At 35.0% G+C, this 71,598-nt stretch overlaps 6 protein-coding genes across 7 annotated transcripts in view; 2 read left to right on the forward strand and 4 right to left on the reverse strand.

The window, feature by feature from the left end:
• Positions 1–4,016: 4,016 nt before the first annotated feature.
• Positions 4,017–12,445, reverse strand: LOC129939660 (probable cytochrome P450 304a1). The gene is made up of 6 exons (XM_056047761.1): positions 12,302–12,445; positions 11,985–12,236; positions 4,934–5,500; positions 4,569–4,867; positions 4,369–4,513; positions 4,017–4,298 (listed from the first exon to the last, which is right to left on the reverse strand). The coding sequence occupies exons 1-6, from the start codon at positions 12,399–12,401 to the stop codon at positions 4,117–4,119; spliced, it is 1,545 nt and encodes a 514-aa protein (XP_055903736.1). The 5' UTR covers positions 12,402–12,445; the 3' UTR covers positions 4,017–4,116.
• An 8,257-nt stretch (positions 12,446–20,702) lies between these two features.
• LOC129939544 (chorion peroxidase) lies at positions 20,703–23,336 on the reverse strand. Its single transcript, XM_056047586.1, has 2 exons — positions 21,869–23,336; positions 20,703–21,808 (listed from the first exon to the last, which is right to left on the reverse strand). Exons 1-2 carry the CDS (start codon positions 23,205–23,207, stop codon positions 20,763–20,765), a joined length of 2,385 nt encoding a protein of 794 aa, XP_055903561.1. The 5' UTR covers positions 23,208–23,336; the 3' UTR covers positions 20,703–20,762.
• An 11,721-nt stretch (positions 23,337–35,057) lies between these two features.
• Positions 35,058–36,410, reverse strand: LOC129938708 (signal peptidase complex catalytic subunit SEC11A). Its single transcript, XM_056046404.1, has 4 exons — positions 36,172–36,410; positions 35,723–35,982; positions 35,486–35,663; positions 35,058–35,413 (listed from the first exon to the last, which is right to left on the reverse strand). The coding sequence occupies exons 1-4, from the start codon at positions 36,238–36,240 to the stop codon at positions 35,363–35,365; spliced, it is 558 nt and encodes a 185-aa protein (XP_055902379.1). The 5' UTR covers positions 36,241–36,410; the 3' UTR covers positions 35,058–35,362.
• A 3,612-nt stretch (positions 36,411–40,022) lies between these two features.
• Positions 40,023–41,796, forward strand: LOC129939685 (uncharacterized). The gene is made up of 7 exons (XM_056047794.1): positions 40,023–40,249; positions 40,316–40,549; positions 40,609–40,749; positions 40,807–40,962; positions 41,034–41,351; positions 41,421–41,564; positions 41,630–41,796. Exons 1-7 carry the CDS (start codon positions 40,040–40,042, stop codon positions 41,750–41,752), a joined length of 1,326 nt encoding a protein of 441 aa, XP_055903769.1. The 5' UTR covers positions 40,023–40,039; the 3' UTR covers positions 41,753–41,796.
• Positions 41,797–49,510: 7,714 nt separating this feature from the next.
• Positions 49,511–50,913, reverse strand: LOC129939034 (uncharacterized). Of its 2 annotated transcripts, XM_056046896.1 has the most exons (5): positions 50,658–50,913; positions 50,384–50,589; positions 50,148–50,309; positions 50,037–50,085; positions 49,511–49,973 (listed from the first exon to the last, which is right to left on the reverse strand). In XM_056046896.1, exons 1-5 carry the CDS (start codon positions 50,692–50,694, stop codon positions 49,642–49,644), a joined length of 786 nt encoding a protein of 261 aa, XP_055902871.1. In that variant the 5' UTR covers positions 50,695–50,913; the 3' UTR covers positions 49,511–49,641. The 2 variants fall into 2 exon arrangements, with proteins under 2 accessions (XP_055902871.1, XP_055902870.1); XM_056046895.1 differs by having other exon boundaries at positions 49,511–50,085; positions 50,658–50,912.
• Positions 50,914–70,902: 19,989 nt separating this feature from the next.
• LOC129940168 (parkin coregulated gene protein homolog) overlaps positions 70,903–71,598 on the forward strand; it is a 24,666-nt gene continuing 23,970 nt past the window's right edge. The window contains exons 1-2 of the mRNA XM_056048424.1: positions 70,903–71,129; positions 71,253–71,323. Of these exons, the coding sequence (XP_055904399.1) occupies positions 71,073–71,129; positions 71,253–71,323 (128 nt within the window). The 5' untranslated portion in view covers positions 70,903–71,072. The remainder of the gene's footprint in view (positions 71,130–71,252; positions 71,324–71,598) is intronic.

Here is a 71,598-nt window from a genome sequence, read left to right on the forward strand (position 1 = left end):
CGACAAAATTGCTCTAACATAATCGCTATGAAGCTTCTCTATAAATCTATCCCTTTCAATCAAAGGTCAAACGAGTTTTTGGTATCAAAACGGCGCAACTACAGCGCTTATTGGATCTCAGGCTAGGTTGCCTTGAGATCGCCATTTCTACCTACCTCAAAATCTTACTTTTTTGAATTATATATTTGTGATTTACCAAATTTGACATTTCAGTTTGAATGCACCCTTTTTTTATTTAATGTCAAACCTTTGACTATGTTTTTAATGCCAATAAGAAATAAAACAATATCATTAAAAACACTTTTCAGAAATTACAATACAAAAAATAAAAACTCTTGAGTTTGACGTTTAAGTTTATAGGTCTATAAAAGTTTCTTTTTAAATCATAAATTATTTTGACAGTGACAGCTGTTTCAGTTCGAAATCTTGACAGGTCCCTTAGTATTTTCTTTTCGACATTTTCTCGACGTTTCAATGTCCCTAAAGTCGAAATATAAGATTTTTAGAGAGATGTCTGTGCATGCTTGTGTATGTACTTTTGTACGCCTGTACGTTTGCGACGTTTTTTCTTCGTCCGTAGCTCAAGAACCAGATTAGATATCGACTTTTGTTATATTAATCCAATTAAATGATTTTTTTAATAAGTAAAAAAGCCTTAAAAAATAAAATAAAAATTAGTATAAATGACTTTCCACTCAAATATCTTTTCAAAAGTTTGAGATATTGACTTTAAATTCATTTTATTTTATAAAAAATATTGTTGAATTGACAATTTTTACAAAAAATAATAACCTAAAAAAACATCACCAAAAGTTTGTAAAAATTGACTTTTAACTCAAATATCTTTTCAAAAACCTAAGATATTTTGTTCAAACTAATTTTATCTTGGATAATATATTGTTGTCAATATTCAGTAAAATTTTGAGAAACATCGAATTGACAGTTTTTTTTTACAAAAAAAAAACAATACTAAGGGTTGGGAAAAATTGATTTTCGACTTAGATATCTTTTCAAAAATCAAAAAAAATTGGCTTTAAACTAATTTTATCTCACAGAAAATATTGTTTTCGACATTCGGTAATAAAATAAAATCTACAAGAAATAGTACGCAAAAATAGTACGATTCTCTGTATGTCGTGAATAATGGAAGATATTGACTTCAAATTAATTTCATTCATCAGATTTGTATTTGTTTATTATTCTACTAAAATTGGCATAAATTGGTTTTCGAATTTAAATCTCATTAACAAAAATATATTTTGAAATCTAACTAATTATTCATATAAAAAATATTGTTGGTAATTTTTAATGTTAATGATGTCTTTTTAACAAAACTCAATAACCTACAAACCTTTAAAGGAAGACATACCGACAGGCGGGATGGGAAGTTATCAGTGTGGTCGCATCCCAGCCTATTTTTTTCATTTTTTTTCATCACTTTTATTAAGTAATCTCAGTGCGTCTTCAGGTTTTGTAAATAAATGGTAGGTAAATCAGATCCTACATGTATGGCATAGGTTGGAGTAGATTTCCGTAAATGGAATAGTCGCTTAAAGAAATATCTTTGAGCAGCTTTAAATTTTTCAATGAAACTGAGCCAAACGTCTGGTATTTGAATTCGGTCACATCCCATCATTATTGGATTGCAAGGTTTCTTCCCGTAGTCTTCATGTCTGTTATTAACCGAGATAGATTAAATAAAGTCCAATGTTCAGCTTGCCTATGTATAAGCGGATCGCTTCGCACTGGACACCTTACTCTATTTTACACCTCTTGACATATTAAGCAAACAAATAGCTGCAAGCTCTGCTATTCGCCTTAAAGCTTCATCGCAGTGGACTAACAACAACATTGGCCACTCCATAATTCTTGGGTATTTAGAATCAATTCCAAAGCTCGCAGATTACACCACCCCCCAAATGCAATTCGACAGAAATTTCTAGATTTCTATACCTCTCAGATCTTTCTGGAAGATGTCGATTTTTATACAGATGGCTCTAAAACAAAAGAAGGGGTTGATGGAGGTGTGTGCTCTGAACGACTGAAATTAACTCTTTCATTCCGCCTTTCCAATCATTGTAGCGTGTTCCAGGCGAAACTTTTTGCGATAAACGAAGTCTTGTCTTGGCTTAAAGAAAACGTGATATCAACATCTGATAGTCAGGCTACTATCAAATCTGTGGACTCTTGTCTATACAAAACTCTATAACAGTCCATAACTGTCGATCATTTATAATGGAGATGGCACAGCAGTTTAATATTCACCTTTGATGGGTGCCGGGCCATAGAAACATTCCAGGAAACTGTAAGGCAGATGAACTAGCCAGGAACGGTACAGTGCCGTTTATCCTACCACATTTGACTCATACTGGCATACCAATCACTACTTGTAAACTGTTGCTGATGCAAGGCACTGGGATGAGGGCAGGCACCAGGTGGAACAACATCACCACGTGCCAGGTCACAAAAAACATCTGGGCAACACTGGATTTAAACCGTTCAAGTTGCTTGCTATCTCTAAGCAGATCACATATCAGCTCGATATTAGGTGTCATAACCGGACGCTGTCTAATAGGAAAGCACGCAAAACGACTAGGCGTATTCTTAAATGACTTTTGCAGAAGCTGTCCGTTTCCATCATGGGCAGCCACTTTAACCTAACCTAACCTTCATTTCTGTGGATTCCCGAAAATCAAGATTTTCGTTATCAATATATTAATATGAAGATCCCATGCCTTGCAATACGTTTCTAATTGATTTTGTTTGAAGTTAAAATGAAAAGGGATAATCTGATATCAGCACCAAGTCATCTGTTTAGATAAGAACCTTTATGAGATCTCTCGCAAAGCTTACTCCCCCCATAGAATAACAGCTACACCATCAATGTACAAGGTGAAGATAATAGGACTCAAAATGCATCCCTGTGGTACACCTGGGGACGTATAAAAATATTTATACTTAGAACCATAACCGTGTTGAATGCCGCTTTAAAGTCCACAAAACACGCATACAGCCTTTTATTCAACTCGATATTATTTTTTAGCAATACTAGTTGTAGCAAAAATAAGATGTTTGGTTGAAAATACAGGGCGGAAACCAGCTTTAACTTTGCTTAGCTTTTTGTTGTTTTTAATCCAAGTTGAGAGTCCTTCATATAAAATTGTGGAACAAATCTTTCCAAGTGAATTAAGAATAGAATTCCCCCATAATTTTCAACCTGGCAAGTAAACCGACTTTCGTAAAACTGAGAATTATTGAATACTTATCTCTAAAGTGAGTTTGTGTGTAGGCCAACAGTGCCTTTTTTTCGTTTACTTTAATCATTATTATTTCCCTGAAATAGATAGTTTCTCTGACAAGGCGCATTTTCTTCTCGATGATGGGTGCGTTCACAAAAGAAAAATTTATCAAAGCTGCCAAGAACATTATTGTCTATAAAATACTCTTAGGCAAGCTGCAAGTCCATTACGATTTATGTTTTTTATTGTAAAGAAATATTACTAATTTATTTTCCAATATGACAAGCAACAATTTTACACAAAACTCGTAAAGTAATTAAAGTCGTAGAGTAATTTCGTTCAGCTTTCCATTGAAAGAAAAATGATGATAAGACTTATTTTGACATAAGTAGACTTAACTTCATAGTTAAGGTGATATTTCTTGACTAACTTTCCAATAAAATTGTCTTAATTAAAAGGCAATTTTTTGGCATCTTGCCATTCAGATACTAGAAAGCTGCCTAAATTTCAAGTCCCTTATGTCGTCTGAATGTGCTAAATGATGTTTTTGTCACATAAAATTGTAGATTCACACGATTGTTCGACAAGGAGTTCAAAAAATATTGGATCATAGATAGCAGCTCACATGATCAAATTGACAATAATGTTATATTCTTTTCGTAAAGCATTTTTAAGCAGTTTTTATTAGACATCTCATGTTTCGATTATTGAATACGGCAACCCTTAAATTCTTACTGAGCTTGAAAACAATACTATAACAATATTAAAAGCATCAAATTAAAAAAATGTTTGTACCCAAAAAAGGAATCTGTATATAAATTTATTCTTAAATTATAAAGTCAAACGATAAATCACACATAAATAAGTTTTATAACTATTATCTCGGTTCCATGGTTACCCAGAAGTCGGGTGGAGATATTATAAGCCCGCTCAAATTTTTCGACATATCTGGTGGAGCTTCTCCAGAGGATAGGACAATATTAAAGTTTTGACACAAAGTTGAAAATAAAAGAAATAGCATATTCCTTGCAAATGTTTCACCTGCACACAGTCGCTTGCCTTAGAATAAAAAATTAAAAATATTGTAAAAATAAGGTAAAAAATATAAGAATAACAATATTGTATATACCTGCCCCAAATGGAAGGGATACATCGGATTTCAAACACAATTTTCCGTCTTCTGTTAAAAACCTTTCTGGTCTAAAGTTCTCGGGATCGTTCCAAATTCTTTTATCACAGTGAAAAGCATACAGACTAGGAATTATGATGGTACCCTTAAGAAAAAGACGTATAAACACAAATTTAACAACAAAGAAATAATTCTATTACTTTTTTAATTTCGTATCCAAAGAATTCAGCATCTTCCATAGCTACATGCGGTATATCCGATGGAACTAAAGTTTCCATTCTTAATCCCTCTCGAATAGTCGCTTCGGTAAAATGAAGGTTCTTTCGATCATCGAGACATGGCAATCTTCCCGTTCCAACAAACTCATCAATTTCAGCTTGAACTTTCCTCAAAACATCAGGCTTTATTAGCAGCCATTGGAATATAAACGACATTTGAACACCGATTGCGGTAAAAGCGGGAATCGAAAAATCAACCATACTTAGAACGAATTGATCATCTACAAAAATGTCGATCCGTTTTTAGCAAAACGAGAAACAAAAACAAATTCAAAATTCAAACTTACACGAATAAGTTGTCTGATGATTTTCCTCTAATTTTTCCTTATTCATTTGTTGGACATACAAATCAACGAAATTTCTTTCCGAGCCTTCAGTATAACTCTGCATATATTTTCTTATGAAACTTTCAAAAAATTTGTACATAAAATTATTAGCCTCCGTAAGTTGTTGATATCCACTCATTAGAGGGAATAAATGACGAATCCACGGGATAATACTGAGCAATTTTCCATAATCATCGGCATTTCTTTGGAATTTCATTCCATTTTTACCAAGTTCTAATAGGCGGCTTTGTTCGGCACGTGGAATACGTTCGTTAAACATAACGTGCAGCAAGCAATTTGCTGTACAAGCAGCAAAAATCTGTGGACATAACATTTTTCCATTTTTGGAAATCTCCTTTTCATGCTCAAATTTTGGTCCGTTCTTTATCAAATCAACAAGATCATGAAGTTCTTCATTTATGATCAATTCTAATTCTTGAAAACGCCGACCAAATCCATAGTCACGCAGATGGCGGAGTATAAAACGGCGTTGTTCTTTCCAAATGGGGCCATCTTGGAAGAAAATACCTAAAAAATGTTTCATAAAATATTATTTTTTGGTTAGTAATTTTCAAAATATTAAATTAATATGTTTCATCGAGCAAGAGACAAACTCGCTGTTCACAAAATGTAAGTGACCGATTTTATATTCTTAAACCTTGTGGTAAAAGATATAAGATATAAAAGGCGGTCGGTCCTCATAACATTATCCATGATTTTACGCACTAGTATGACCGCACAATCGTCTTTCACTTTTTTTGCCAGTCTTAAGTGAAGACTAACGTATATATGTTTAGTGTTAGCATTTGAAGGAATTGATCAGCTTCACAAAACATGAGGGACTTGCAGGTAATGCAAGTTTATAATTTCTGATACAATATCAGGTGTTCTCATTTTTGTATTTGATTCAAATCTAAGTTTCTTTACTCTGGGATCTATCCCATTTCTTGCATAACTTTATTTAAGTCAAAGTTCCAAATTCGAAATGCATGCCTCCTGGGGCCCTACTCTGTAATGCGTTTCGAAAACGAATATTTTGTACTCTCTATTTCTAATGCGGATAAGAAATCTAGTACTTACGGAATGAAAAATCCGCATTTGGATTTTTCGTACCTGGCAATGCGTTTTCGAACGTCATTAGCGTTCGTAAACAAAAATATTATTTCTACGCCAAAAAAGGTGTATAGTGTATACCAAACCAAGGCAATTTGAAATTATAGTGGAATTCGTATGACTTGAAGAAAAGTGTACCTTGGCAAAAGACAAATTTCAACACAAAAATTGAAAAGACTATAATCAGCTTAAACTTTCTTAGCTCGAATTAAAAAAAAAATATGTACTATGTAGCAATTAATTTTTAATTTTTTCCTCGTCTTTGTGATTTGTTTAAAATTTTATTTGTATTTTTGCTATGACAGATCTCAAAAAATACTTCGAGACTCGTTAAATAGAAAAAGTACTAGATGATTGTTATAGATAAATAATACTTTTTTTTCAATGAGACTTAAAATTTCTTTTCTCTGCGACCCACACTGATAACCGTCTGTGCCCGTACGTCGATTTTGTTTAAAGTTTAATAAAATATCAATAACAACATTACGTGTAAGATACAAACATTTAAAGTCAATAGATTAAAATTTAAACAACATATTGTTACAAGCTTGAAAATTCATTTGTTACAAATTTGCCTAATATTTCCTTTTTTCGTAATGGTATCTAGTAAATTTGTAATTGCTTTTTTTGTAGGTTTTTAAACTAAAAAAAAAATTTCAAATATTTTTCTAAAACAAAATAACTTAAAATTAGCAAAATGCTTGCTTTAAAAGAGGTTCGATTTCAATATTTGTTTTATTCCCGAGATTTTTAATTAAAAACCAATTTTTACTAATTTCAATGTCACTATTTACTTCTGAGAACATTATCTTACCTAAACAAAACAAATTTGCAGAAAATGAAATAATTTTGATGTCAAGATATTCGATTCGTAAATTAGTTTTTAACATATGTAAGGATTTTTCTTAATATTTAAATTAATATAACCTGGGCCTTAAAAACCTATTTTGAGTTAGGAGGCCATATCAAATCTTTCTATAAATAAATAAATTAATATAAAAAAGTATTAGATATAAATTGTTGATAGGCAATGTCTTTAATTGCTGCTATTATATTCGAGTCAAAAACAATTGTTACCATTTTTTCGTAACCAATATTTTCTTATTTTTTATTTTTTAGTTAAATAAAGTCTTACTTCGAATTTTTTTTTACCAAATTTTATGCATAAAAATAGTTTGGATGTAATATCATTTTTTGTTCGCAAAATATTCAAAAATTGGACTGATTACAATAACTTGATATGAGAAGTTAAAGAATAGCTGACTCGAAAAGATGAGTGAAAACTTACAAAATCAGTTATTTAAGTGTTTTTTGTCATCTTTTTAGCATAGAGTTTATATCTTTAGCCGAACTACACAAATGTGGAATGCTGTAACAGGTTAAAATTCCACTGATTACAATATGAGAACATTCAAAACCAATGTGTATGCATCGGTATATCCTTTCCGTTAAGAACTGGGGCCTAGTGACTTACAACTCTCAACCATTCCTGTGTCCAAGTAATGATGTCAAGGATTACATTTTTAATCCGAATCCGAACGGCTAATTTGAGAAAACACTTTTCATTACAAGAATTACTCTTATAGCCCAGTCAAATTGTCATAAATAGTTACATATTGTTTGGGTAAGCTGTTGAAAAATCCAAGTTTTCAAATTCTCCCCACTACCGCGGGCTTCGCTAACTTGAAAAAACTGTTCAATTTTTGGACCTTTTCCTGTGTTTTCAAAATATCTTCTAAAGTATTCGTTTGAGAAAAACAAAGTCAGCTGCTTTTTTGAACAAGATTTAATACCTAAAATTCGAGATCAAAACGAAATTTCTAAATCTAATAGTGTCCGAGATAGAGCTCTTTGAATTTTGAGAATTTTTCTCAAAAATGTGAAAAGTACAGATTTTTAGTCGGTTTTTGCTTGATAGCAAGTAAATGGTAAGAGCTATAGCTAATTTTTCTAGAATATTAAACGGAATTTATTTATGTCCCGAATTGTTGTCAAAGTTTTCGATTTCCGTTCCTTATGGATCCTGAAGAATCAATGATTTTTTTACTGATTATTGTAAGAACTTATCTTGTCAGCAAGGTAGTCACGCTTGCTTCTATTAACAATACCGCCAAAATTGGGAACATCAGCATTGTTGTAAATTCTCTTATGCTTTTTCATAGGTTATGCATAGCAAAGCAGTCAGATTATGATTTAAAACCATTTTTAAAGTTCGAATTGTCACCCTTTCCTATGTCTTTATTCACAGAAAAGGGTATGCGTAAGAGGACAAGATTTTCGTTATACACACCATTCACACCTATTACAGATGATGAAATACCCCTGGGATCCCTTTATTTCGTCGTTGATGGTAGCCATTTACTACACAAAAGTTGTGTGACGACGAACTGCCTCTTTTGGAGCTATACCAAATCAAACAGCATATGAAAAAATCGAAACTACCTTAATTTATGTAACCATTTGGGTTTTATGGTGGCAATTTGACTGGACTATAGAGGATTTGTCAATTACTCGCAAGAGCGATTTTCTGCTTAGAAAATAGGATATCAGACATTTGATTTGAATTTCAATACCATTAGATTTTAAAAAAAAATCTAAAACTCAAAATCTCTTTTAATACAGTTTCTTATTTATGTATAAATGTATATCTTTTAAAATATCTGATTTCTTAAATATTTATAAAACTTACAAAAATATTACTCATACGGCCAAGAAGAGTTTAATGTCTTTCTATTGAATACTGCATGACAAAAGCCTTTTTAATTCCCATACCAACCGAACAACAGACAAAAAACTTTATTATTTGTATTGCCTTTAAAAAAATAAGAATCAGAAGCAGTGTTAATATTTAAACCATTGCATTATCTTTTCCTAAATCATTCAATTCAATTGTAAACCACAAAAGAGATTTACGAGTTCATTGGTAGACATGATGTGTAATGTAGACAAGACGATATTTTTCTTAGTCTAAGTTCACAATAAATATCAAGTGTACTTTAATCATTACCAGTATCAAAGTTATAATAAGAAAATTTAAAGACAAAACTTTTGAAAACAATGATAATAATAAATAATTCTCATTGTCTGCACATGAAAGCGATTAAAATCATCAAAAAATCTGGGTCATCGATATTATGCGTATTTTTTTTTCAGAATCTATAAAAAAAAACAATAAACTTTAGAAATTGCGTTTAAATTAAAAAAGCTCATAACTTTGGCAATTATTGAATGATTTCTACAGTGGAAAAAACGCAAAAATTAATGAAGATATATATTCTTACTTTGTGTGAGTTTTTTACAAAAATTACTTCGACAAATTTTTTAGGACTGTTTTAATACAAATTTCGGATATTTTGTGTAAACTTTCTTAACCAATTACTTACTGAACACTACTTTATACAAGGATTTAACTTTTCTGAGCTCGAATCTATCCTTATATTTTTTTTAGCACATCAGATTCCAGAAAAAAAAGAGGCTGGGATGCGACCCACACTGATAACTTCCCATCCTGTCTGTAGATTTGTCTTGCTTAAAAGCTTGTAGGTTTTCGTGTTGGGTTAAAAAAGTGGTCAGTTGCATTATTCTTAAAACGTTTAAAAATTACCAACAATATTTTTCATATCAAGAAATAGTTTAGTTTGAAAATCTAGTTTATTTAAATCGTTTTTAGTCGGAAAAAAAATGTTTACCAATTTTAGTAGCTTTTCTTAAATTTTTATAAATTACATACATACAATTAATTTGAGAGATATCAAGAACCGGACATCAATTTTTACCAAATGTTAGTACTATTTCTTGTAGATTTTTTTTTTTAAACTGACTGTTGGATTAAAAAAATAAAAACTACTGAATATCGAAACAATATTTTCTGTGGAATAAAAAAAGTTTGAAGACAATATTTTTAATTTTTGAAAAGCTATTTGAGTCGAAAGTAAATTTATACCAAGTTTTAGTATTGTTTTTTTTTAGCTTTTTATTTTTTCGAAGAAAACTGTCGATTAGATTTATCTCAATATTTGAATAAATGTTGACAACAATATTTTTTAAATGATAAATGCAGTTTAAAGCCAATATCTCAAAGTTTCGAAAAGATATTGGAGACAAAAATCAAATTTTACCAAGTTTTATTAATTTGTTTGTTCAGGTTTTTATTTTTTGTAAAAAAAACTGTCAATTTGAATATTCACAAAATTTTACTGAATGTTGACAACAATATTTTTTAAAAGATAAAAGTATGCTCAAGCCAATATCTTATAGTTTGAAAAGATATTTTGTTTTCAACATTAGGACAAATTTTGAGACAAATCGAATTGATAGTTTTTTTTACAAAAAAAAAATAAAAAACAAAATAATATATAAAAGTTGGTAAATATTGATTTTCGACTCAAATATCTCTTCCAAATTTTTAAATATTGGCTTCAAACTAATTTTTTCTTATAAGAAATATTGTTTTTAACATTTAATAAAATTTTTAAAAAATTCGAATTGACAGTTTTTTCATAAAAAATAAAACTCTAAAAAAAAAACAATAATAAAACTTGGTAAAAATTTACTTTCGGCTCAAATAGCTTTTCAAATATTAAAAATATTGGCTTCAAACTTATTTTATTTCCCAGAAAATATTGTTTTCGATATTAAGTAATTTTGATTTAAAATTCCAACAGTCCGTTTTTTCATAACAAATAAAATCTACAAAAAATAGTACGCAAATTTGGTAAAAATTGATACGAGTACATATAGACAAACTTTTAAGCAAGACAAATCGACAGACGGGATGGGAAGTTATCAGTGTGGGTCGCATCCCAGCCTCTTTTTATTTATAAAAAGAACTGTCAATTCGTTTTTTCTCAAAATGTTACCAGATGTTAACAACGTTATTTTTCGTTAAACAAAATTGTTTTAGAGATAAAATCATTTTGTTTTCGTTAAATTTTCGAGGTGACAAGTATTTTTTTTAAGTTTTTTTGATTTATAAAAAAAACCTTAGTTGGATTTTTTTTTTCAAAAAATATGGGAAGTTAAAAAACAATGTGACTGCTTAGCTCTAAAAGAATTTTGCAGAGTTGCTTAAAATACCAAATACCCGGGGTATTGTTTAAAAAAAAATACACCCAAAAGGCGTAGATGTTTGGTACAGATTTAACTAAAAGGATTATCTGATCATAATTCTTCGAAAATGTAGCTTGAAACACGTGTAATATTGTGCTTTTAAAGTTTTGATAAATACAACTACGAACTACAATTTAAAATTGAGAGAATACTTTTTAAAATTCGAAAAAAAACTTTTACGTACAACTTAGGCTTTTTTAGGCTACCTTAATTCATGAAGTAGCTTTTTTCAATAAAATTCGTGATCTTTATCCCTTTTCTTTAATATTCAGTTGAAATTTATATAGTAATTTATAATATTTAAATTGGGTAAAAATTATTACAAACTTGAGTTTTCCATATTTCAAATATTGTACGTTATTGGCAAGTTGTTTTCAGAAACAGTTCTTAGTTGTTTGAAAGCACAAATCATTTAATGTTGATTTGGAAAAATGTATTATAATTGGAAAAGCCATAGTTGTTGAAATTTGTTCTTGAACAGCTGACTGTTGTCGATATTCAAAGCAAAATTTATGTATAAAATTAAAAAACACTACTTCAAAGGGAAAGAAACTACTACTATCCAAAAATATGCTTCCGTTCACAACAACAATATTTAACAACAACATCCCTTAATAGGTATCAACAAAGTTGAATTCTTCGAGTGCATTTAATTTCAAATTCTTTTGTTTCTCTAGATACTAATTATTTATACTTCATTATCGGTCTTCGAGGCAAACTCGTATATTTTAATTCACTTGGGTATTTTATTTCTTAAAAAACTAAAAAAAAAATGTTTCCAAAAATTCACCTTTTCTATTAAGTCCTGGATCTCTCATACGAGCAATAAACAAGTCCGGCCTTCCATCGTAGACACTATTGTTGAGTATTTCTCGTACACCTTCAGCATCATGGACAACATAAATTAAATATTCACCAACGTATAAACTTATTATATCCGATTTATAAAATTTGCTTAACCAAAGTGCCCCCTTATGAAGCCACTTGCCACCAGCCATCATTAAAAATAAATATGACCCGAAAATAGGTATCCGGGGAGGACCTTAAAAAATAAAACAAGATTTTAATAGAGTTTTTGAAAATCAAGCTCACACTTAAAATTATTACCGGGAGGACATTTTTCAGGTCTTTTAAATGAATATCGATACGAAATATACAAAATTATGGACACTACAGCAGTTACAAGAAATGATGTTATCCCGATCATTGCAACGCAAGGGATCTTATTTGACTGATTCTTTCAAAAATGAGAATCGAGAATATTGACTTAAGCAAATAAAAATCATTTTATCAGTACAAAGAAAAGATTGATAATAAATATATAATAAATTTATTAGTATTAATTTTATTATCAATTATTATTTAATTACAGTCAAAGAAGAATTGTGAATAAAATATTTTAATCTTCTATGGCGGTTTTCAACAAAGTGCAGATAGCCTAAATTATGTTAATCATTTAGCAATCTATATATCATCTATAAATTTTGTTCCTACCTTAAAAACAGTGGAATATTTAGTAATTCGAACATTAGGATGAAGATTAATGTATTTTTTGGACAATACACTTCGTGTCACATGATTTGAATCAAGCTTTTTTCGTTTTTTCTTTGACGATATTTTTCAAACTTTAATTTATTTTGGAAAAACCTAAATATTGAATGAATGAGGTATGTATTAAATTTATATTGCAAATACAATTTTTGGATTAAGTTAATAAATACAAGTTTTATGACAGTTTTTCCGAAGGAGGCCTATAGAGCACAGATCTTTGTTGTGTCACAAGAACAGGGACAAGATCTAAATTTATCTATTATCGTGTTTTAAATCATTTAAAAGGATACTATGAGTTTGGTACGAGTTTTAATTTTAAAGAACTAAGTATGGGTAGAGTTAAGTGTCTAATCAAGGAGGAAATAGGGAAAATTCAGGTTTACCGTGATCTCGGCAAAACCATACGTTTTATAGGCAGCAAAATTAGAAGAAGTTCAAACGTTGTACACAATTGAATGAAATTATTTTGAGAGATATTAAGAACCGAACATCAATTTTTACCAAATTTGGGTACTATTTTTTGTATTTTTATGAAAAAATGGACTGTTGGATTCTTATAAACGAATAACTGAATGTCGAAAACAATATTTTCTGTGAGATAAAATAAGTATAAAGCCAATTTTTTTAATTTTTGACAAGATATTTGAGGCATAAATCAATTTTTACCAACTTTTATTAAACCTTTTTTTTAAACTGTCAATTCGATTTTTATCAAAAATTTACTTAATGTTGACAACAATAATTTTTTAAAAGATAAAATTATTTTAAAGCCAATATTTCAAAGTTTTGAAAAGATATTAATTTTTTTTAAAGTTTTTAATTTTGTTGTAAAAAAAACTGTCTATTCAATTTTTCTCAGAATTTTACTGAATGTTGAAAACAGGGTTTCTTATAAGTTAATATTAGTTGAAAGCAATAATTTCAAATTTTTGAAAAGTCGTTTGCGTCGAAAATCAATTTTTAACAACTTTTTTTATAGATTTTTAATAAAAAAAAAAAACTGATTTATAAAAAAATATTGATTGGATTTTTTCCAAAAATATATTTGTTTGGAGTAGCGTTTTAATATATAATATAAAATTTAATTCAAGTCTCTAGCATTATCGGTTCGTGAGATATTTAGGGTTAACTCAAATGTTCGCCTTTTTTTTAAGCTGCTATGGTAAAAATACCACCTACTCAATTTGTTTGAGAGTCCTTTAGGGACCTCGAAACGTCGAGAAATGTCAAAATGTTCAATTCGACAAATTGGACAAATTACAATAACTTCCTACGGGAAGTTAAAAAAAATCGTTTCTGGAACGAGCTCTGACGCAGTTTTCTGAATTATTTGGTGGATAACGATACATTTTTCACCAATACATACCGCACGGACAACAAAAGCATGAATTCAGGACAAAATGTGAACCTATTACCATGACCCCCATATTCTCCTTACCTGAACATCATGGAAAAAGTGTAGGGATGGCTTTTAAGAAAAGTTTACAAGGGAGAACGATAATACCAAAAAACCGAAGAGATTTGTAAAGCCATAGAACTGTCATGGGCCCAAATTTTGCTCAATTAACTGACAGCACTCTACTTGAAGGAATTCAGAAATCAGGAGGCAGCACACATTACTAAACAATTATATTAATCCATTCAATAAAACCAGTATTTACCTAAACAGTAACCTTCTTCTGAAAAACATTCATTCCACAACGAAAAAAGCTTGTCCCTATTCATGTGACAGGGAGTGTATGTACTACCAAGAACTTAATTAATTTTGTATCGCATTTTATTTCGACTTATCCTTAACTCTCAACAAATCCTGCCAAAACAATCCTCAGCGCCAAATATTCGTGTTTGATATTCAATTAATTTTGACGAAACTCTTTTATAAAAAAACTATCATTCCAAATTAGAAAGTGCTCAGGGCTTATAAGAGCAAAGTTAATTGATTCTGTCGGAATTTTAATTTGGAAGTAAATATCTAATTCTCCTGGACTATAATTCCCGCAAAATGGAATCATCAATCTGTCAATGTTATTGAACTGGGTTTTTGCGTTCCAACTTATGTGGAGTGGTGGACCTTGTTCTATATGAATTTAAAAAAAATATTGCAGACAAATTTTTTTTGTGGATTTTTTCAGAGCAATGATTTCAAAATTTCATCCCGAAAGGCTTAAGTTAACATCTCCTACAATTGTTTCTACAATATGTTGATAATTATAAGCTTCCTCTTCCACAAAATGTTCTATAGGAAATTGTATTCCGTTGAACTCAAAGCAATGAACTTTTTTAATATTTTATTTTTTTTTACATACATATGTATGTATTTCCGTATTTCCTAATTTGTTGGTGTCATGTTCAAAACATTACCGAAAAGATAAGGTATTATCTGCAATTGAACTTGGTACACGCGATGATGACAAAACAAGAAAGTGACCAGTGTTTACCAGAATAAGTCGACAAGATTAGGAATGTTTAAAAAGAGGCTGGTTGTGACCTATTTATTAATATTGATATTGTCTTGGCAAGTAGTTTTTATTTACTTTAAGAAAAGCCTAAACAAATATCTTATCAGCAAAAGACTACGTCAAAATTGTAAACATATAAAACATTACAAAAAAACATCAATATTTGTCATAAGTTGTTGATGGCTTTTAGATTTACTACTAGGCCAGCTTGAAAAAGAAGAACTACAGAAGAGGCAATCAATTACGACAAACAGTACTTAAACAGAATTAGAAATTCTGACCTTTGAATTATGTAGTTCATTAGTCAAGACATTTTAGTGACACCCACTCGATAGTTCTATGCATCAGAAACGCATTTCTGTTGCATTTTTTGGATCAGAATTAAACTCAAGGGGTTCAGGTTAAAATTGTTATCGAATGAACATAATTTTGTACATGTAATAAAAAAAATTAAAGAACATTTTTTTCAAAATTTAACTTTTGATGTAGTTCTACCTTTTAAGGTTTCTGTGCAAAAGCCCGTGAGGAAATTTTGATAGATTTTGAACGCTATAGGTAAACGACAGAAATTTTGTATACTGTTTTTCTATTGTGCGGGCACTCAAGGGGTTATGAACACCATTATAATGATTAGTTGTAAATGTCTGTTTATTGTAATGAATGGGAAATATTGAGACTGATAAAGCATTCCACATTCATGTAGTACGGTTAAAGTAAGAATACCTTTACTTAGGAGAAGGTACCTACGTCGAAAATTGCGATCAAGAATAAACTGATGAGCATTCCTAAAAAAACAAAAATTATCGGTGAATTATTTGAGGGGAGTGATGCAACTAACTATTTTGCTAGAGCATTGTTAATGAAAATAGCTATAAAACAAGTTAGGTATAAGGCCTTGCAGTGGAGTAGAAAATGTCTCAGTAAGAGAACGATCGCTTATCATTTTCAGAGTCCCAAGTACGTTATTAGGACACCAGTCCAATTATGAGAACTATACTCGAGGACGAATAAAAACTTTCGCTTTTGCGACAGTAGACATCATTGAGTTTTTGAAGCATTACGTTCTATACCGATTTTAATTCCTTATTAGAAAATTATGTCAAGATCAAAATTGAAAGAGCCTATCACACCCTGCCGTTTGTAGTCAACATTTGATGCAAAAGGATGAGAATCTAAAAACGAATTTGAAAAGCTAAGGGTACTGTCATTAGCGAAATAGTTTAGGTGTCAGAACTTTCAGAAAAAAAGCAATTTATGTAATAAGAGTGTCGGAGACAAAACGGAAATATTGGACAAATGGCAGCTACGACCTCAAGAGAACAACTCCATCCGATGGTCCAAATTTTCGAACACGAATTTAATTGAAGTTCTATGCCTTTAATGTGCCGAATTATCTCAACCCTTAGCTCTTTAATCATAGCTGGCTTATCGCCGTTTACCTTTTCTTTCAAATAACTGCAAAGAAAGAAGCTCAACGGTGTGAAATCACACGATCTAAGCGGCCAATTAACATCGTCAATTTATAGCGCAAAAGAGCCATTGTTTAGTTACCTTCGTGGCAAGTGACATCGTTCTGTTAAAACTACATACTGTCCACATGCATATCTTTCAATTCAAATCATAAAAAGTTCGTTATCATCTCACGATACCGAATATCGTTTACAGTAATTACCTAATTGGTCTAATTTAGGAAAAACCGAACCGATGGCGCCACCAGCCAATAAACCCCACCAAATAGAATCTCTTTATGGGTGCATTGGTTTTTCGACAATCATTCTTGGATTATCATTCGACCAATTGTGGTCATTCTGCTTATTGAAGTGAGGATGTGCCCCATCACTGGAGATGATTTTCTTTGAAAGTTGATCATCGACTGTATCCATTTCATGCTTTTAGATCCAAAAACTTACATCTTTTATTTTGTTTGGGTTCAATAGATTTGGATATTCTAACTCTACAAAGAATTAAGAATGTCTAAGCTGGAATCCACGTCACTATAGAGGAAAGTGACCAATTAAAGTTCCTAAAGTAGTCGTTGAGACACTCCCAGTTGGCTCTCTAATATTGCTAAATGGTTCTTGTAACTTTTTTCTCTAACTTATATGACACAATGGGAGTATTATCGCCTCTAGGCACATCAGATCGCATATTTATTATGATTAGAAATAATATAAGTCTAGAATATTGGCAGACTGACCAGCAACTACAGGAATCCGTGTTGGTTCATCAACTCGTTTCAACAACGCCATAGCGAGAGAACTTCCTTAGAGTGACATAGCCCCACCAAACAACAGAAACCTGACAAATAAAGAAATTGACCGACATTTACAACAAATGGACGAAACAATAAAACGGACTATGTAACGGATTATACCAAAAAACGAGACCCAATGGAGACCTACAGAAAAGCGACTGAGCACTACGTAGACACAAGAGTGGCTTAGACAGGACTCAAAAACTTAGACAGACGACTTACAGACCCACACGACTTGGAGGTTAGAACACTGAAGTCGTCAATAAAAAATATAAATCTGTTGATTAAGGAGAACTACAGGTTACCAATAAGCAAGTACTGGGACCGCAAGATCCGGTCAGTTAATTCCAGTGACCCTAGTATGTTCCTAAAATCAACAAGATATTTAGGAAAAAGAACGATAATGGCCTTACTTGTCTGAAACTCCAGAGAACTGAAGAGAACAGAGACATACTCATGACAGCGCAAATAGATCCAGAAGAAGGCATCTTTGACGATGACTTTTATATAATTGAAGATCCGAAGGAAAAAGTGGAGGCGATGGGAGCTGCTTTCCAGCAAGGGCACAATATGAATGTTAGCATTTGCCCCAACCACGACCTGGAAAGCAGAGCCCTACTTAATCCCTTTTACCTTCGAAATGATATGAAACAATGGCTATCTGAGAACCGCGGTTTCATGCGGTTCGTTAACAATTCCTTGGCAAATACCATAATCGCCAAGCAAACGGGACCAACTCCCTTGTTAGTGACGAAGGTCGAGCTTCAGCTCGTCTTCAACTGAATAAAAAACAAAAGGTCAGCAGGTGTCGATATGATATGCTTAACGGTAGAAAGTTTGTTGTCAAAAGTGGAAATGTAACTTCTACCAAAACATTCCAAATTAACAATGGCCTTCAACAGGGAGCGGTGAATTCGCCGATTCTCTTCAGCATTTACACCAGCGATCTGATAGGTAGTGTTACAAAGGCAATTGCGTACGCCGACGATCTAATTGCGTCCAGAGCCGCCCGAAAGGTTGAGGTTATTAGAATTCTCTTGCAGCGTGATTTCGACAAGATTCAGCGATATTGCGACGACTGGAAACTGAAAATAAATGCCTAGAAGTCGGAGACAATTCTGTTCCTCAAGATGGTCATCGTTGATCTTCATGGGCAGCCATTAGCGAGAAAAAGTGTATTGAAGTACCTCGGTATCTGGTTAGATCAGTATTCGACAGACATATAAATGCTGCTCTTACCAGGGCCAAAGGAGCCTTCGCTCTGACGAAACGGCTGTTTACAGCAGTCGGCTTGACCCCAGAGTGAAGGTAATTTGCTACATGGCCCTCATACGGCCAATGATCGTTTATGGTTGTCCTGTGTGGCTCAACGTTGCCCCTTCCCAGATGGATAAGTTTCGGTTGTTCGAGCGGCAGTGTTTACGACGCTGTACCGGCTTATATCGAACAGCCGAATCGTCTTACGTGCATTACTATTCCCAACGAATTACTATACAACGGGGCTCGAATCAATAGAATTGACAATTTCGTGATAATTTAAGTTTCGGGTCATTCTATCCGAACGACGCTTGAGCGGCTTCATTCCACCAGAGGCATTCCTCTTTTTAGATAGATGCTGTCTGATACAGAATAGATTGGCAGTTCCGCTAATCTACCACGTCCGACGACGAACCGTGGATAGGCGACTACTGTACGATCGGGACGTCATTCATGGCACAAGGCAAAGCAGAGCTTCTTTGGTTTAGTAGGGCTGTGTCTGAACGGACCGAATTGATAGGTTTAAGCAGAAGAACCAGTTTTGGTAGCTTCAATTTGCACTTGATAGTGGGTAGCTGGGATAGGTCTTTAAGCCTTGGCGAACTTATAGACTTGTTTTATAGTTTTAGGGTTCAGTTTTATGACTGATAGTCATGGCAACAAAAAATTAAAAAAATATAAATATAAAAAAAACATGAAATAAGGAGAAAAAGGAAAACAAAAAATGTTAAATAGTTAGATTTGCTGCTGTGGTTGTTCTAGTTTTAAGTAGTTTATAGGTAGAATAGGAAGTTTAAGTTAGTTTTAAGTTATTTATAAAGGACCTTATTTTAAGTAATTAAAAAAAAATGATATTAAAATCTTTTTTTTTATTTTATAAATATATATAATGGAATTGTAGTAAAATAGATTTTAGGGCCGAAAGGTATTATTGTTTAACTAAAAATGTCCGTATGCTACCAGTAAGTTAGTTTTCAAGTTAAGGTTAATTAGGCTAGTTTTATGAATGTTTGTCTAGCTTTAAGATAGTTTTAAGAATGAATTAATACAAACATTAATTTTAAAAAATCACTGGACTGTAATACAAGGTTTCTTGGGTTCAGCCCCTGCCTGTGCCATTTAATTGACAAATCCCCCAAGGGTAATTCGTGTCATGAAAAGGGCTTTCTCAAATTAGTCGTTCGGATTCTGCTTAAAACTGTAGGTCCCCTCCATTCCTGACAACAGTACTCGCACATAGGAATGGTTGCGAGTTGTATGTCACAAGGCCCTAGTTCTCAACGGACTGTTTCGCCACCTAAATTGTTTATTTATTTGTCCATATTTGCAAGTAGTTCAAAATTAACAACTCGTGACAACAGTAAAATTTTGGATTGGTGGTAATTTCGAAATCAGTCATTTGGTTCATATTCTAAAAAGATACTATAAAAATCGATACCAAATTGCAATTTATTTGTGAAAGTTTTACTTATATTCCAGAAGCAGAAATATACTCATAATAAACTTATATCGCTTTGATTAACTTTTAAATAATTTCCTGTAATAATCCACCAAAACCCAATTTTAAAAAGTTAAGATAAGTGTTTATAAACTTCGTACCACCTCACGGTTAAAAAAATGAAATGATAATTTTTATCTAAACATAAATTATTATTTTATTTAACGTAATAAAATTAATACAACCAATTAATTTATTTGTTTCAATACATTTAAATTCGGGTATTATTTTGTGCCATTCCATTTTGTCCATAAATTATAACACATTTATTTCAAAATACATCAACAACACTCGATTTTCAAAAACAGAATCTATTCTGAGGGATCTCACTTCAAAAGTACCACCTTTCAATTAACTTACCATCATTTTAAGTCCTATTATAAGCTCAATACAAAAAATAACAAAACTTAAATTTTTGAATACAAAACATTTTAATAAATTAGACAAAACTACAAATTAAAATATATAAACAATTTCTTTTGTAAATCAAATAACACAGACATACCAACAAAAAAAAAACACATTACTATGAATTCTTTTTTAAAAAAGTTAAATCCTCCAAAACCTCAAATCCATACTTGGAATCGCAGCTTTATCACAACGAATTTTTTGATTTCCAGTATAATCTGGCCTTACAAAAGCGGCTGGAGAAACCTCGAAAATTCCAATACGATCGGAATTATCACATATTATTCGGGCAAATGATGATTTTCGAATTTCATTTAGTTGAGACGCTGTGAAGGCTCCAGGATTTATATTCGGACCATATTCATAGAAATAACGATCACCATGTCTCAATCGGGAAAACTGATCTGCAATTATGTCGCTGAATGTTTGACCAACTAAGGCTTCATGGACGTGTGGTTCCAATAGACCACCGACCCATAGATCAATATCGTCAGGATGACGGTAGACCTGAGAAAGCTTCCTAGCCACATCGGGTGAGAACTGGCTGAAACTATGAATGATCCTCTGACCGCTTGCATGAAGATAATGATTGTAACTTCTCAGGGCATGATCTCGTCCTCGCTGAATGTTCAAGGCGGCCAAGTCCAAGCCAAACGGATTGGCTCCACGGAATAGGAACCTACTCAGACCATGAGTAATGGACCCGTCGACTTTTTGCATAGGCTGGTCCAGCATTGTATTGAGGATCGCATCGTAGAAGGATCTCTTACGCATGCGTGAGGGATTGAACATAACATCGGGAATATCAATGACCTCATCGACACCATTGCTCGAGTGCACATGGAACTTCCCGTCGACGGTGGAGTGGCCAAAGCGGAAGGCTGCTCCTGTGAATTCATTGGTAACCGCAGGATTCACCTCAGTACTGTAGTCGTTCGCATAACCTTGATGCTGGGTGGCTATGCGGAAGCGTTGCATCTGCTTGGGTCCAACCACAATGGGCAAGTACTCGTTGTAGACGATGTGCTGAATTTCGGCGATCACAATACGACGTGCTTCCTGGTAAAGCGTTTCATCGTTAAGGTGTGGATTTATCCGGGCCAAGGCTTCTGCAAGGCGGTTGTGTTCTCTGGCAAAGAGAATGTGTATTGCTATCAGAGAAATGATTTGGTTTGTTCTTCCATCACCTGAAAATAACATAGTTTTTTAAATATGCAACTTAAATCCTAAGAGTTAAAGCTTCTTACCTGATTTAAAGCAAACGTTTCCATTCTCATTACTGGCACACGACTCCTTTTCGTTTGTTAACGGAAGCAAGTCCCTGCCAAAGTCATCGAACATGCGAAGTTTTCCTCCACGGAATGTCCGCAGAATCGAAGCCGATGGGGAAGTCGAACCATACACCGGAGAAGCGTCCAAGAAATGGGTCACTTTGCTCCTCTGCTTTGCGTAGCCCATTCTGCACTCTGTGTTCGGAGCCAAAGATAGACGCACGAAATTGATGCAACGCTGGTTGAAATGCCCATAGAATTCATCATTCGGTTCCACTGGGATAGGCATGCAAGCGAAATGACTCTGATGCGGTGGCAGAGGACCCGAACCATCTTGAGCACAGCACTCAATGGCTTCACCATTTTCCAAACGAATCGAAGATGACTGAGTTACATCATGCGCCAGAAACTGGCCGAACTGCATAACCAAGAGATTGTGCTTGGGATGAGGTCTATTCGAATCCAACAAAAGGGTCCGTGAGATTTCTCGTGCTCCCATCAAAGGTGATCCATCGACACTGTGCACTCGAGGCAACCACACACCATCTTCGTATGCCGGAGGCAGGAGCCTTTCCATTGGCTGTCCAGCAGCACCCCACATAGATCGGTGTGGAATTGGATTATTACAAGTTCCACTTAAAGACCTATACTTGGCTTGGATATCACTGCAAGCAAATGGCGATGTGCAATGTTGGGCCATTGGTGAAGTCTTAAAATCCACTTTGATGCTATTAGTTTCAAAGTCCTCAACCGGAATGTGTTCGATTTCACGGAAGATCTGCGACGTTATGACTTCTTGCATGGCCGATGCTGAAATATGGAAGCCTTCGATATCCTCCTGGGGATTCGAATGAAAAACGATATTATGCAGAAAGTCTGGATGACCTTTTTTCACGGCTGCTCCGACAGTGCTCTGCATTATTTTGGCAAACTTCGCACGAGCTTTCTCCAGAATATCATCGGTCAGTCCGGAAAATCTGGCAAAACGTGGCGTCTGGTCCTTGGAAATACTATGATTTTGTCCCGTTAGACAACAGAAACCAAATTTCCCACCCGACAAATCACATACTTGGGGTTTTTCATGGTTTTCCATGAGCACATGAGCCGGACACTGGATTTGTGGCACACACTCGATTCCTATGGGACAAGGATCACACTCCGTGGACAACATCGGGGAGGATTTGTAGTTTTCATTATCATTTTCTGGAGTTTCATCAACTGTTCGATAGCCAGAAATTGAATAGGGTGATATGAAATATGTAAACTGCGACACAATTATAGCAAAATAAAATAACGATAAAACACTGTTTTCCATAATGGAGGCTATTTTTAAAAACGGATTAAAAGTTCACTTAGCACTTTGGGATGAGTGATTCAAGACATGAGTGTCGTTTTCAAGTTGGTAAACTAAACTGAAGTGGCAAGTTGAAGACAAGACACAAGTTAACCCTTTGCAAATAAATTTGGCGGTCAAAAAGTAACTGATATTTCTTCTACTTTTCTTTGCCTGATGGTGCAGTTAGTTGTTGGGAGAGATGATAGCTGAAGAGTTGGCGCCGCCGTCGATGCCGGCGTTCCCACTCTTTGTAGAATCATCCATTCATGTTAATACTTCTTGGGCACGGGTTTCAAAGTGGGGTTCTATTTTTAATTTGTCTTAAGGGCGCGAGTATTGGTTTTACAAAAAATCACTTAAACTCAAAACTTCCAGTTTTTGTTTTATGGTATAATAACGAGAAAAATATTTGTATCCCTTCTTAATGCGTTCTTGTTTAATAAATCAGCCTAGAATTATATTTTGAGTTTGTTGTTTTCTATTTTGTTTCTTTTTTCAAATATTACTTTAATGTCTCGACTTGGGCAAAATGTTGATCCTGAATTCGCTTTTTAAAAATCTTAAAAGATCCGTAATAAGGTGTTTTTGAGGCTTGGCTAGAAAAAAAAGCTTTAAAAACCTTAAATATATAATGCTTTCATGGCTTAAAAACAATACTTTTCAGTTAAAGGTTGTAGGATAGGCAAGAACTGGCAACTTATGAGATTTTTCAAAAAATGTTTGATTTAGTCTGCATATTGAAGAGGGCTTTATAGATTCGGAAAACTATCACACATTTTGTTTCAGAAAACTTAAAACTAGTTTATGCATTGTCTTCAAAAACATACAATAATTTCTTTCGAACGCTGATACCTCGAAAACCTGATCTTATATAAAAACAGGATTGGATTTTAACTCCCAAAAATATATTAAAAATATAGATACATTGTAAGTTCCGAAACTTGTTGGCCAGTTTATTATTTATTGGTGCCTATCCACAATTTTTCTTTGAACCATAAGAGCCAATTCATATTATACCTACACAATATTTTGTTGTTAAAGAGTATGTTAATGTTTTACATATATCAACGATTTTATAGTAAAAAATTGTTTAAGTTCAGTCATTTAATATGCATCAATTATCCAAAAATGTTAAGAAAGAAAAAACTAAAATATTCTCAATAACAATAACTTTCTTTTTTTCCGTTGATATTTTTATTGATTATTGATTTATTCAAATAATATGTATTGCGATCACTTTTTCTGAAAGTTATTTTTATATGCATATAAATCTATTCTTAAATAAAAAGAATTCGATTTTAAATTTTCAAAGATTATTTTCGATACTAGTTTTTACTATAAGCTGCAGACTTTAGGTTTAGAAGAATTTTAATTTAATTCTTCATGATTTTTTTATAATCTTTGAGTTGGTTTTAAAAGACGTTACTTATGAAATTTCACTGCTTTGATTTAAAGTTTTAAATTAAGAATAAACAATTAAAAAACACAATAACAATATGCTGAACTTAGAATAATAAATTATAGCAATTTATTAATTGATTTAGGAAAACCAAATAAGACAAACTTAAAAATTATCTATTTCAATATTTTTATAAATTTATTTTTATTAATTCATTCTTATTTTATCGTTATGAGACATGACGCGAAGTACGAGACGGAATTTTGTTATTTATTCATATTTAATGTAAATTACGTGTTCTTGGAACTTTGTTTTGATACATCATTGTTTTGACACATCATTTTATTAATATATTTTTTTAAATAAATACACGAACTTGAAAAACAGACAAGAATAAAAAAAAGAGCAATCATTGCCTTTATAAGTTACAAATATCGTGCCACTGTGTTTCTGTTTGTGCATTTTCAAAACGTCTCCATCAATACTAAGGAATCTTTAAAGGTGTATTAGATGGGTATGGCAATAGGTCTTCAGTTATAATAGGGTGTTATGTATACCTACATGAACAGGTTTGATGACTGTTGTTTATAGTTTGACAGTTGAGAATGTCAAACTGACGTTGACGTTTGTGTTTGGTAATTTATCAAGAATCTTGAACGACAAGTATCAAAATTGTGGAAATTTACTTTGAAAAGATGTAAGTTCTTAGATATTTATATTTCACGTTAAGCTTTTTCGTCAAAAAACAACATTTTAATTTAGGAAACGAAGACAATTCTCAAGCTATTAATAAACCATCTAACTAACTTACTTACTCAATGTGGCGCTACAGTCATGTGTGAACTAGGGCATCACCCAACAAACTTCTCCATTTAGCTAGGTCCCTATCTTGATGTCTCCAGGTCACTTTCTACTTGTGCCCGACTGTGTCCTGTGGGTGTGGATTCGAAGATTTCCGGGTCCGGAGAATTAGTCGTTGGACTTTTGAATTTCTGGTTAAGTCTACGTCGCTGTACAGCCCGTACAGCTCGTCGTTCCATCTTCTCCTAAACTCTCCTTTTATATATACGGGACCTTAGATCACACGAAAACCTTTTCTCTCGAACGACCCAGGGTGCTTTCAGCCACTTTTCTCATAGTCCGTGCTTCTGCACCGTATAGCAGGACGAGGTTGATGAGGGTCTTAAATAGCCACACTTTGGTTCCTAGGATGCGAAGTCCTTAACTACCTCAAAGTTACGTCTGTCGATGGTGACGTTTTGAACGAGAAGTCGGTGTTGTAACTGATTTTTTGAGGACAGCATGTACTTTGTTTTGCCCTTATTAGCCGGTAACCCAATTTTTCCGCCTCTGCCTCAATAATCACAACAGCCCCATTGACATCAAGCTGAGTTCTTCCGATGTTCTTGGGTTTTTTTTCAGGATATTTCGTAATGTAAATATTTGATTGATTGTGGACTTTCCTGGTCTAAAACCACACTGATAAGGACCTATCAAGTTGACGATAGGCTCCTTTCTTCAGAATCGAGCAAACAATACTAAGGTTCAATACATCGGGCATGTTATTAACAAACCACCATATATCTATTAAAATTAACTGTTCCGGTTTACATGCTGATAGTATCATAGTGGTCCTTTTATCTTTCGATATATGAAGAAGGCTGGCCCCCTCGATCTTTAAAATTAAAATGATTAGTTGTATATGGCTATGTTAAGTAACTGTAGGTTTAGATCATTGATGACATACTTTCTGAATTATTCGAAAGATTAGAGAAAAATTGGACTGTTCGAATGGAGTGATCAAATTGTTGCCGCAGCTGATATAGAAGGCATGAAATATGTTACCAATTTGTTAATAAATTTTAAGCATATTTTTTTAGGTTTTTATCTTTTGTTATAAAACTGTTAATCCGATTTTTCAAAATATTACACCACATGTGAAACACGTAAATCTCGTTGGATAAAATTATTTTTAAATTTCATAATATTTTTCATTTATCAATATTTTCAATATTATCAACAAATAGTAACTTTCCATAAGAAGTTATTGTAATCGGTACGATTTTTTGAATTGAAAATTTCGAAATTTTTCGAAATTTAAAGAACCATTAATTTTTAGAGAGATGCCTGTGCGTTCGTACGTTCGTGAAGTTTTTTCCGTTATGCATAGCTGAAAAACCAGTAGAGATATCGACTTCAAATAAATTTTGTTACACAGATATTAATGCAGAAAGGACTCCCAAAAAATTGAGATGGAGTTTTTTTTACCAAAATAATTTAAAAAAAGGTGAAAAAATTAAAAATTGATTTTTCACTCAAATATCTTTTCAAAACTTTAAGATATTGGCTTTAAACTAATTAAGTCTCCCATAAAATATTGTTCATTCAAATTTTGAGAAAAATCGAATCGACAGTTTTTTTAACAAAAAATAAAAAGCGTAAACAAAATTAATAGAAGTTGGTTAAAAATAATATCTTTCGACTCAAAAATCTTTTCAAAAATTCAAATAAATTCAATACATTTTTTATAAAAATCCAACAGTAAATTTTTTCATAAAAAGTAAAATCTACAAACAATAATTATGAAAGTTTCATCTGGAGTTCCTCAAGGAAGTCACTTTGAACCACTCCTTTTTACAATTTCCGTTAATGAAATCACATTTCTTTTAAAAAATTATTAAAATATAATTAATATAAATAAATGGCCCGCAGAGTCTTTGGTCAAAGAATTTACCCAAAGTCAAAAACTGGGTGTTTCTTTGGAAACCAAGTCAAAAAACTTCACAGTCTTGCGCTCTTCTACCAAAACATAAGGGGACTTCGTAGTAAGACTGCTGACATTTTTCTTAACTCCGAATCATCTACACACGACGTATTCGTTTTGACAGAAACGTGGCTTAATTCAAGTTTTTCCGACGCAGAATATTTTAGTCAAGAGTTCGAAGATTACAGAAACGATCGTCATCTTAGTAATGCAAAGGATTAAAGTGGAGGTGTTCTCATAGCGGTTAAAAATACATATTTCTCTTCTTCTGTATCTTTTCCATTTGAATTATCAATTGAACTGGTATTTGTAAAGATAATGATACAGACTTAGACTATTTTCATTTTAAACGTCTACATTCCCCCAAAAAGTTTGGAGTCTGTTTATAACGATCTCCCCTTGTCATTAGCCTATCTTATAAATTTGTCCAGCTCTGACACCAATATTTTACTTCTAGGTGATTTTAATTTACCACACATTGACTGGATTCCATCCGAAGACGAATCCTGCCTTGAAGCCTCTCCTTCTTCTTCACAAATGGAACTATTCTCGATAAAGTCCTTCTTACTGACTTACAGCAAACAAGCTGTATTAAAAACTCAAAAAACCGAATTCTCGATTTAGTCTTTTCTCCTGACTCTTGTTCTAGAATCTAGATCAGGAATTATTAATATTGACAAATATCACCCCCCCTTTGGACATTTTTTTTTGACTTAAGTAATCATCTTACTAATCGCAGTAATTCCGTTGATTGCTTATATAATTTTGATTTCAGAAGAGCCAATTTCCAGCAGTTGCCTGAAGTTTTAACCATTTCTGGAATTGCTGATACACTAGCATATTCTAACATTGACGAAGCAGTTTCAACTTTTTATAGGATCCTTAATTATTGTTTTGAAAAAATGTACCGATAAAGAAATCAAGAAATACAAACTTTAACCTTGGTACACGAAAGAATTGCGTTTAATGCGTAACAAAAGAACTCTAGTCAACTTCTCTTTTTATGTTGAACTCTTTAACCGATTTAATTCTCTTTCTAATTTTTTATATGCTTGTTATGTAACTGATATGGGCACCTCTTTGAAAGAGAATCCTAAAAAAATTTGGAATTTTGTAAACTCAAAGAAAAAATCAGATGGCTTCTCAGTTAACTTCACAAGAACCTTTCGTTAGATAAAACTTTTGATATCTGTAACGCTTTCGTAACGAATTTCCGTGAGTCATCTGTTAATAACCCTCAAGAAGTTGATGAAGTATATTTTCATAATCTTCACTCCTTTTCGCAAACTAGGTGTAGTCACATATACCTGTGCTACAGATTACGGTCCTTGATCTTTTACCTGCGTTTAATGATGACTGCTCAGCCGGTCTCGATGGTGTTCCCCCGATAGTACTAAAAAAGTGTAGTAATGCTTAAGTCGAACCCCTTACGTTCTTATTCAAACTTTCTTTAAAAACAGGCTAATTTTCCAGCATATGGAAGAAGTCATTTCTAACACCAGTTTTCAAGAAAGGTAACAAGGCGGATATAACAAACAACAGGCCCATTGCAAAGAATTCTGGCATTTCTAAATTGTTTGAACAAGTTGTTTATGAAAGTGTAGCATTTTTAGTAAAAATATGTATCATTTTCGAACAGCAACATGGTTTTGTGAAAAAAAAGATCAACCGTTACTAATCTCCTCACATTCTCAAACACAATGTGTTCAAACGTCCTAGAACAAGGTTATGAAGTTGACTATGTATACACTGACTTTTCTAAAGCTTTTGACCAACTTAGCCACGGAATTGTTTTATTTATACTTAAGGCTGTTGGTTTTTGTTGTTCAATCTAGTGTTCCCCAGGAAAGCCATCTTGGCCCTTTTCTGTTCATCCTGTCTATTAACGATGTAACGATAAGAAGATTTTCAAAATAATAAAGTCCACTTATGATCGTATTCTTTTACAAGCCGACATTGATAGTTTCACATTTTGGTGTGGGGAAAATAGCCTTTCGCTCAAATGCCAGACGATAACTTTTACTAAAAAACTAATCAGTAACGTATTTGACTACTGTATATCACAGCAAAAACTCTGTCGCGTCTCCACATTTAAAGATTTAGGTGTTAATTTCTGTTCCAGCTTAGAGTTTACTCATCACATTAATTTTATTGTAAATAAGGCAAGTTTTATGCTTGGTTTTATAAAACGCTGGGCAAAGGAGTTTAATGATCCCTATGTTACTCTTTCTTTGTATAATTGCCATGTTCGTCCTCCCTATTACGAAATTCATAGACATAACATAACATAATTTTATTCGCTTTGCCCTAAAAGGTCTTCCTTGGGAAGATCCCTATGATCTGCCTCCCTATGAACATCGTATTCTACTTCTTCAAATGCAATCTCTCCACCAAAGGTGTGTTAATAATGACTTAGTTTTTTTCATCAACTCATTAATGGTGGAATTGATGCACCTTATTTGGCTTATTTCATATAACTTAAAGTGATCAACGATAGATTTAAACTTAAATAAGGTGGGATTAGAATCATTATTTAGAACCAGTGCTCCACTATCGTAAACGTTCTCATTTTATTTTTTGTTCTGTAATAGTTAAATGTTAATTATGTTTTGTATTTTGTATGTACGTGTGTTAGGCTAAATTTGTATTAATTTTTACTAACAACTAACACATGCACTTATGATGCGCCTCTGATCGTAGTTTAAAGCTTGCTATAAGCTTACTACTTTCTGAAATTCTGAAGTGTAAAAATACGCTTTAAAATCAATTTAAATGTCTTTAGTTTGTGTAATTCTTGAGTAGGTATTGTTCAATTTTATGGTCTCCTTCTACTGCTATTAGGATAACACGTATTGAAAGAGTGGAAAGGCTTTTACAAGATTTGTAGTTAAGCAGTAAAAATGGAGAATTGACGCTCCATCATATACAGTATCGGACAAAACATTTGCAACTAGAAATGAAAGTAAGCATTTTCTTAAAAAAAATTAAAATTTTATTCAGAATCAAAACAATCATCATATATTATTAATACTGTGTATTCAAAGTTATTAAAAATATATAACACTCTTTTAGTAACTTAACGTTTAATTGTATTAAGTAACTTCAAATTCACCTGCGACAAAACAATCGCAACTAAAGTGTCATTACTGTTTAACTGAATTATTAACAGTTACATTGTTCTATTTTGTCCAATTATATAATTGCATTGCATTTAGCAATTGTCTGAAGGTCGTGACCTGAAAGCAAAGTTGCTGTTATTTATTTACATAAAGCTCATCTCCAGTGATATCGGTTTTAATTTCAATATAAAATTATAAAATAATGGCACCTAATAAATTTGGAGATCCGTTAAGACAGCGAATTGTAGACGATTTAAATTCGGGCAATTCACAAAAAAAAAACATTTCAAAAAAATTTAATGTAAATAAATCGTCAGTCTCACGAATAATAAGCCGTTATCTCAAAACAAAAGAAGTGTCTGTTGTGCATCGCGGTGGTCGATCACGTAAAAAAAGTCTTCGAACGGATGCTATGCTCATAGGAAAAGTCAAAAAAGATCCCTTCATATCTGCGTCAAAATTGGTACAGGAGTTCCAATTAAATGTAAGCACTAGAACGGTTTCTCGTCGGTTGGCGGTTGCTGATTTGAGCTGTTATCGGCCTTCTAAGAAACCTTTAATTTCGTTCCGAAACCAGAAAAAAAGAATGCAGTTTGCTGAGGAACATCTTTCTTGGGACAAGCAGAAATGGAGTCGAGTTCTTTTTAGTGACGAATCCAAATTTAATATTATGGGAAGTGACGGAATATCTTACGTAAGAAGACCACGTGGCAAGAGATTAGAGTCACGTTATTGCATAAAAACTCTCAAGCACGGGGGTGGGAATGTAATGGTGTGGGGTTGCTTTTCTGCTGCTGGTTTAGGCCCATTGCATCGCATAAATGGAATAATGGACCAATATGTATACAAACAAATTTTAGTGGACGTTATGTTGCCATATGCAGAATGGGAAATGCCATTGCGTTGGGTCTTCCAGCAGGACAACGACCCAAAGCACACGTCGAGACGGGTTAAAACCTGGCTTAATGATCATGACATCGCTGTTAGAATTGGCCATCACAGTCACCAGACTTAAACTCGATTGAAAACCTTTGGGAAATCGTGAAACGGAAAATCAATCGGGAAAATGTTAGAAATGCAGACGATTTTTTCAAAAGAGTACAAACGGCTCGAATGAAGTTCCACCAAACATCATTCAAAATTTAATTGAATCCATGCCAAGAAGATGCAAGGCAGTTGTCAAAAACAAAGGATTCGCTACAAAATATTGATTACTTTATAATGTATATATCTTTCCATTTGAAGTTGCAATTGTTTTGTCGCGTGCTTATTTGAAGTTACTTGATAAAATTGAACGTTAAGTTACTAAAAGTTTTTTTTTTGTGTTATATATGTGGCGGAGATCAGGGGAGGCAATTCACCTCGTCGATCTTCACGGAACTTTGTAAGTGCATAGGAACTAATCACTCAATGACGACTTCGTATCCCCCGCAGGCTAATGGAATCGTTGAGCGATTTCATCGGACGTTAAAAGCAGCAATAAATTGTAACGACTCCAATCGATGGGTACAACGACTCCCACTGATACTACTTGGCCTTCGTGCGACCCTTAAAGAAGATTTGAAAGCCACCCCAGCAGAGCTGGTGTATGGAACGTCACTCAGGCTACCAGCAGGTTTACTGGCTCCAACGATCGTGAATCAGTCGCAATGCGAGTTCGTTAAAGACCTTAGACGTATGATGCGCCAAACCAAACCTCAGCAGACGGCCTGGCACACCGAGCAGCAGCCATTCGTTCACCAAGATCTAAAGTCATCAACTCATGTGTTTGTTCGCAGCAGTGTTAGAGGCCACCATAAGTCGGTCAATCACGGAGCAACACGACAACAGGCGCGAGTCTCGATAGAGGCTGCCTGCAGCAAGCTACACGACGATGACCATTCATTATCATGAGGCAGTCTTAATATCGAGTTTTAGAGAAGCACATCGCGCTTTAAATACCTTCTTCCTAAATAAAATTAAATTAGTATTAAACGTTTCTTTTATTTCGTTTTTTGGACTTTTAGGTTTCCTGCGACCAAATATATTATAACTTTGAATCTTTGAATACACAGTATTAATAATACATCACGATTGTGTTAATTCTGAATAAAATTTTAATTTTTTTTAGTTGTTAGTGTTATAGTTTAACTAAGAATGTCCGTATGTGACCATTAAGCTAGTTATATGAATTTTTATCTAGCTTTAATATAGGTTTAAGAATGAACTAATAAAAATGAATTGAAAAAAAACAATGCGTTGGACTGTCATGCAAGGGGTCAATCCCTGCCTGTGCGGGTACTGCCTCTTGCGAGGAATTGACAAATCCTTCAAGAGTAAATCTTGTCATGAAAAAGCGCTTTCTCAAATTAGCCGTTCGGATTCGGCCTTAAATTGTAGGTCCCTTCCATTCCTGACAACAGTACTCGCACACAGGAATGGTTGAGAGTTGTAAGTCACTAGGCCCTGGTTCACAACGGACTGTTGCGCCACCCAATTTATTTTATTTTTGTTTTTTTTTTGTATTGCCGTCCTCCTTCCTAGATACGTTTACCATGATGTTCAGGTCAGGAGAATATGGGGAGCATGGTAGTAGGTTCACATTTTGCCCCTATATCCAGGCTTTTGTTGGCGTCCGGTATGTATTGTTGCATTATCTTGTTGGAAGGTCCATCGTTGTCCACCAAATAATTCAAACAACTGCGGAAAAGCTCGTTCCAGGATCGATTTTTAAGTTATTGCCATAATTTTAGAGCTTTGAAAATCCAGCTTTAATGTCCCGGAATAGGTGATTGCTCCCATACGGCCTCCTTTGCTGTGCCATTTTTCAACATAGATTGCTTCCTTTCTTAAATTATGAAAATAGCAGCTTTATGCATCAGGTCTGTCCAAATTATTTTTTTGTCATCGGAAAAGACGACGGTATGCCAAGTTTGATTCAACCTACTCTGATTTGTTGGTGGTTTTTGCGTGCGTATTCTAAGGATTTTTTCTTAATTGTTTGGTGGCGTATATGGTCTACTTTGTATATCATACGCGAACAGTCGATCTACTAGCATTTACCCCAGCTTCTAACTTTATTTTACTATTGAAGAGCCTTGAATTTTAAGCAGCTCTCGCCTGCTTTTTGTGAAATGAAGTGGCTTTCTTGACTCTCTCCTTGTTTTTTTTTTTTTTCAAACCTCTCTTGGTCCTTAAGGTAGAACTTCTTCTAATTTTGTTGGCTATAAAACGGATGGTTTTGCCGAGATACCGGTAAGTTTGAATTTGGCCTATTTCCTCCTTTATTAGACCCATATTTCTACCCATACTTCTTAATTCTTTCAAATTAAATTAATACTATTACTGATCTCCCAAATAATCATATCATCCTTTTTTCTGATTTAAAACACGCTAATAGGTGAATTCAGACCATGCTCCTATTCATGTGACACAAAAAAACAGGTACTTTTTATGACCTTCTTGGGAAAAACCGCCATAAAACTTGTATTTGTCAACTTAATCCAATTGTTTTGTTTGCAATTTAAACTTAATACATTATTCATTGATTACAAAATTGGGTTTGAAATATCGCCACTTAAAAAACGAAAAGAGCTTGTCCCTATCCATGTGACACGAAGTGTATTGTATTATTTAGTCTCTTTGTTGGATGAAATAAAATAAACTTTAAATTACAAATTACAATTCGTTGTAAGATTCGAATAAATAAAGTAATAAATATAAAATGATAACACCAACGAAATAAAACTTATAAATAGTCCGCCAAATAACTTTTTTTTAAACAGGGCGCAAAACATCGAGTGTTGCTTCGGCTTTGTGGCACCTCCAATAATGCCTCTGGACCAAAATCCGCACCAAACAGTGACTCGTTTTAGGTATATGGCTTTTTTTTGGCAAAATCGGCATCTTCTCTAAGCGTTGTTCAAGCACATACACATGATTACACTACCATATTCGTTCAGCAAAATCAGACATGATCCAAGTATTACAATTCACGAAATAAGCACTAGTTGAAAAAAAAACGTTAGAAGGCGGACCCTATATTAACAAGTAAATTAAATGAATCATTGAAAATAGTGTCCTGTCAAAAGAAGAAATCAAATATTTCTATTTCAACGCTAATAAAAGCACTCATTATGTATGAATATCGAATGATAACAAATCTAACTTTAAAAAGTCAAAGGCAAAGAATCCGTCAAAGATTTTGAAGTTTACTTAGTATATTTCATACCAAGTTCTAAATGTGTCCGGTTAAACAAGAAGGTTTAATTTTACAGAATTGTGATTTTCATCTTTTTTTACTTTAATAAAAAAAACTTTATTTATTTTCTCCTTTTTTTCGTCAAAAATTTTATAATAACCTTTCAGCACTTTCCATTGTGCGTCGGTCGTCCAAAAATTAAAAACGCCAATAAATTCCCAGGAAAATGAGAAATTTCAGAAAACAGACGACTTAGCCAGTCAGTAAATATAATTTATCGCGAATTAATCAGTTCCTGGGCAAGTTTTGGAATTTAACGAATATCAACAGATTCTCCATTAGCAGGATCTTCATAAATAAAAGTAAATTTTTATAATTTTTGTCTTTTTTGTTGTTGTTTATAATTAAGAAATAAGTGAATCCAAATGTACTTCGAATTCGGATCGACTTACAAAGTTTTACAATTTGCTTTTTTCAATGTTTTGTTTGTTTTTTGTTTTTCTAAGAACTTTAAAAATTAAAAAAATGCATTAACCATAGTTGTTGTTGTTGCCGTTTTGATTTCTTCCCAAAATGCTTTTTCGTTTCTTTTCTGTTGTGTTTTGTTTGTTTTTACCCTGCTAGGATTTTTTGAAATTAGCTCCAAACAAGGCTGGAAAGGTTGTAACAGTCCTATTCTCGATGGAGGAGAACAAATATCGCCAGGATTGATAGAATTGCCCACTAAAAACAAGGACAAAAGATAAGTTATACTTTCAAACTTAAAAATAAATTATAAAGTTTAAAATACTTTACCTTAACTTTAGGATATTCGTTCATAAATATTGTGATTATGCCAACGTAGGGAAGAAAGCCTCTTGCTCGACCCACAATGTCCTTTTTCGTGAGCCACAGCTGCCCGGGTGCGTACAGTCCTCTGTCGTCAACGTTGTTATTGTCTCCCTTGGTAAGGAACTTGACTGATCCATCGCTTCTAAAAAAGGGATAAACAACATTTAAATAAAGAATCCTCCTTCAAAAATCTTTGCTTACTTTTCATGTAACTTAATAACTCGATGCACTATAGGGATATCTCTTCCTTCCACCTTGAAGACAACGATCTCTCCAACACGAACGGGTTCCTCTTTGTAGTTTGTGAGGAACAACAAGTCACCTCGATGGAAAGCCGGTTCCATACTGCCACTAAGTACGACCACAATCGGAGATTCGCTGCCAGTCACCACCATCAATCCTTTCCAGATCATCAATGCCGATGAGACAATCATCGCAAAGCTAAGGATCTGATAGAGACTCTGTAATTGGAACAAAACCAAACCATGACCAACAGTGTGAGGATTCCCAAATGCATTTGTCAATTTTTGTTTACGTAGACAATTCACTCAGCGAAGAAGAAGAACAAGATGTCGAGGGGTGCACAACGCCAATGCGAAGAAGATTGGACAATTGTGCATCGTGTACGAGCTTAAGTTAAGTTTACTTACCTGGCGTTTGTTCATTCTGTTGAAATCCTTGACCATTTCGTCGAATTTTAATAATTCTGGCAGACCCATTTTGAATTGTTTTTATTTCCTATTCCTATCCTCAATATTCTAAACTATAAATCTAATAATAGGTTCTTTTATTTAAATTGTTTTAAAAGAAGACAAAACGAGGAATTGTAATTTGTGGCTTTCCTGAGGTGGCTTTTTTTCGATTTCGTTGACAACTATTCAACTTTCTGCCGCTTCTACCACGTCAGTTGAATGGCAGCATTCAATGATGGAAATATGTGAGAGTGCGATGGCAAGCGATGGGAGATAGAGTGAGTTCAAGAAATAATATTGAGTTTGTTTACGTTCTTGTTTCTTGGGTTGAACGGACATGATACACAGTGGGTGCGTTTGGTAATGTAAAAGAAGTAATAATGAAACGAAGTTAAATTTATTTAAATTTGAACGAACTGTCAACATTTTAAGAGACATTGGTCTGCAAGTTAGTAGGTTTATATTTACGAAATTAAAGTAGAAAGAAGTATGATAAGACTAATACATTTTAGAAATTTAATATAACATTTAACAAAAACAATAAATTAGTTGCAAATGGCTTTGAAGTAAAGGTTTGGCATTTCTTATGATAAAAATTGATATTTAACTCCCTATGCAGCCTTCTTATCAGTTTATTTTTCGAAACATGTGTGAATAAAAATAAAGGATGGGATGTGACTCACACTGTTAACTAGCCATTGATGTCGCTCATGTCACTTATGCTGCAAAGAATGAAATATAAGTGACAGTTAAAAAGCAGAAAAACATGATCGAAAAATGTAACCCCATATAATAAAATAAGGCAGCTAACCCAGAAAAAATAAAAAGAGGGTAATGGTGGTACCCGGAGCATGATGGTTAGTGCGTTGGACTGTCATGCCCGACGGCTTGGGTTCAATCCCTGCTTATGCCACCTAAAGTCTTCTTACGGGTACTAACTCTTGCGAGGAATTGACAAACTCTCCCAGAGTAAATCTTGTCATGAAAAAGTGCTTTCTCCATTCCTGACAACATTACTCGCACACAGGGATGGTTGAGAGTTGTAAGTCACTAGGCCCTAGTTCCCAACGGACTGTTGCGCTTACCCATTTTAATGTCTGAAACACAAACACGCTTCAGCTTAGGCTTCAGCTTGCTTTGAATGACACTTTCAATATGATATTTCTACAATGGCACTTCTGTCATTAGCAGCTGTTATTTTTTTTCAAAATAAAAAAATATTAGTTTTGAAATCGAAACGTGAGGTCAAAGCTTCATTGTGATAGCATGCATTGAATTCCCATGGCTGAACTTGTAAACGTCAGGCAAAGCCGAATCTAAAGCGTGTTTGTTTCAGCCATAAGAGACATTGAGGATTTGTTTCCTTGGATTTTTGTATGAGATAGAGATATAATTGTCCCTGGAGGAGTCTGAAAAAAGGAATGGGTAAAGCATTAAAATAAAAAGAAAGAAAATTTAGAACGCTGACCAGGAACATGTACTGGGTAAGATTAAGTCAATGGTTCTAGTCAAAATAGGCAGGAGAATATCTCACCTAGGGCACTATGGTTTGCATCCAGCGTAATTAGATTTTTATTTTGTATTTTTATTTTTGTTTGTGGTTGTTTATTTTTGCGGCTCAACTTTCACTAACTTCTGACATGACAATAAGTTATATTCGCATTTGAGGACGAAATAAATATATTGAGTAAATAAAAGAAATGGATCGCAAAGCAAACGTAGGTGCGACGGGTATATGTTTTTTTTTTGGGTATAATAAGAAAAACAATACATACAAAAATAAGTGTTTAGTGAAAAGTTTTGGTGAAATGGGAAAGTTTAAGAAAAGAGAAGGATTCCGAGATAGGCTGATTGGAAAGATCTTGTAAGATTAGATTTTAGTTTTGGTTGTCGTGTGCATGTCGGTGTATGTTATTGTTCTAATAGAAAAAATTGTATGTAATGTTGTAAAGAAATATTTCGGGATCTTCAAGTAAAGTAAGGGCATGAAATTCTAGTTTTGAAAGAGTTTTGAGGTCCATCTACGAAGTACTGGCCACCGCCTTAGCACTGGACATTCTAATCCAACTGACATACCCCTCTTTTCTTCTAGCGTACCCTCATGTGGTGGTAATTGAATCCTCCGCCGCGCTCCCAACCCATCCCCGATCCTAAATCCCTTCTCCTTTCTTAGCCTTATTGCCTCTCATTTCACGTGGTGATACAAGATTGTGTAAAATGACAGGACTACTAGGCTCGTTTATCGTTTATTTTTGACTTGTTTAACAACCAAACGGATGAACAGAACCAAATCGAGCCACCTAAGGTATTTTATGTTGTCGTGTATTGCCAACTTTATTGGTAAAATCAAATAGAATTTCATAGTTTCACATTCGACTCATTTATCAATCAACTAACAATAAAAATTATGTGCTAAATTTTGGGGCCGTACATGCCAAGGACCCGTGGCATGATGGTTATAGTGAGTTGAATTGTCATGCCAGAGGTCTTAAGCTTAATTCCTGACTGTGGTTGGTTGAGAGTTGTAAGTCACTAGGCTCAGTTCTCAACAGTGTTTTACGCCCCCTAATATATACAAGCCTGAAGTCTTTACATTTTTGGTGTAGTACTTTCTTCCTTCTAACTGAAAAATTATAGAAAAATATGCAATTGCTTTGACAAATTTTATATTTTCTTAAAACAAAATTACTTACCAGGACATAAATAGAAATTATGTAAAAGACAAACAATCGTCAGATGTCAAAATATAAATTTAAGTCCATTCCCAAGCAACACAGATAAAAGGTGGTTACATTTTGAATAAAACACAAATTATTAAGGTAGGATTGACCTACACCTTTTCTTTTAAATATATAAATAAATTGGGTGGTGCAACAGTCGGTTTAAGAACTATGGCCTAATGACTGACAACTCTTTCTTTCTTTTGATAACCCCAAGGTGTCAAATCAAACGATCTTATCGGCCAAATGACATCGCCACCAGGTGAGATGTCACGGTCATTGAATTTGTCACGCAAAAAAGCAATGGTTTCGTTAGCTATGTGTCAAATGTGTTTCACTCTTTGTGGGTGCATTGGTTTTTTGATAATCACTCTCGGATTATCATTCGCCCAAATGTGGCAGTTCTGCTTATGGACAAATCCATTTAGGTGAAAATGTGCCTCATCCCTAAAGATGATTTTCTTTGAAAAGTGATCATCCACTGTTGTCATATCTTGCCACCAATCAGACCATTAACGACGCTTGGAATGCTCAAGAGGCTTTTGTTCTTGGACACACTTGGACGATTAAATTTACCGAAAAAATCACAAAGTGCACGAAAAGCATTTTGATTTGAAGGCCCATTTTCATAGTAGCGCGTTGCTTGATTGTGTGTTTTGGTGTGGTTCAAATTGAATTAACCTGAAATTGAGAAATGTGAAAATAAATGCAGACAAAACTCGATGTTAAGGTTTGGTTCACATTTAACGTCGGCCGCCTAAAACGTAAACACTCTTTACATCAATCTTTATAAACTGCAATGCAAGGACTGACAAACTTAGTTTTATGTACCTCTCTTGTTGTGATCCCACCCTTAAGTACAAATTTTATAAAATTGGCATCACTCCAGCCGGTTTTTCTGGTTTGTCAGACAGTCAATTTTTGAAGTCAAGTTATTTTGCATGTAAACAACTTTTGCGAATTTTCAAAATCCATGCAGAGTGAATATAAAGTTCCTTCTATTTTCTACGTTTATAAAACCAGTTGAAAATAATTAAGCAATAAAACTGCATTCCTTATTTATTACCTTCATATTTTATCTCTACTTTACACAAAAAGCAGATAAAATGGAAAACAAATTAGCTTTTGCCAAAGACCTCATCAAATCTTCATCAGTTCCAGACTTGACTGTTGACTTGGACAACACTCCCATAGACTCTGAGAATTTCGATGAATATCGAAAGTTACTCGAAGTTCAACTTCCATTGCTTTTTGACTTTATCCACCAAAACGAGGAACTTCTCTTGGCCAAAGATTACAATGAGGATGTTCTAGAGGTAAGGGTTCCCGAGTTCTTGTCATGGATCCCCTTGTCACTAGTGTTTTGCTCCTCCTTTCTTTAGATTAAAGGACGACTTCTTATGCTCACAACAGAAATAACAGCGCACAATACGATGTACAAAATTCGAAATGAACAATTTCTTCGGGTTTTTGATGAATTTATAGAGAAGAACTTTTACAAAATTCTCGACAAAGAGGTGGAGGAGTATGTACTTAAGCATTATACGCAGTACTTAAAGGCAGACGTCTGGAAACGTCACATAGGAACTGTTCATGGTTTTGGCAGGTTCCTTGAGGTTTAATTGTCAATCTTAGAAAAAATCAAAAAAGTGCTAATAAGACCTCATTTTTCCAGTTAAAAGTTTCCAACGGATGTAAACTGCCAATTAAATGGGTGAATTTTTCACTTTCTGTTGGTCTGACGCTGCGGGAGTGTCATTTGCCAGTTTACAAGGAACTCAGCACGAGTATATTCCAAACAATCATTAGTCATTCCGTAAGTCTAATCGATCCTAATTATCCCCCAACAAAAATTGTATCTCCTTTTTCTTAGGATTCAAAAGAAATCAAAGAACTCAACATACCTGAGGTAATCTTCGAGGCAGTGCTCAAATCAGTTCGAACTGTTGATTCAGTTGATGGAACAAACGACATTTGGAAATGTCTTTGCGATTGTTTGGATTTTAAAGACGACATTGACTCATATGAGGTTATTTTTTTCCCTCAAAAAAGACTCCAAGTGGGGAAGAATCAAACGAGATTGTTTCCTTCTTCTTTCAGTGGGACATGACGGATGAAATGATGGAAAACCTTTTAGGCAGTTTGAAGAATTCCTCCAATAATGACGTCGTCATATGCCTGCTTTCTTTTATCCCAAAAATTATTAACCGTTTCACACTTAATCGCAAAGAAATTGAAGAATTTCTAGCTCGAGATTATGATTCACTTTCGGGGAAAGACTTTCAACAATTCCGCTTGGAATGCAGTAAAATCAATTCGTGTGCCCCACATCGCTGGGCGTTGTATATATTGAAATTGTTTCTAGCTGAATCACATAAATTCCTGGGAAGTGTAACTATTTGTGAAAAAATGCTTCAGGTAATGAAAAATCATACGATTTACGGTGACATCAAAACTCAATCCTTATTCAAATGTGTCTCCTTTCAGAGGTTCCATATTTGCTATCTCACTTGTTTGTATTCAATAAGCGTGGAAATAATGAATATAAATTTGTTGAAATTTTTCGAAAAGTTCTCCACTATTCTAATGGAAGCGATTGCGGCACAAAAAGAAACACCAAGGATAAGAGAAGTGTGTTAACATGTTTCTTAAATTTGGTTTTTATTATAAAAATATTTAATTAAATTCTTTTACAGCTCGTTCAACAAATCTACCAGACTTTTGTGTGTCATTTGGAAGCTTCCGGTTTGGAAGGTGTCCTTAAGGATTTTCAACCTTATCACAAAGCATTTAAACAATTTATTGATGAACCGTTTTAGTCGTTTTATTTTTGTATATACAATAAAATAGAAGTCTAAAGTTATATATATTTTAACCACAAAAAAAAAAGATTAGGTTCTAGCCAGAAGTCTATCAGCAGCGTCCCGTTTCCCAAAACTATCAACGTTAATAATTTCAAAAGCAAGCCATGGAATGGGTTATGCAAAAGAGGAAGAAAAACTGTGATATATACTACCGAGAAAACCAACAACGCTTATTTGGATGCGTCTTTGTCATTGGAGACAGACTTACTCTTAGTTGGGCAAAAAGTCTTAATCACCGATCGCTTCATTATCCGCATCAAGGCTAAATTCGGCAACATTAGCTTAATATGTACACACGCCCCCACAGAAGAGAAGGATGACAACATTAAAGACATGTTCTTCGAGCTCTTAGAAAAACATATGAGCAGTGTCCTAGCTACGATATTAAATTGTCCTAGGCGATTTTAATGCCAAGCTAGGAAGGGATGACATCTTTGGTGGAATAATCTGGAAAAACAGCCTGCACGACAACACTTCCGACAACGGACCATATTGCGATCGACCTCGTTGTAGCTAAGGTAGCACTTCGGGTTTCCAGACCCAAGGCAAAAAATGGAGATGCTGGGAGAAGATACAACGTCGAACGGCTACAATCGCAAGTGATCGCCAAATCCTTCTCCGACCGAGTTACAAGTAACCTCTCTCGAAGTTCTTTGCTGTCAACACAATGTATCGAAAACCTGTGGCAACATTGCCAAGATGCAATCAGAGAAGCCGCCTCTGATGTGCTGGGTTTCAAACAGCCACCAACAAGGAACCCCTGGTTTGATGAGGAATGTCGGCAGGTAAGTGCAGCCAAAAAACAGGCACGCAAAGTGGCGCTGAATAGAAGGACCAGAGCTCCTCATGAGCTCTATAAGCAGAGGAGAGAGAAACACCGACTTATTAGAATGAAAAAGAGGGAGCATGAAAAGCGGACGGTCTAAGATGTTGAGAGGTTTAAAAGCAGAAATAAAGTTCGAAAATTTTATGAGCAGGTGAAAAGAAATTCACAAATCTATAAGCCTAGAACCGAACGCTGCTAAGACGAAAGTAAAAGGACCACTTCTGCAAACTGTATAACGGCTACGACGAACCGAATTCTTCTGTCAGCCAGTATGATCCATTCAACCTAGTCGACGAAAGCCAACCATCCAGTCCTCCCGACTTAGGCAAAGAAATGGTTGCCATATCTATGCTGAAGTCTAACAAAGGCCCCTAGAGCAGATGGCTTGAGTTCCGAGCTCTTTAAAGGAGCTGGAGATTAGTTGGCTAGGAGCATGCATCAACTTATCTGTAAGATATGGTCGGAAGAAAGCATTCCCGATAAATGGAACCTCAGTATTGTTTACCTGATCCCTGAAAAAAGGAGAAAGGAGTTTAACTGCACCAACTATAGAGGAATCAGTCTGCTTAACATCGCTTACAAAATCTTCTCCGCCGTAAGATGTGAACGTCTAAAGCCCATCGTCAACAACCTGATAGGTGCTTATCAGTGTGGTTTTAGACCAGGAAAGTCCACAGTCTATCAAATATTCACATTACGGCAGATCTTGGAAAGAACCGAAGAATATCAAATCCAATCTCACCATCTCTTCATCGATTTCAAGGCCGCATATGACGGCATCTACAGGGATGAGCTGCATAGAGCCATGTCTAGTTTTGGAATCCCTGATAAACTCGTCCGTTTGTGCAGGATGACCATGGAGAATTCACGCTACTCCATAAAGGTTGGAAACAACGTAACAGAACCATACGATGTCAAAAAAGGTGTTAGACAAGGTGATGCGCTGTCAATGCGATTTTTTTAACATCGTACTTGAAAGAATAGAGCAGAGCCCCTACGTCAACACTAGAGGCACTATCTTTTAAAAGTTTGTCCAATTGCAAGCATATTATGCTGATGGCATTTAGATAATCGGCTCAGCGTGATATCAATGGGGCTTTTGTGAGTATTGAAACAGAGGTGGCAAAAATGAGTTTAACGGTTAATGAGGACAAAACAAAGTACTTGCTCTTGTCAAGAAAGGACATACAATACCGACGTCTTGGTCAAAAAGTCACCATCAGCAGACGAAACTTTGAGGTAGTCAAGGACTTCGTCTACCTCCGCTATAATCCCAGAAAACAATACCAGCGCTAATATCAAACAAATAATTACTCTTGTTACTCGCCGTTTCTTTGGTTTTAGAAAGCAATTGAGTAGCAAAGCCCCCTCTCGAGCTACCAAAGTGTCGCTATTTAAGGCCCTCATCCACTCCGTCCTGTTATACGGTACAGAAGCATGGACTGTGACAAAAGCGGATGAATGTACTTTGGGTCATTTCGAGAGAAATGTTTTTTTGCATAGTAGGCAAGTGGAGGAAAAGATGGAACGATGAGCGATCTAGCCCAAAGGATAAACGTGCATCGACTGAGATTGCTTTGTCACGTAGAACGCATGTAAATCAATGCTCCGGCCCGGAGAGCCTTCGATTTCACGACTACAGGATAGCGAAGTAGAAAAAGACCGCGAATCACCTGGCGGGCACAAATATAAAGTGACATCACTTGACTTTGATTTGAATGCGCAATTGAAGCCAGCTAAGGACCTTAAAATCATCTGTGCGCGAAGTACTTCCTGCATCATTTGGCATTGGAAGTTTGGATATGATATCAAGCACTGCAACTGACCACTTATCTTCTCTCTCGGGGAATTAAAATTTGTTACATCCGGCCTTCTTTTTTAAGAATAAAACGTTAAAATGATTTTCAGTTTTACCAATAATTTTTGCGACAAAATGGGAAGAGAATTTTTTTGTTTTCCGAAGAACATTGAACTAAACAGAAAGCTCCCGAATTTAGAGAAGATGATCCCAAATCGTTCAAATTTTCTTCCTCATATTCTTCGTCCTCTGAGTTTCCGAAATCAGAATCAGACTACTTTTTTCTCCGTGTTTTCTGAGCTGGAATCGTTGGTCCTCTTCGTTGTTCATTTTGGTTTGGTTTTGTGCATCCGGTTTATTTTTAGTTCCGATTTTGTTAACCTTTTTTGTATTTCTATAAAAGCTGCCTCTATTTCATTTTTTTCTGGAGTTTCAGTAAGGATGTGTGACCTCCTTTTTTCCTTCCTCGCGAGCCTTCTTTTCGTGGAGCAGCTTTTGGAAAATGCTTCACCATTTCTGGAGACAAAATGTCTGAAACTTGACTTGATGTTGGTGTCTGCGGAGTTGTTACAGTGTTTCCTGGTATTAGTGGTTGAGACACTTCTGTGGAATTGAAGATTTTGTTAGTAACTTCACTACAATCGCAATCTTCATCATTAAAAACATTTCGTGAAAAGGGAAAGATCCCTGTTGTATGCCAGTGTCACTATTGAAGTTAGGTCATGAATGGTAATGGTCTTCCCTGGATTCTTGAGTAGCCAATCATTTTCTGAAAGTGATAGTTTCTTTTTAAACTGCCCCATGACTAAAACATCTAACTGTAACGGCTGTAACTTGTGGGTGCAGTGGGGTGGAAAAGTGATTAAAACAATGCCATATTCCCGGCAAAACTTGATAGTGTCTATAGAACTATGGCTTTCGTGGTTATCGAGAAGGAGAAGAATTGGATCATTCGTTGTAGACCTCGAATATTTTTGAAGGTGGTCAAGGACTTTCATAAATAACTGGCTTGTCATCCATCCGCTTGTGGGACTATTTATTAGTCATATCGAAACGCAACAACCGACAAGCGCACGGAGCGAAACAAGGGGCATACAAAACGGCGCTGCACAGGAGGACCAGAGCTGCTCGCGAGCTCTACGAGCAGAAGGGGAGAGAGGAAAACCGGCTTCTTAGATGGAAAAAAAGAGAGCACTAGAAGCGCTCGATCGAGGAGATAGAGGGATGCCACCACAGGAATGAGATTCGTAAATTTTACCAAAAGGCAAAAAAACCTTCCAAGGGTATAAGCCACGAACCGAAGCCTGTAAAGACGATCAGGGGAACATCGTAGTGGGACCGCAGTTATGTTGAGAATATGGAAAGATCACTTCTCCAAATTATATAACGGCGATGACGAACCGAATTCCGCTGTAAGGGAGATAGAACCACTCAACCTCGGCGACGCAGATCAACAATTCCGCCTACGCGACCTTGACGAAGTGAAGATAGCTATATCTAAACTTAAGTCAAACAAAGCTGCTGGAGCTGACGGCATCGCTGCCGAACTATTCAAAGCAGCAGGCGATGACTTGGTAGGGAGCATGCATCAACTCATCTGCAAAATATGGTCGGAAAAAAGCATGCCCGATGAGTGGAATCTCAGCATAGTGTGCCCGATACATAAGAAAGGAGACCCTCTAAACTGCGCCAACTACAGAGGCATCAGTCATTGCGTATAAGATCCTCTCTGCCGTATCTGCCGTGAACGTCTGAAGCCATTCGTCAGCAACCTGATTGGTCCTTATCAGTGTGGTTTCAGACCAGGAAAGTCCATAATCGTCCAAATATTCACACTACGGCAGATCTTGGAAACAACCCAGAAACTTCAAATCGGTACCCATAATCTCTTTATCGATATTAAAGCCGCGTATGACAGCATCTATAGGGAAGAGCTCTATCTAGTTTTGTCTAGTTTTGGCATCCCCGTCAAACTTATCCGTTTGTGCAAAATTACGGTGAAGAATTCACGCTGCTCTATCAAGGTCGGAAAAGATCCTACCGATACATTTTATGTCAAAAAAGGTTTAAGATAAGCCGATGCAATGTCATGCGACTTCTTCAACATCGTTCTGGAAAGAATTGTGCAAAACTCAACCGTCACCACTAGAGGCACAATGGGCAGGTTCAGAAGACATAAGGGACTTGAAAGTAAGACACGTTTATAGTATTTGATTGGCCTGCTGCCAAAAATTTGACAATTAAGGCAACTTCATTGGAAAGTTTACTGGAAAGTTTGTCAGGAAAAATCTCCCTGACTATCAAGTCAAGTCTACTTCTGCCAAATGATAGTTGATCATGTTTTTAATTCAACTAAAACCTGAACTTTTTTACGCTATGATTTATTTATTTTCTGCACAGCTTCATTTAATGTTTTGGAACCTTTTTATCCTTGTCAATTTGGAAAAATCATAAATAATATTACTTTTCAATAAAAAATACAAATCGTGATGCACATGCAGCTTGCCTTATAAATGTTTTTTTAGACAATAATGCTTTTGTTAGTTTTTGAACTATGAACTTAAAGTAGAGGTTTGTGAAGTAACGTTCTGAATTTGAAACTCATCACATTTTTAAAACTAACTAGTTGCCTTGGTCAAAATTCACGTTCAAAGAATGAAGTCCCTTATGTTGTCTGAACCTGCCCAATCTTCCAAAGGTCCATCCAATTACTCGGATACGCAGATGATATTGACATTACTGGAAGATCAAAGCGTGATGTCAGTGGAGCGCTTTTGAGCATTGCAACGGAAGCGAAGAAGATGGGTTTAGTATTCAATGAGGGCAAGACCAAGTACCTATATGCTGTCATCAAAAAAGAACACTGAACAAAGACGTCTTTGACAAAACGTCACCATGGACAGCTATAACTTTGAGGTAGTTAAGGACTTTGTCTACCTAGGCACCGCTATTAATACAGACAACGACACCAGCGCTGAAATAAAACCAAGAATAACTCTTGCAAATCGATGCTTCTTTGGACTTAGATTGAGAAATAAAGTCCTCCCTCGAGTATCTAAAATCACCATCTATAAGACACTCATCATCCCGGCTCTCATTTATGGCGCTAAGTCCTGGAACCTGTCAAAGAAAGATGTGTTGGATGATTTTTGGTCCCGTGCGCATAGATGGAGAATGAAGGAGACGATATAACGACGAACTGTACGGGCTGTACAGCGACACTGACCTAGTTAGCAGAATTAAAGTCCAACGGCTTAGATGGCTGGGTCTTGTAGAGCGAATGGACATCAACGCTTCAGCCCGGAAGGTATTCAAATCCATTAACGAGGGACGGCGCAGTAGAGCGACTCAGGTGGCGCACTCAGGTGGATGAACACCTCAACCAACTTGGCGTGCGAAACTGGAGACAGCTAGCTAGGGACCGAGCTGCCTGGAGTAGCATGTTGGTTGAGGCCCAGGTCCGCCCCGGGCTGTAGCGCCACCTTAAGTAAGCCCTCTTGTGGATATTGAAATGTGTGAACTGCGTACTAGCTACCAGAACGTCTCGCCCGCAGCGAAATCGACCAGCCTGAATCCGTTGTCGGAGGTGGTGTCGTGCAGGCTGTATCTCCCGATTATGCCACCAAAGGTGTCTTCTCTTCCTAGCTTGACATTAAAATCTCCTAAGACAATTTTAATGTCATAGCCAGGGCACTGCTCATAAGTCTTGTCCAAGAGCTCGAAGAATATGTCTTTGGTGTCTTCATCTTTCTCCTCTGTTGTTCGGCTGCACGTGGTCTGTTAAGGGACCTAACATTCTACGTACAGATCCGAAGTTTGTTGTCAATACGGCTCCTTACAGGTCTGGGCTCCAAATATGTCGAAGAAGCCCTATAAGGTGTTCACTAAGTAGTTCAGCCTTACTGTAACTATAGACGCCACCGTTGATTTCATCTCAAGAACTCGTCTGCTGCCGGCCTGATAACGAGAGGTGCCTTAGTGGAAACACCTCTCCCTACCCTCTCTCGTTTGTTGCCCCCAACAACTTTCCACTGGGGTTGGAACCCAATCTCCAGTTGAGGTATTAGGCACCCGATGTTCACCGCTGGGAGGTGAGAGTAGGAGTTGATAGACAGAGGTGGGTTTTGAGAAAAACCTGTGGACGCTTGTGTCCTCTTGAATGCACATGTCTACCATTTGAACATTTTGTAATGGTGCTGCCACTTTAATATAATTTTGGGTAGGAAAAAGTTTTTGTTGTCCTAGACTGCCCCCTCTCCCCTACGATTGTCACATGTCAACCCCGCTCGAGGATCTTTTTAGCAGATTCTATGGTACGCGATAGTGTTGTAGACATTGGAGATATAAATGATTCAACCTATAAGCTTACTTAAAACATCTAAGTATTTTATAGCGCTTAAAGTAGAACAATTGGCTCTTTTCAAAGAAAACCACAAACTCGATTTCTTTAAACATGAGGACTTATATTTTCGATACAAACTTAAATTTCCCAAAAGTTCACCCAATCAATTTGAAGTTTTTTTCTTTTTGAATGTCCACTTCTACGCTGAGTCTTCTTTTATTTCTTCCACTTCTACAAAACTTTTTCTTAATTTAATTCATAAATATTTAACGGTTCGTTAGCTTACCCTTTGAAGTAGTTTCGGTTAATTCATTTGAATTTTGTTCCTCCTCCAATACATATTGAACATTGTTCTTCTCAACTAAAATTTCATTTCTCAAAGATTCCAAATCGTCTTGCAGACGTTTTCTTCTTTTTTCCAAATTTACAAGTTTTGTTTGTTCGTTTTCTAAGCAATCACACGCTTCTTCGAATTTTTTCAAAGCCAATTGCAATTCCTGAGAACGATCACCGCCAGCACCACCAATATCCATTATTTTAAATTATTAGAAAATATACGTGTGCGTATTTAAAGTTTTATAAAAATATAATTAAGCTAGAGTTTTTTGATACGACCCTGAGACTTAAAAACAAACTAACTTTGTTTTTTTTTTTTTGATGATGTAGATACTTACGAGAAAGCAAAGTAGGTGCCCGATGAATTGAACATAAGTTGTTACCATTCCGAAAGAAAACAACGAACAGGAATTTGTGTTTGGTAAAAATTTATTAAAACCATTTTGTTCATTCTTCTTATTTACTGATCTACTTATGAGATACCCTGAGTACTCTGAGCTAGTCTTGAATTTACCCAAAAACCTAATCACCTAGCTTACCCATTACTTTATATCGTTCCTCATTTGTTCTATTTCGAGCTTCAACTTATGAGCCTGCATCAACATCAGCTTCCTCTGAATATCCAGACACACAGTTTGCTTTTCAAAATAATCGGCCTTTTTGTTGTAATACCTCGTTTCGGCATGCAGCTTCCGAGCTTCGAGGTTCTCCATGTTGATCTTATTGCCGGAGGACACCGATTCCCGGTTTGTATTTCCATAATTCTCGTGTTCATCATATTCATATGCAAACGTCCCGTCTTGAGAATCTTCTATAATATTGTCGTCTAATTCCGAGAGCTTCTTATCCCCTCGTGGTGGTTCACTCGAATCGTCTGCAACGAAATCATCCATAGAAGCAGCAGGTTCAATTGTAACGTACTTAAGAGTTCCATTACCAGTTTTTGTCATGCTTGATGGAAAAGGTCGTTTTCGTTTCCTGCTGTCCTAAGAAAGAAAAAAGTTATGTCTTAAGATTTGAGTTAAGAAGTCAAAGCAAAAACCCTTACAATAGGAACAAAACCCGAAGACCGTAAGTTGGACAAACGGGGGTCATTGACAGTTGCGAAATTAGCTGCGGCAGCTTCATCGCCCTTCAACAGCTCATCGAAAACTTTATAATATTCCCATTTGATGGATTTATGTGAGGAATGTTGGTTTCTTTCTTTAACCTTTTTTCAATTTCAATAAACAGAATAAATTAATGAATTAACCGTAGGAAAAATGTTTTGACAATCTTTCTAACTTGAAAATAAGTTGATTTTAGATTGCGGAACTTTTTATCCAATAAATCGTAGGGAATTTCGTAGCCAACATCACGGAACTTCTCCGAAATTTGAATCCATAAATCCTTCTTCCTAATCCTCGGATCACGGAATTCGTCTTTCAAATCGAGATAACTGTTTATTAGAAGCCAATTTGCTGAATGAGTCCATTTAAATTCGGTGTTTTCTAAAAGTTAATATAAAATTAATTTGTCTATGAATTAAAAATTAAAGTCAATGGAAGTGAAAACTTACGAAGTGCAGGTTCAGCACAAGAATGAATGGACATCATTTAGAGATCAATTAATTATATAAGAAGAGAAGTTTAATCTATTTGGAAAACTTAATTTGGATGAAAAACACAAAACACTCAAATTAGTTATCCAAAAATTAACGTTAGGTAAACATTTAGCGGCTATAAAAAAGCGTAAATCGCTTAATTTTTTGACATTTTTGCATTTTTTTTGACTAGCTCGAAAATTATGCAAACGCAAAGAAGCAAAGATAAAATGAAGACAGAGACAACATATACTTGCAGTTCTAAAATCGATGTGGGAAATTTTTACAGAAGAAGAATTTCCCTTTTAGGAAATTAGCAGTAAGTTTATTCTTTAACCACAATATCAGCGCTGCAAAGTGCGCGAAAGAGCAATAGAGAGTTTTCCAATAGGAACAAGTTGATTTTGACAGGTTGTGGCGGCTATGTTTGTTTTTAGTCAATCATTTAAGACAAATTATCATAAGAAGTAACAACGTCAACTTCATTATCAAAATGAGTGTTTGCGGATTTAGAAACCACATCCTTGGGCCAAAAGAAAAGAGAGAATTACTTCTTACTAGTCGAAACATTTTGAGCTTTTTATAAAGCGAACAAGATATTTTATATCCTTTTCAGCTAGTTCACTGGGATAGTGAAAAGAGTAATCTCCTTGATGAAGTTTGCGTCTTAGTGAAAGAGCAGGGCAAGTGCAAAGAAGTTGAGAGATTGTTTCCTTTTCTTCCTCGTACATACAGCTCCTGCAGAAGTCATTTGAGGCTACACCAAGTCGTATTGCGTGTCTGCCTATAAGGAGCTAATATGAAGTCTGCTTTGAGATAACAAGTCCTTAGAGTGCTTTAGGTCCAGTAAAGGTCATATGAGTTTTGTGGCTGTGCATGTTCGTAAATTGTGCCACCTAGAACTTTCTATCGCAAAAGCTATTTCTTTTAGCATAAGTTTACATGTAGCTATCGGTATACCTATCTCCTCCCTTTCAGGTGAAATAGGCATAACGGTTGCATTTTTAGCGAGTTCATCGGCTCTACAATTTCCCGTGATGTCTTAGTGGCCCGGCACCCAACAAAGGTGAATGTTAAATTGCTGCGCCATCTCCAATCGAGGGCCGTTTGAAATTTGGTTGAGACACCGTCAAGAGATTTAATAGCAGCCTGACTGTCACACTGTCAGAGTTTGATATCACGTTTTCTCTTAGCCAGGAGAGAACCTTTTTGATCGCTAAAATTTCCACTTGGAAGACGCTACAATGATTAGAGAGGAGGAATGAGATGGTTAGATTAAACTCTTCTGAGTACACATCACTACCAACTCCATCATTTGACTTGGATCCATCTGTATAGTAGCTGAAACCAAACGCTAATTGGATTTCAGAGCACTTGGAAGTTGACCAAAGTTTTGGTTGAAAAATCATCTTTACCGATAAGGCCTACTTTTGGAGGAATGGGTACGTGAATAATCAGAATCACCGAATTTGGGATAGCTTCAACCCACACCAGATTTACGAGGTGCTAATGCCTGGATGTTGCTGAGTGCCACACATCTAAAGACCAAATCGTTATTTTGTTGGAGCGGTTTCATGACATGGAGATCTCACGGCGATGGTCGTGAATTGACCATCAAGATCGTGTGATTTGATCTTGGGGGTTTTTCTTAAGCCGCAGGGATATGCTTATATGCAAACCATCGCGGCCTCAACGACAACATAATTGAAGCCATTCAGTTTATATACAAGGAAGATTCGCAATTCTTCAGTTTCGTTTTTGATTTTTGTCCATTGGTCTGGGCCAAAGAGTGCATCAAATAGTGACTTTTTGTGGATATTATGACCTCTCATCAATACTTGAGGATTTCCAGAACCCCAAATACAACAACCTAGTGAGAAATGTGCTTCGTCGGTGAAGAAAATCGAAAAATCGCCGTCCGCCGCCTGTTGTTGAGCACCCATTCGACTTATCGACGACCGAGGCGACGTTGTAAAGGGTCAGCTGGCTTCAGTTATTGTGTGAGCTTGGCTTTATGTGGATGCAGGTGTAGATCCAAATGCAAAATACGCCGTAATGTGTCATAAGACAGTCCTAATTCCTGAGAACGGCGAGAATCGAACCATTGGGGTCTTCGGCAACACTATCACTTACAGCAGCGATATTTTCAGTGGTACGAGCGAAACGATGATGCACAGATCTTATAATATCTGTAACCAATCCGGTCTCTTCAAATTTCTTCACAATTTTGACAATTGCTTGCGTAGTTGGACGATTATGTAAACCATAATCTCCTCTTAAAGCACATATTTGGCTGTGGTGGAATCACCATTTTTGTTGGCGGTTTTAACAATTTGTATGCATTGTGCGATAATAAAGTGATCCATTTTTGTAAATGTCAGACTTTCAACTTTGAAAGATTTCGAATTCCAGCCATATAGTTTTGAAACCGCTAAATGGATAGGTCTCTCAAATAAAAATAATACCTTATTGATATCTCAAATGCAACTTATTTCAGACCACAGATCAACATACAATCTGTATTTTCTTTTCGGCTAATTTTGTGTTATTTCAGTGTCATTTTTCAATCTGAGCTAGCTCGAAGCGTACTCTATCAGCTCTGAATAAAATGACCGATCCAATGGAGAAAGAAGCTGAGCGCTGATGACTTCACGTTTATTTCGTGTGGTATAAAAAGAAACGGTTGATAAAGTCGTAAAAGCTTTGAAAGTGCACTTCATAAACAAAAAAAAGACTGGGATGCTGATAACTTCTCATCCTGTCTATTGATTTGTCTTAGATAAAAGGTTAGTTTTGTTAAAAAGTTGTCAGTTGAATTTTTCTAAAAAAATAACCTAAAATTACTAACAATGTTTTGCTTTCCGATCAAATAGTTTGATTTCAAAAACTACATATTTTTGCTAACGAGATTTTTCGTCGAGACCTGGTAGCTCCATCTGTTCAACGTATATTTTTCAATAATCATTTTTGGATTTTCCGAGCTTCAAATGCAAGAGTTCTACTCATTAACGGCGCTTTGGAAACTGGACTTATCACTGATTGATGATTTTTTTTAATAAAAACGAAGAGAATTTTGATATATGTGTTTCTTGTGTTAGCTGAACTGTTGAAGCACAAACAAGGGCTTTCGTGAACACTACCAAAAATGAGCTTTATGACAACCCAAAAATGTTTGGTTTTGAGAACAATGAACAGGTTCAGACGGCATAAGGGATTCGAAGGTCAGATAAGTTTCTAGTATATTATTAAGGTAAGTTTAATGGAAAGTTGACTAGAAAGTTTGTCAAAAAAATCTTGCTTACTGCCAATGAAGTCTACTTATGTCAAACTCTCAGCTGATCATGTTTTTTATTTAACTTTGGTTAGTCCAGTATTACACAGCTCATATTTTTCCTTGCCATATCTAGGTTGAAGTCTAATAAAGCCGCTGGAGCGGATGGCTTGAATGACGAGCTCTTTAAAGCAGCAGGAGATAAGTTGGTTAGGAGCATGCACCAACTTATCTGTAAGATATGGTCGGAAGAAAGCATGCGCGATGAATGGAACCTCAGTATTGTTTGCCTGATCCTGAAAAAAGGAGACCCTCTAAACTGAACCAACTATAGAGGAATCAGTCTACTTAACATCACATATAAAATCTTCTCTGCCGTAATATGTAAACGTCTAAAGCCCGATCGTCAACAACCTGATGGGTCCTTATCAGTGTGGTTTTAGACCAGGAAAGTCCACAGTTGATCAAATATTCACACTACGGCAGATCCTGGAAAAAACCCAAGAACACCAAATCGACACCCACCATCTTTTCATCGATTTCAAGGCCACATATTACAGCATCTACAGGGACTAGCTGTATAGAGCCATGTCTAGTTTTGGTATCCCTGCCAAACTCGTCCGTTTGTGCACGATGACCATGGAGAATTCACGCTGCTCCATAAAGGTTAGAAACAACTTAACAGAACCTTTCGATGTCAAAAAAGGTTTTAAACAAGGTGATGTGCTGTCATGAAATTTTTTTAACATCGTGCTTGAAAGAATAGTGCAGAGCTCACACGTCAACACCAGAGGCATTTTCTTTCAAAAGTCTCTTCAATTACTGGCATATGCTGATGACATTGACATAATGGGAAGAACTCAGCGTGATGTCAATGGGGCTTTTGTTAGTATTGAGGCAGAGGCGGCAAAAATGGGTTTAACGGTTAATGAGGGCAAAACAAAGTACATGCTGTCGTCTAGAAAGGACATAAAAACGTCAAAACGTCACAATCGACAGACGTAACTTTGAGGTAGTCAAGGACTTCGTCTACCTAGGCTCCGCTGTAAATGCAGAGAACAACACCAGCGCTGAGATCAAGCAAAGAATAACTGTTGCTTACCGCTGTTTCCTTGGACTATGAAAGCAATTGAGTGGTAAGGTCCTCTCCCGAGGGACCAAAGTGTTGCTATATAAGACCCTTATCATCCCCGTGCTGCTATACGGTGCAGAAGCATGGATTATGACAAAAGCGGATGAAAGAACCTAGGGTCGCTTCGAGAGAAAAGTTCTTCGTGTGATCTACGGTCCCGTATGCATCGAAGGGGAGTGGAGGAGAAGATGGAACGACGAGCTATACGGGCTGTACAGCGACGTAGACTTAGCCAGAAGAGTAAAAGTCCAACGACTAAGATGGCTGGGTCACGTAGAGCGCATGGGAACCAATGCTCCGGCCCAGAAAGTCTTCCAATCCGCACCCACAGGACAGCGCAGTAGAAAAAGTCCGCGAATCAGGTGGCGGGCACAAGTGGAAGGTGATCTCACCCAACTTGGAGCGCGAAACTGGAGACATCTAGCTAGGGACCGAGCTAGATGGAGAAGTTTGTTTTGTGAGGCCCTAGTTCACACAGCACTGTAGCGCCACCTTAAGTAAGCAAGTAAGTAATATTTTTCCTTCCATCAGTGAAGTGCGAAAGAGAAAGGAATAAATAATAATAATTCATTTATAATAAGATTGCGATATTTAATTGACGCTTTTAAAAAGTAAAAGTTTGAGTAGCAGTAGCCATTAAGAATGTTGAGAAGTTGAGAATGAGAAAGTTTGAATACTGGGCAGGTTTCAATAAAGTGCATGTTATTTCCCGATTCATCCAATTTACATAATGTATGTAGATATTAGATCTGTAGGAACATTTAGATTTCGTAATATGAAAGAAAAATATAGCTGAAGGGACGTTAGAAAACCGTGTAGAGCATAGTTATGCGTATAATCAGGCATTAAAAAGCATCTTTTCATAAAGAAACGCTGCAATTTTTCGACTTGGTTGTATTCGCGGTATCCCCAAACTTGAGCACAGTACAACATTATAGCTTTTGAGGCGATATTGTATATTTTGAACTTTTTTGAGTGTTGGACGGCATTGTCTTGCTCATTCCAAGATATGTTGTAATTAAACACTACGCCAAGATATTTGTATTGATTAGACACCTTTATTTCTGAATTATTGTAAAACCATTTTTGGCACGCTGTTCTTCTCCCACCATAGCGAAATATTACTATTTCCGACTTATCAAGATTTATTTCAAGATTCTATTGAATGCAGTAAGTCTTAAAACCCTCAATTAGCTGTTGCAAATTGGAAGTATTATCTGACAACAGTACGATATCGTCCACCTATATAAGAGCGTTAATTTGAAAATCGTCTAAAACGATACCGATTGGAAGTTCCGCATAAAGACCATTTAAGAAAAGAAGAGAGCTTAGCACACATCCTTGACGAACAATTTTCTTCGTGGGGAAGAAATCTGACAAAAAACGAACCATCCCAAACAGCTGAACTGCAGTACCTAGTATCCTTATAAAGAGACTTTTTAGTAGCCTTCGAAGATATTCCCAGAGTCGATAGCTTATAAATAAGAGCATTCCTGTCAATGCTAATGTTTTCAAATCTTTTGATGAACATATAGCAAAATATATCTCGTGCAGCTCAATGGGGTAATCTAACTCTGGAACATGTCGCTGAGGAAGAGAGTATGAAATACTAGATGAATCATTTGATTGCAAGAGTAAGCTTCCAAAATGCATTTTAAATTCATTTACTTTTATTGACGTATCGTATTTGCTTAGCGATCTTCCACCACTCTCGGGCTGAATGAACATATTCAAGACTCCTAGTAGAGTTAACAAAATAAGCTTGTTTTTTATGTTTGCATAAAATCTTATATTTTTTTTGGCATCGTAGTAGTTTCTACAACATGTTTCCAGGTTCAGTTTTCTGAAGGATTAAAGGTGTTTTAGAGCATTTTTCCTGGCCACAGTAATCCAGAGATCGCTGTATATAAGTTTTTACAATAATTTTATTAAAAGTAGTAAGGTTCGATTTTGAGAATTTTTACGGCTTGTGTAGTGCGTAGATAATTCTCTCTGTTCCCTAAGTAAAATTTAGGTCAAAAGTTTATATTTTTAAAAAAGTTATTTTTTTACAAAAAGTTGGTTAAGTGAGTTTATTCGTTGTTTCTGTTTAGCCAAGTGAATATGTTTAAAGAACATTTTCGTTGCTCAAAATGTCGAACATCTTTTTTCGTGTTTAAAAAATACTACTAAATGGAATACACAATGACCATTTTGACCAATTGAAAAAATAATGACCAAATTTGGTTGGGTACACCGAGCGAGCAACGAAAGTAGAAATAAAAGATATCTGTCAAAATAATGCACAGACTTAAAATCCAAAAAGTCTTCGTGTAATAACGCGCACATCACTGAATAACACTTAAAAAAAAAGGCCGATTGATGCGCATTAAATACATGCACTGTGTAATGCCGGACTTATTTACTGCACAACTTTATTTAAATTTTAATATAAAAGGGTTTGTTGTCATATTGGAAAATGATTGAGAACTAATACCTTATGTAGTGATTTTATTTTTGCTGTTTCTGGCACTTTGTGAACGACCATGTTTGAATTTAATAAAGTCCCTTCCTTATATTTAAAAAAGATTCAAACTAAATCGAAATTCGTAAAATAGAAACAATTCTCAATAATTAAAGAAATGTTTGTACTCCTCAAAGCAAAAATTAAAGAAATCGGAATTATGGATAAGCAATATTATCTTTGCTGCCTGGTTTTCTTTTTTCATTTTCAAATATGTGTACGTATCAGTATATGAATAATATCGAGTGCAAAAGGTTGAATATTTTAATTTACATCTTTGTTAATATTTTGGAAACATTTATTAAGTTCTCTGTCCGTAAATTAGAACTTAAGTTGCATAGAGAGTTAAAGGTTTATGCCTGAAAATTCACTATAATCCCTTAAGTGTCAAAAGTTTAAACTAATCCTGCATAATATTAACAAAACAAATTTCCTTTCCAAAAAGTCACTTAAAACTGTTGATGCATCCCTTAAGATTTAAAATAACAATGCATTCTGCTTAATATCAGTCTATGTACCAACTACCTACTTCTAACTCCCATAAATGTACACAACCCAACCATAACTAAACTTTTATAGCAAAAACTTAATCTTCAAGGTTATGGTATGTATATCTGGAAATGAATATAGACAAAAATAAAGTCCTATAGGTACATTCTACTATATTTTTCATGGTATATAGTTAATTTATTCGAAGAAAAGGTTTATATATCATTTTTTCAGAATTCAAGGACATTGTCCCCATAACTTTACGAAGGAATTTAACATTCTGATGGGTGTCCAACAAAACAACATCGCTTCGTTTTACAAATTTTCATAATTAAGTAAAAATGAACAACAGAAAATAAGGGTATTTTTTGTAACTTCAACTTCATTTATATATTTATGTAGGTCTTCCATACTTCCACCAACGAACGACACGTTACGTTGACAAGTTGGTGGTTTATTCAAGAAGGAATAGCAAAATGAGGAAATGTTTTTCCTTCTTGGAACCACAGAAAAAGTGTCTTCTTGCGAGATAAGTTTTATAATTTTTTGCAATTAGTCTCATGCGGCACGTACCTACTATCAAGAAAACCACCACCTCCACCACTGATGGTGTTATTTTGCAACTTAATATTTCTTCTTTCTTTTTTAATTTATAGGGTGGACTTGTTTATTACAGAATCCGATGGATCAGTTGCGAATGATAATTCGGAGTGGTTTTTGACAGTCTTAGAATGGTAGAAACGTCAAAGTTGACATTTGATTCTCTCCACTGAATGCTTTTCGGATTTAGTTTTTAGTGTAAAAAGAAAATGTTATCTTTGTCAAAAATTTGTTTTAAAAAATACTTACGAAAAATTGCACATAATAAACAATGGCTTTTACGTAACGTAAATGTTGACAGCTCATATATACATACATATACCATTTTTTACTCATTTCACTACCTTTTAGGTTGCTCTTACATCAGGTACCTACATATATTTTTGGTTTATAGACTGCACAATTAATTAAGTATAGAAAAGTCGTAAGAACAATCCTAAAACATTCGATTTCGTATAACCTATTAACATTTGACATCTATGTCAAAATTAAACGTTTGCCACCACGAAATTACCTTATGTCAAAATAAAAATGAAGTATATTAAATGGATGTAATATTTACATAGTAAATGGATTTTAAGGTTCTTTTCTTTAATGTATATAAGGGAAATTTTACTAGAGCCACCCTGTATAAACTTTTACATGTACCTATAAATTCATTTGAGAAAGTTTTTGAAATTTTAAAGTTGTTGTCCGTCTCTTAATTTCCTTCGAACGAAGCATAGCGAGCACTGTGTGGACACAAATTGCGTTTAAGTTATGGTGTGCCACCAGATTGATGTCTTTTATGTGATTTCATTAAAACAAAAAAAATGACTTAAACACTAAAAACTATCTTCATTAAAGTTTTTTTTCCTTTTAACACTGAAAGAAAATAAAAGACAAATTATATCTTACGTCACGACCGTGACGCACGTGACAAACTCTATTCGAACGCAAACAAAATCCATTTTTTTTTTTTGAAAATTGAAAATTCATCGCAAAGTTTATAATTGTTTTATGTTTAAATCTTTTCTTTTGTTAAGTTAATTATTATTTAGTATTTAAAGCTGCATAAACTTAAGCGTAAATGAGTGGAATCTCAGCATAGTTTGCCCAATACATAAAAAAAGAGATTCTCTAAATTGTGCCAACTACAGAGGCATCAGTCTCCTTAACGTTGCATATATGTAAGATACTTTCTGCCGTATTATGTGAACGTCTGAAGCCGTTCGTCAACAACCTGAAAAGGTCCTTATCAGTGTGGCTTCAGACCAGGAAAGTCTACTATCGACCAAATATTCACACTTGGAAAAAACCCAGGAGCTTCAAATCGAAACCCACCATCTCTTTATCGATCTTAAAGCCGAGTATGACAGCATCTATAGGGAAGAGCTCTACAGAGCAATGTCTAGTTTTGGCATCCCTGTCAAACTTATCCGTTTTTGCAGAATGACGATGGAGAATGCACGCTGCTCTATCAAGGTCGGAAAAGATCTTACCGATGCATTTGATGTCAAAAAAGTTTTTAGACAAGGCGATGCACTGTCATGCGACTTCTTCAACATCGTTCTGGAAAAAATTGTGCAAAACTCAACCGTCAACACTAGAGGCACAATCTCCCAAAGGTCCATCAATTACTCGGATACGCAGATGATATCGACATAATTGGAAGATCAAAGCGTGATATCAGTGGAGCGTTTTTGAGCATTGCGACGGAAGCGAAGAAGATGGGTTTAGTGGTCAATGAGGGCAAGACCAAGTATATGCTGTCATCAAAAAAGGACATTGAACAACGGCGTGTTGGACAAAACGTCACCATGGACAGCTATAACTTTGAGGTAGTTAAGGACTTTGTCTACCTAGGCACCGCTATTAACACAGACAATGACACCAGCGCTGAAATCAAACGAAGAATAACTCTTGAACATCGCTGCTTCTTTGGACTTAGAAGGCAATTGAGAAGTAAAGTAATCTTTCGAGCATCTAAAGTCATCATCTATAAGACACTCATCATCCTGGTTCTCATTTATGGCGCTGAGCCTTGGACCCTGGCAAAAAAAGATGGGAACGTCCTAGGATGCTTCGAGAGAAAAATTTGTCGGGTGATTTTTGGTCCCGTACGCATAGATGGAGAATGGAGGAGAAGATGTAACGAGGAACTGTACGGGCTGTACAGCGACACTGACCTGTTAGCAGAATAATAGTCCAACGGCTTATATGGCTGGGTCATGTAGAGCGAATGGACATCAACGCTCGAGCTCGGAAGGTCTCCGAATCCAATCACGAGGGACGGCACAGAAGAGGAAGACCGCGACTCAGGAAGCGCACTCAGGTGGGAGAGGACCTCAACCAACTTGGTGTGCGAAGGACCGAGCTAGGGACCGAGCTGGCTGGAGACACATGTTGGTTGAGGCCCCGATGAGCCCGGACTGTAGCGCCACCTTAAGTAAGCAAATAAGATGTGATGGTGACCTCTAGAAAAAAATGGCTTACCAATGTAAAGCGGCCCATAGAAGCCACACTTCTGTGCACACCGGAATACTGACTCCAAATAAGATATTCTGCCATACACGACACACCAAATCGTACACACTTTAGTTGTGAAAGAGATTTCAAAGAGGAAAGATCAGAATGAGTGACGGAGATGGTTTCCATGAGCTCTTCGTTACCTAGCCATCTTAGTCTTTATACTTTTCCCTTCTTTCAAGATGCAACATACACATTACACCGATCATGACACTGACACAGAAAAATCCAAAACTTTTGATTTTACTCACCCCGTGTCAAAAACCGAAAATCTGTGTCTGCCCCAACTTACACACAAAACACTTTTCTGCACCCCGACACAAGTGTAGCGTCTGTGGGCTGCTTAAGTGAATAGAAGCATCAATTTTGGAAATTTGTAATGTCATCGTTGTATATAAAATCTATGGTAATATCATCGTGAGATTATACGGGACCGGCGGCGGCATTAGCCATTTCAGTTTTTTACTTCAACCTTTCCCATACAAGACTTCTAACGCCATCTTGTGGCTACGGCTAACGTAAAAACTTTTATATGATATACAAAGATGTCATTATTTCGGTTTACTCAAGGCTTAATTGGTGTAGGCTACAGTTCCCTCTTCACATGAAATACGGGTAGGTCGATCTATAGTTTTCTTATTAAAAGGTAACTTTGACACTGACAGAGTAAAAGAACCGCATTAAATTTGTGCCAACTTTGAGAAATATTAAAAACTTATTTCTATAGTGAGTGCTGTAAGTTTTTATAAGAAGTTTTGTCTAAAATGAAAAACCCTAAAATGTCGTGAGACATCGTATGATAGTAATTAATATTAATAGCCCCTGCCCTCTTATAGCACTCATGCTCACATACGATAAGGTCCTACGAGTGTGAGATCAATTTCACAAAGACCAACTAAACCATTGACCACATAAGGTCAAAATTTCACACAACAGCCTGAAGGGAATTCTTAAATGACTCGCTTAAAAGTCGAATTGAACTCAACGCTGCGTTATCGCTGTGTAATTTTGGTCCTTGAACAAATTGAAATTGAAATTGACATATTGTCGAAATGTCGTCTTTTATGACAAGCTGCATTTTCTTTCCTCATTTTACTTACTACTGTAAGGTGGCGCTACAGTCCTGTGTGAACTAGGGCCTCACCCAACAAACTTCTCCATCTAGCTCGGTCCTAGATGTCTAGAGTTTTGCCTCTGCCTTAATACTCACAAAATCCCCATTGACATCACGCTGAGTTCAATGTCATCAGCATATGCCAGTAATTGGAAAGACTTTTGAAAGATAGTGCCTCTAGTGTTGACATGGGAGCTCTGCACTATTCTTTCAAGTACGATGTTAAAAACAATTATATAACAACGCATTCAATTGTTTGACATCGAAGGGTTCTGTTAAGTTGTTTTCCACCTTTATGGAGCAGCAATAATTCTCCAAGAAAAAGAAGAGTTTGGCATTGATGCCAAAACTAGACATGGTTCTATACAGCTCGTCCCTGTGGATGCAGTCATATGCGGCCTTGAAATCGATGAAAAGATGGCGGGTGTCGATTTGATGTTCTTAGGGTTTTTCCAGGATCTGCCGTATTGTAAATATTTGATGATTGAAAAAAAAAATATTATGCTTTCTTATAAGGCACTCATTATTTAAAAAAGCAGGCGTTTTTAATAACCCTTTCTCTTTTTCTGTTATTAAATTTTAAAAATCCATTCTATATTATATAGGTATCACAGTAAAACATACGCTACCGATTTTCTATAGGAACTTGAATAAAAAATGTGAACTAAAATCTTTATCTAATATTTAATTTAAAGTCAAACTAAGTGCATACATTTTAACATTTAATTACATAAGCTTCTGTGCCAATTAAATTTCATGGCGCACAACTTTAATTACAAAACTAAGAAAAACAAACCCAACTAAAAATAAAGTATAAATTAACACCACCACTAGAGCTTGACCTACTTCCCTTGATCTTGCCAACGACGACGAGGACGCCAACAAACGAACATAACGAAACGAAGCGCTAATATCCTTTACATTAAATCCCCCCTTCAAAAAAATCTGTGCATTGTTCTTGCATCGTGTCCAAAACTAAAACTAACCCCAAACTCTACTGGACGACTACTGACGGTTTTGTTGTGTTGGCATTGGATTAAGGATTATACAAAGGGAACGGAGAAGAGAAAATTGCTTGCATTTTCGCTTCTTAATTTTGTGGGTAGGGAACATTGTAGTGGCATCCTACACTAACTTAATATCCTTTTTAATTTTAAATATTTGAAAGGATACTAAATTGAAGCTCAGAAAGAGATTCTTGCTTTTTCTTTTTGCTATCATTTTAACTTTCTTAAGAACAACGAAACATTTCACATACGCCATAGTAACTTAGCTAGGGTGATAAGCGATTATCACATTTTTGATAAACAAGTTTTTGTAAAACTTGGTAATTGGTACTTCCACCTTTATGTTTAAGCAGTCGTAGCATGATGGTTTTTGCGTTGGACTGTCATGCCATATGCCTTGGGTTTAATCAAAATAGTCAAATCATCTAAGAGTAATTATTGTCATGAAAAGTGCTTTCTCAAATTAGTCGGTCGAATTTGGTTTAAAATTGTAGGTTCCTTCCATCCCTGATAACAGTACTTGCACACATTAATGGTTGAGAGTTATACGTCTCTAGGCTCTAGTTCTCAACGGACTGCCTTTTGATATAGTTCGACGATATTTCGTTAAACGCTAACTTAATTGCAGTAATTAAGGATTCTTTGTCTTTAAACTGACGACCACCCTCGTAAAATGTGAAGATTAGATGAATACGGCAGTTATTGAAGGAAGTCCAAATTTTGTTCCTCTGTTCGCGCGTTCCAAAGTTGATAGGTCAAGTTTATGGGTCAACAAATTTTACATTATTTAAAAAAATGTCTTTCCAAGATTCCTTTATACCCAGCTGCAGTAACTTTTGATGTAAACACTCCAACCTTAACTGTTCCATAATAACAAATAGCTTTCAATTTAACAACACATTCTTCACAGTTGTGATCAACTTTTAACAGCTATTTATTTTCTTAAATCGATAAAACTAAACGTTGACCCATCAGGGCAACCGAAATTAAATAGTTGCATCGTGTGGAAAAACCACGTGGTACCATTCTTTTTTCAGGTTATTTAAACTCTAATATCATAACTAACTACTGTTTTTGCTGTTCTTTTAACCTCCCTTATTATTTTATTATTTTGTAAAGCCATTAAGACTTCGGGCATTTTTTATCAGCCGCTGCACGTTCGGTTAGGTCTTGGGGTCAATTCGATTTTAGCTTTTGAAACATTGTTAAGCCATGGAGACCTACCCATTGGTCTTAACATTTTTCATCAAAGGGATTAGCTTTTCGTTTCGGATTACCGATTTAGCATCCCTGGTTATTGTGTCTGTCATCTTTTTAGATGTTTTGCTACCTTTCAGGGGTCCGATGTCAGACTTTTTAAACCAAGTTTCCGACCTCGAGCGAAGAACGCATAATGTCTAAAAATCGGAAAAAATTTGTTTTAATACAACTATGTATAATCTACGTTTTTCCCAAAAGGTATACCATAACTCTAGAGTGAGAAGATTAAGAATAAAATTGTTTAAGATGTGGGGTCTATACCCCTCCTGGAATAGAAAATCAAAAATTGGAAAAAATCAGCAATACCAACATTGCTGTGATATAACCTTTCTTAAAGCAAGAAATCCATTCTAACAGAAACTTTTTTAAAGGTTTTGTCCATAGTATCAGAACAAATAATTTTAAATATCAAAACTAAGAACAACAAACAAAGAGGACTTTAAAATTAAGTTAAAGGGAGTACAATTTTCATGGTGAACAAAGAGAGCTCTATGTTGGGTTTTGTTTTTCATAATCCGTTTGGTCTTATGGACCCCTACAAACATAAAGCCTTTTTGTTGCATTATGTTACATATCGATCTTGGAATATTGCTACGTAGTGTGGAATCCTCATTACAATGTTCATATTACATGAATAGAAAATGTCAAAAAAAAATGTATAAGATTTGTATTACACAAACTAGGCTGGAACATTGAAATGCCTTGGTATAACGTTTGATGTCAGCTTATTGGTATGCAGACATTAGAAAACCGCCGCCGAAAGATGTTTGCTATAAATTTTGTCAGTGATATTTTATCATTTTATAATGGTATTTTTTTTGTATGTAGGGTAGCTTTAATTCAATAATGATTCAATGTATAATTTAAAAATTGTGGTAGTCTATTTGACTAAACGCATTAATAAATTTTCTTCAGTAATCAATGCCCTTGTCAAAACTGATTGAATGATAAAAAACCTGACGAAAACTTGGATTATTAATTAGCCAACATCATAAACAAGAAATCAAAAAATCAGAACTACGGAATTAAAGACATGGCATGATGTGTATGTAGTATTAGTTGGACTATTTCTTTCAAGCTCTGCTTTTTTTAATTTCTCATAGGAATTTATTGTAATTGGTCTGATTTGACAAATTGAACATTTTGACATTTCTCTTAAAGATTTTTAGAAAGATGTCTATGCGTGCGTGTGTACGTACGTTCGTACGTTTTTTTCGCCGTCCATAGCTCAAGAACCAGAAGAGATATCGACTTCAAATAAATCTTGTTAAACAAATAATAAGGCCGAAAAATGCAGAAAGGTCTCTCAAGAATATTGCGTCTGTGGTTTTTTTTACCATAGCAGTTTAAAAAAAGGTGAAAATAACCCTAAATATCTTAGGAACCAAAAACGCTAGAGACTTAAACTAAATTTTATGTAATAAACTGTAACGTGATACCAAACAAGTATATTTTTTGGAAAAATTCCATTTAACGGTTTATTTTATAAATCAAAAAAACTGAAAAAAAATTTGTCACCTCCAAAATTTTAAGACTAAAATATGATTTCATCTTCAAAACAATTCTTTGCAACGAAGAATAATGTTTTTGACATCTGATAAAATTTTGAGAAAAATCGAATATACAGTTTTTTTTATAAAAAATAAAAATCCAAAAAAACTGTACTCAAAATTGGTAAAAATTGAATATCGATTCAATATCTTTTCAAAAATTTGAAATTTGGGCTTCAATCTTATTTTATTTTATAAGAAATATTGAGAAAAATTGAATTGACAGTTTTTTTTTCAAAAAATAAAAACTTAAAAAAAAATTAATAAAAGTTGGTAAAAATTGATTTTCGACTCAAATATCTTTTCACAACTTCGAGATATTGGCTTTAATTTACTTTTGTCTTTCAAAAATATTGTTGTCTACATTCAGTAACATTATGAAAAAAATCGAATTGACCGTTTTATTACTAAAAATTAAAAACCGAAAAAAAATTAATAAAAGTTGGTAAAAATTGATTTTCGACTCAAATATCTTTTCAAAAATTATAGGTATTGGCTTCAAACTAATTTTATCTTATAAGAAATATTGTTTTCAACATTTAGTAAAATTTTGAAAAATCGAATTGACAGCTTTTGTACAAAAAATTAAAAACCTAAAAACAATCAACAACAGTTGTTAAAAATTGTTTTTCGACTCAAACAGCTTTTCAAAAATTAAAAATATTGGCTTCAAACTTATTTTATTTCACAGAAAATATTGTTTTCGATATCCGTTTTTTCATAAAAAATAAAATCTACAAAAAATAGTACACAAATTTGGTAAAAATTGATACGAGTACATATAGACAAACTTTTAAGCAAGACAAATCGACAGACGGGATGGGAAGTTATCAGTGTGGGGCGCTTCCCAGCCTCTTTTTAGTCAAATAAATTATATCAAAATGTTGAGGACCTTTCTATTTATGATTCGTAGAGCGTACATCAATAGTCCGTCATTCCGTGAACGTATTTATTACATTTAATTATTAATGAAATTCTTTTTTACCACTCGAAAAAACAAAAAACCTCAAATATGTTCCTATTGACAAAGTCAAATCGCCGCCGTATAATCAAAGGGTGTTTTTTTTTAAATTCATTTTTATTAGTTCATTCTTAAACCTATCTTAAAGCTAGACAAAAATTCATAAAACTAGCCTAATTATCCATAACTTACAACTAACTTAATGGTCCCACACGGACACTCTAGGTAAACTATAACACTTAAAACTAATGCCTTTCGGCCCTAAGATCTATTTTACTTCATTTAAATTTTATTTATTTTTGTATTTATTAGAAAATTTGAAAAAAAAAAACAATATCAATATCCTTTTTTATTTTTACTTACAAACTACGTAGAATTAGGTCCTTAAATAAAACTTAAAACTAATTTAAACTACCTATTCTACCTATAAACTACTTAAAACTAGAACAACCACAGCAGCAAATCTAACGTTTTTTGGTTTTTATATTTTATTGTCTTTTTTCGTATGTTTTTTTTTATTTTTTTATATTCCATGTTTTTTTGTTTTTTTTTTCTTTTTTTTTATTTTTTTTTTATTTTTTAATTTTTGTGCCACCATGCCTATTATACTTAAAACTAAACCCTAAAACTATAAAACAAGTATGTAAGCCGGCCAAGGCTTAAAACCCCATCCCGACTACCCAAGATCAAGGCTGATTGAAGCTACCAAAACTGGTTCTCCTGCATCAGCCTATCAGTTCGGTCCCGTTCGGACACAGCTTTACTGAACCGAAGGAGCTCCGCTCCACCTTGTGCCATGACGTCCCGATTGTACGGGAATCGCCTATCCACGGTTCTTCGTCTGACGTGGTATCCTGCCAATCTATCCTGTATCAGACCGCATCTATCTAAAAAGAGGAATGCCTCTGGGGGAATGAAGCCGCTCAAGCGTGCACTTTCATAATACTCGTCGTTCGGATAGAACGCCCCCAAAATTAAATTGTTGGTCAAAGACATAGCTCTTGCAATGTGACCTCGAACGAGTTTTATCACGAAGTTGTCAATTCTGTTGATTCGAGCCCCGTTGTAAAGGACCTCGTTAGAATAGTTATGCACATAAGAAGAATCGGCTGTTCGAAATAAGCCGGTACAGCGTCGTAAACACCGCCGCTCGAACAACCGAAACTTCTCCATCTGGGAAGAGCAACGCTGAACCACACAGGACAACCATAAACGATCATTGGCCGTATGGTGTAGTACCCGTGACATGATGTTTAGTGCGATGTGGACTGTCATGCGAAAGGTCTTTGGTTCGATCCCTGCCTATACCACCTAAAGTTGTCACGGCTACTGCCTCTTGCGAGGAATTGACAAATGCTCCAAGAGTAATTCTTGTCATGAAAAGTACTTTCTTAAATTAGCCGTTCTGATTTGGCTTACAACTGTAGTTCCCCTTCATTCCTAAAAACATTACTCGCACACAGGAATGGTTTAGAGTTATAAGTCACTAGGCCCTAGTTCTCAACGGACTGTTGCGCCACCTAATTTATTTTTATTTAAGGATATAATCAGACAACCCTAGTTTTTTTGTATCTTTAGGTCAAGGGCTTTCTCGTAATCCTGATTCTATAAGGGTAATAGAACTCAAAAGTGCAGTTTTATTTTGCAATATTAAGCGCCTTAAGGCAAGTTATAGCTAAGCAACACAAGCGCAAATTGTTATTCTAGTTGATATCTTTGATAAAATATTGGTCATTATCAAATAACAGATGAATAACGTCTACGCAATAGTTCATCGAGTGTCGAATATTATCATTGATAAGTTTTTCTCTCACACTATTTGCTGGGCACTAAACTAATAGAAAGATTTCCTTATAAAGCTGGATGTCTTGACGGTACCTCGATAGATATTGATTAACCAATCTTTAACAATATGTACATATTTGACCTTAATAAATACAATCTAACAACATAACATAGCAACTTTTCAAAATACGAATTAATTGCAAAGTTGTATTTTGAATTGGTGAAACACTTTTACTGACAAGACAACCATTAATTAATTAATTCAATTGAAGTTTGTAAATTAGAAAGTAAAAAGTCTTTTTACTTTGAAAATTTTAAAAAAAAAAATTTTGTAAAACAACTTACACTTTACTTTGCACCATAAAGTGAAAAGAGTTTGGTGAAATAGGACACCGTTTGCTTATTTCTGTTGCCACAAAAAGTTCAGATTTCTTTTAGATTTTTGTATGATTGGTGCAATCTAAAATTGTATAAAGATTTTTTGAAAATTGTATGAAATAATATAAATTAAAAGCCTAAACATTGAAGATAGGGATTGTAGGTTTGCAAAGCCATCGCAAATTTTATTTAATTCATTAATACACACGTGTTTTTTTTGAATTTGAAAAAGTAAAATCTTAAAAACCCGACGTAAAAGAGTGATTTTGGAGTAGGATTTCAAATAAAAGAATCAAAACCCTTCGGGAAAGTAAAATTTGATTGGCAGTAACAAAACCTTGTCGGACAGTGTTATCAACCTTATTATAATAATCAAAAATCCATTCCAGCAATATTTCTGTACCGAACCTAATCGGCTTCAAATGCATAAATATTATTTATGTTTTCTATCGTAAATGCAATCTACTGTTATGCTTTGAGCAATAAAAGCAAAATGGTCGCAATAATTACTAGAAAATAGTTTTAAACAAAAGGGGTTTTGTTTTTTACAGAATGATGGAGTAGCCCTACAATTTTACATACTAAATAGAATGGCTAATAATGCAGTTCTCAACAAGCTTTAAGGATTTGTCTATCATGCAACCTTAATGCATCTATTGTCTGAACTCTTACATATCAACTGTTTGAGTTATCTTAATGCTCGTTCATGGTCAAAGCCTCGCTTGCTATCTCCCCCGTTATCAAACAAAATAATCATAATTAGATATTTGCAAAAGATGTGAATGGTATTTATCAAACCGGATGTGCGGACAAAGAGACAGCGACAATCTACACCGGCCATTACAAGAATAACCATCATGTTTCCCTCCCACTTTCAAACAACAAAATGTGGGTAAAGCTAGTTAGAGTACATACTCTACAATAAATTGAAGCGTTAATTAAACTCTGTAATTCAAGCACCATGGCTCACACCACCACCGTCACATAGCATAGAGAGGAGGCGGAAGGCGTTTGCGTTCGCGTCCACGTCCGCGTTTGCATCCACATCGGTCGTTGTCAACCACTGCTGTTTCGTCACTCCTTTTTTCTTTGTGCTGGTTGCTTCCATTGTCCCAAATCTATGTACTTATACACCACTTGGAAGGACCTTGCCATTTATATAGCCATCCAAATCCAATGCAAATGCACAGCATTCGTTTTGTTGGCTTCGTTGGTCCTTCCTCGGTCCTTGGTCGTCCTGACGCGTCGCGTCGTCGTCATCGCGTGGGTTGGACGGTTGGTTAGTCTGCTGGCGTAAATTTTCACATGAATAACAAAATACCAGTAGGTACGGTATGAACGTAGGTACATCGTTGGTCGTTGTCGCATAAAATAATTTCTGCTGATTTGTCACTTTTGCAGCGCGCATCAAACTGCGCCATTATAACACACCAAACGAAGGTCCTTTCTCCTTTTGCATGAATATAAAGCACCCTCATTGTGTGCGAGGATACAAAACACACTTTCTGCTGCTGTGCGTTTTGCTGGTATATTTATTTATGATGGCTGTGCAAGCGCGCATAATTATTATGATGATGATGATGAACTAATTAATGCGTAATGTAATTTTTTGGTCGCTTGAGTTGTTGGAAGCGTATAGTTTTGTTTTTATTTTTATTTTTATGTTAGCAATGAAAATTTTGTAGTAAACTAATTGAAAAAATAAATTAAAAATAGTTATTCAAAATTACGTATTCACTGAATTTAAATTCCAAAAGTTTTGTTGAGAAAAATTTCACACGATATACAATTTGGACTGTTTGTGTGCCATTTTCTGTGACCTATCTGAACATTATGGGAAAACATATTCCGGGAAAGGAGCTACGGCAATGTGTTGGCAGGGAAAGCAAGGTATGTACATAAGTTTATAGTGCCGCCACAAAAGTACAATTAATTCCAATGATGCAAGAAAATAACCATAAATATTTTATTCATATGCAAATTAAAGTAATGTATGTATGTATAATTCTATAGACTCTCATTGAAGTGCCTCCATTTTCATATCAAGCCATACAATCAAATACAAAAGTTAAGGAACCACAGAAGTAAGTTTTTAAATTTTCTATTAATTGTAAGGGGAGCCTCATAACCTCCTTTTCAATGGAGATACAATATTGTAACAGTGTTTAAAAACAGTTTCTCTATTTTTGGGGTATGTATTTGGTTTTGTGTTATTAAGTTGAATTAAAATTTTGCATTATTTTAAAATCAGTAAATAATTTTTAAATATTAGAGCCAAAAAACATCAAAGAAAAAGGCAATAAATCTTTGTCAAAAGTCAAATGGTTTTTGTAGCTTTTTAAAAAGTAGATCAGAAGCG

This window comes from Eupeodes corollae, chromosome 1 (assembly GCF_945859685.1).
Source record: "Eupeodes corollae chromosome 1, idEupCoro1.1, whole genome shotgun sequence".
In the NCBI taxonomy this organism is placed as follows: domain Eukaryota; kingdom Metazoa; phylum Arthropoda; class Insecta; order Diptera; family Syrphidae; genus Eupeodes; species Eupeodes corollae.

Excerpts from the sequence above, each read along its gene's own strand:
- LOC129939660 (XM_056047761.1), bottom strand. The coding sequence starts at position 12,401 with ATGATCGGGATAACATCATTTCTTGTAACTGCTGTAGTGTCCATAATT. Across the intron at positions 12,237-12,301 it reads ACCTGAAAAATGTCCTCCCG|GTCCTCCCCGGATACCTATT; the intron begins GTAATAATTTTA and ends TTATTTTTTAAG. Across the intron at positions 4,868-4,933 it reads TCATCAGACAACTTATTCGT|ATGATCAATTCGTTCTAAGT; the intron begins GTAAGTTTGAAT and ends ACATTTTTGTAG.
- LOC129939544 (XM_056047586.1), bottom strand. The coding sequence starts at position 23,207 with ATGGAAAACAGTGTTTTATCGTTATTTTATTTTGCTATAATTGTGTCG. Across the intron at positions 21,809-21,868 it reads AAACGTTTGCTTTAAATCAG|GTGATGGAAGAACAAACCAA; the intron begins GTAAGAAGCTTT and ends TGTTATTTTCAG.
- LOC129938708 (XM_056046404.1), bottom strand. The coding sequence starts at position 36,240 with ATGGGTCTGCCAGAATTATTAAAATTCGACGAAATGGTCAAGGATTTC. Across the intron at positions 35,664-35,722 it reads GTTATTAAGTTACATGAAAA|AAGCGATGGATCAGTCAAGT; the intron begins GTAAGCAAAGAT and ends TCCCTTTTTTAG. Across the intron at positions 35,414-35,485 it reads ACGAATATCCTAAAGTTAAG|TGGGCAATTCTATCAATCCT; the intron begins GTAAAGTATTTT and ends CCTTGTTTTTAG.
- LOC129939685 (XM_056047794.1), top strand. The coding sequence starts at position 40,040 with ATGGAAAACAAATTAGCTTTTGCCAAAGACCTCATCAAATCTTCATCA. Across the intron at positions 40,963-41,033 it reads ACGACATTGACTCATATGAG|TGGGACATGACGGATGAAAT; the intron begins GTTATTTTTTTC and ends TTCTTCTTTCAG. Across the intron at positions 41,352-41,420 it reads TTTGTGAAAAAATGCTTCAG|AGGTTCCATATTTGCTATCT; the intron begins GTAATGAAAAAT and ends GTCTCCTTTCAG.
- LOC129939034 (XM_056046895.1), bottom strand. The coding sequence starts at position 50,694 with ATGATGTCCATTCATTCTTGTGCTGAACCTGCACTTC. Across the intron at positions 50,310-50,383 it reads TAAAATCAACTTATTTTCAA|GTTAAAGAAAGAAACCAACA; the intron begins GTTAGAAAGATT and ends AATTGAAAAAAG. Across the intron at positions 50,086-50,147 it reads CTTCGGGTTTTGTTCCTATT|GACAGCAGGAAACGAAAACG; the intron begins GTAAGGGTTTTT and ends TTTCTTTCTTAG.